Below are 72,089 nucleotides of genomic sequence, written 5' to 3' on the forward strand. Positions count from 1 at the left end.
GGCCGAAGCCCCTGTACTGAACAGTTGGCCAAAGCCTCTGTCTTGCACAGACTATATTGTACAGTTGGCCGAAGCGTCTGTCTTAAACAATCGAACGAAGTCGATGAACAGTTGACCGAAGCCCCCATCTTGAACAGCCGACCGTCAAGCAGTTAAAAATTAAACCAATATCAGTAGTATTTAAAATACTTTAATGACGAATAAAGTTTTTAAACTTACTTTGTAATACCTATTTTAAGTACTTTCATTAATTCATTATTTAAAATCTCTGGCCGTAGTCACATATGACAACGATTTAAATAATTACGCGCTAGATTTAATGCTCGACGACTCATTTTATTATTTTCATAAAAACAAAAATATCGTCCAAAACTAAAAGGGATGTTTATTTGGTACCCTACTCACTACTTGTATTAGGGTGACTGCCTACTAGTAAGTGTGTGTGTCTGTGCAATGTGTCGCCACAATTAAAATGGGTATGAGTTTTAAATCTGTGACACATATTTACATCAATTCCTATGACATTTTTAAAATATTAGACAATGGTTTTAAACTATTAAGTTGTCAAAAACACAAAACAAGCTATTTTCTTTTATTATTGTGTGAGTTTTTCAAAACAAGTGCATGAATTCTTACATATTTAGTAGTTTTCTCAGCCCTTAATTATATTTATTCTCTGTTAATAGTTTGTTTCTTTTGATATTTTAATTCATGTAGTCGTTTAGTTGCAAATCTATTTTAGTGGGTCATAGAGTATCAGTCTAGGGCAGAGTTGGGGTCTCTCCCCTTTTCGTTTCATATTTCTTTTTTAAAGCTTTAATCATATGTTGTGGATTTTTTCAAAAGCAATTATTTTTTCTTTGTTGAAATCAATGTGATTTATTGAAATGCAAATGAACTTGTTTTAAATGTTAGTATAAACAAAATAAACAGAAATAATAGATTGATAGAGTTTTTTGGGAAGAATTTAAATAATAAACTATGTATTGAAAAAATTTAACTATTCAAAGTAGATTAAGGAGTATCATGATTCAATTTTAATACCCGTGATCCTGGTTTTATTAAAATGCATAGTAGACATTGTTACAAATTGATAAGTAATACAATATTACCTATCACTTTGTAACATTGTTAAAAATATTTTAATATTGTTCAACAGGCTGGATGTAATGGCTAGTAAACAACCTACTTATTGTTTCACAAGCATCAATACGATTTTCGATCTAATGGAGTTCGCTACAATAAAGAATAAATAAAACAATTAAACCAAGCAAATTTTTCATTTGACCATCGCCATTAAAGTATTGGCATTTGCAATATCCTGGAAGTTCGCTCCTATAATGAGGACAATGTTATTGAAATACTATTAAATAAATATATGAAATAATATAACAATTGTTAGAATGACTAGTTTACGCAGAAGATACTTTAACAACAGATTCTTACCATTTTCCACAAAGTTTGTCATTTATTCCTATTATAATGTATGACATTTAACAATTTATATACCTAATAATTGGTTAAAATTACCCGATTGGATCAACATTATCCTTATTCACCACAAGTGAAGAAAAAGATTATAAACAAGTAAGAGTACTATATTCGGCCGTGCCGAATCTTAAATACCCTCCACCTAAATATGATGGTATACGCAGTTTACGCAGAAGATATTTTATTTCAAATGTACAAAAAATTGTATCTAATTCAGCAATTTATAACTGAAATTCCTATTAGAACGTTTGACACAGTTAATTATTGTCTTTTAATTGAGAAATTGTCGTCTAAATTTAATTGTTCTAAATCTTCGTGTAAATTATTATTTTCTTACATAGGTAACCGTAAACAGTTTGTTGGAACTGGGTTAAACGATCTACAATATCTGAGTGTCAAAGTGGCGCACAGTGGTATGAGAAAAAAAAGAGGGAAATAAATCTGTAACTTCTAAACCCTTAATCCGATTTTAATGAAATTTCACATGAGCAAAGGGGAAGTGTTGTCGAGTTTAAGTCTGGACCTCAACATTTTTCCCTTTTAATCTCAAGTGAAGAAACAGAGTATAAAAAAGGGTATACAAATATATTTAGACAAATTTCAAAATATTTGGTTGTGGGACTTATGTGTTAGCTATGACCTATTATCGTTCGATTGTTATAAAATATTTTAACGTGATTTTTATGTATTTATATGAGAGCTGGTGCCAATTATGGGCCAATATTCACAAAATTCAGTATTATGATTTTTGAATACAAATTACTGATCTGTATACTATTTTTATTTAATATATGGATGCTATGACCTATTATGGTCCTAAGTATTTAAGGGCTATTTTTGTAGAATTTCATATAAACAACGCTATTAACAAGAATGGATCTTATGTGGAAGCTATGCCGAATTATGCACCAATATTTAAAAAATCTTGTAGTACGATTCATGGATACAAATTACTCATCGGTGTAAAATTTTGGTTGAGTGTAGATTTTTATGGATATTTGTGCAGGGTAATGTGTTTTCCTGAAGTAGTTCTTATATGGAGGTTATGACCAATTATGGGCCTATCATCATAAAATTTTATACATCGATTTTTGTATATATTGAATAAATTTGTTTTGAATTTCAACCTGATAACTATATTTGTAAGAAATTTATGAGGATATTAGTGATTTTCGGGAGTGGACCTTATATGGGAGCTATGGTTAAATATGGACCGATATTCACAAAATCCAGAAGTATGATTACTGGATTCAAATTACTGGATCTGTGCGTAATTTCATTTTGATATCGATATGTTTTTAATACTTTTTAAGGTTAATATCTTTTTTCGGAAATGGGCCTTATAGGGGAGCTATGACCAATTATCGGCCAATCTGCATAAAATTTGGTACAGTGATATCTATATATATGAGTATAAATTTTGTCGAATTTTAGCATGATAAATTTATAAGAGATTTATGAGTACTTAACTGATTTTTGGAAGTGGACCTTATATGGGAGCTATGGTCAAATATGGACCGATATTCACAAAATCCAGTAGTATGATTTCTAAATATAAACTATGGATGTGTGTGAAATTTTGTTTTGATATTGATATTTTTTAGATATTTATGTAGGTTATTGTGTTTTTCGGAAGTGGTCCTTATATGGGAGCTATAACCAATTATCGGCCGATTTTCATAGAATTAGGTACAGCGATTTTGGTATATATGGGGATTATTCGTGTCGAATTTCAACTTGATAGCGATATTTATAAGACATTTATGCTTATTTAAGAGATTTTCGGAAGTGTACTTTATATGGGGGCTATGGTCAAATATGGGCCGATCCACGAAAAATTTTGTAATATAATTTCTTTTACCACGAAACTTATTTTCGCTGAATTTCATGTGGATATTCATATTCTGTAGGCATTTATAGACCATATAACCATATTTCGGGAAGAAATTTGTATGGGGGCTAGGAGAAATCTTGGACCGATTCTTATAATTTTAACCAGAGTTACTCCTTTTATCATAAAAGTAACGAGTGCAAAATTTTATGATATTAGCTGCAATATATTTACAAAAAATGTCCAAAAATATATGAAAATTATCAATTTTTTTTTGAGGTTGTCCCACATTTTCATTCATAACTTTGGTTCCACTGTACCGATTTCGCTGATTTTCAATACCAAACTGCTTAGGAGAATAATAAACATTTTTCTTGCAAGTCTAACCATTTTGTTTGCCTATTTTGGACGTGAGCGTGTTTTACACAGACAGACAGACAGACAGACGGACAGACAGACGGACATGGCTAAATCGACTTAAAATTTCATAAGGATCAATAATATATATACTTTGTTGGGTCGCAGATGAATATTTCTCAATGTTACACACGGAATGACAAACTTATATATACCCTCATTCACCACTTATGGTGGTGGAGGGTATAAAAAGAGTATACAAACAGAAGATATTTAGCCAAAGATAAGAATTTTGCATATGGAAATGAGTTATATCACAAAATTTGAATATATCTAGCCCTTAGCGCCAAATTATCGTAAGCGACATTTTCAAAATTTTTTTTTTATTGCAAAAATTAAAATGTTATGGACCGACTGCTGTATTATCGTTCACAGAATATCAAAATTGTTAATAACTTCAAAATAATGGGGGGAAAGATTTTATCGTAAGTCAATGTTTACATTTTACAGTAAACGAATTTTATCGTAAGCGACACATAGTGGTATAGAAAAAAAAGAGGGAAATAAATCTGTAACTTCTAAATGGTTAGATCGGTTAGAATAAAATTTCACATGAGCAAGGAAGAAGAGTTGTCGACTTTAAGTTCTGAACGTAGACCTCATGGGCCCACGAGAGGCGCGACCAAGGCTCCTGAAAGTAGGACTACTCGGGTATGTTACATTTTTAAAACGATCAAATTTCTTCGTTTGTGTTCCGATTTCAAAAAAATTATACATATAAAATCTTTTTATCGAGCGCTACAAAAGACTTTAATTATCTCTTATAGCTTAGGAGATATTCGTATTTGAAAATTTAATTTTTAACATTTTTACCCAACCTACTCCAGTTTTTTGATAACAGTGTATCCAAATATTTTCCGATTTTCTCCAGTTTACCTTCATTGGACTAACAATATATGTGTGTGTCAAATAGAAAAAGAACTGTTTAAAAATAATGACTAAGTCCTTGACTTTTTTTCTTTTTAAGTTATCGCAAAAAATTTCTAAAAGGATGTATAAGGAATTTATACTTTCTGAATGTAAGTTTTCATAAAATATTTTAATTGAAAAAAAGATTAAAAATTTTTCTTACCGTGGGGACCAGGTCCATTCAAAAATCACCTATTTTTTTTATATAAAATTAAAATTTAGAGAAAAAATTCTCAAATCGCATATTCGATATCAAAATATAGTAACCGATTTTAGATGGCCCAATATGCTTTTGATTATTTTATAAAGGGTTCCGATAACTCCGATCCTGGTATGGATATTATAGCCAAAAAAAACTAAAAATTTCCATTTTTGGGATTTTTCAACAATTTTTTGGGAATTGCGGGATTGCTGATAATAAATTTCAAAATTCGTTTTTATTTTTCCATTTTAAATAAAAAATTTTACATAACTGTGAAATTTCGTTAAAAACTATTCATAAATAACAATCTTATTACAATTTGAAAAATTTTTATCTATGCAAAAATTCAATAAAAAACATTTTTTGTCATAATTTTCAATAAAGTATTCCATGAATTTTTAATTGTCAAAAGTTATAATTATTTTTGAAAAATAGACAAATAGCTTGAGCGAAATTATATTATATCGCATCATAACATTTTTAATTTTATGTATAAATTTCAAAAAAATTGAAAAAACCTTCTCCTGTAAAATTTGTGTTTTGTCGCTTACGATAATTTGGCACTAAGGGCTCGATATAATCGTGATAGAGCTATATATAATTATGAACCCATAGTCAAAAATTTCTGTTGAATTTTTGATCGATATCAATGTTTATATGCGTTAATGTATTTTTGGGTTGCCGAACTTATATGGGAGCTATGACCTATAATGAGTCCATCGTCATAAAATATTTAAACGTGATTTCTATGTATTTTAATTGAATTTCATCTTTTCAAGAAATTTATTGGTATTATAGTTATTATAGCAAGTGGAACTGTAGCCAATTATGGACTGATATTCACAAAATTCAGTAGTATAATTTTTGGATTCAAATTAGTGATCTGTGTATTATTTTGGTTCAATATATGGTGGCTGACATATTATGGGCCTATCGACATATAATATTGTAACGTGATTTCTAAGTATTTAAGGGCTATTTTTATAAAATTTGATTTATACAACGCTTTTAACAAGAGTGGACCTTATATGGGTAGTTCCCACAGTGGTCCAAATGCTCTAGCCGGAAAAAAGTCTTTTGAAAAGCCGTATCGACATAAAACTTTGTACGTTTATATATTTCATGAATGTGTGTTTTTGTATGTACATTTTTTCTTTGTGGGTTTGTTTGAAGCCTATAAACGGCGAAACGGCTGGACCGATTTTCCTGAAATTCTCACACCGTCTTTCTGTATGTGTGGAAGGAATTAAAGGATACCATTCATTAAAAAATTTTAAGTGGGCGAAATACCAAGCCAACCTTAAAAATAAAAATACAGCTCCTTCCTTGTAATAGAAATGTTAAACTCTAAATGAAATAAAAATCGTTGATGCAAAAGTGACAGCTAATTTTTTACACATTAAAAAGCTACATATACAGTGCCGGTCAAAATAATAGCGCCACAGAACCTTAAAGCAATTAACATGGAAAATATTTTTATTTCCTTAGTAATTTTAATTAAATATAATATAAGATCATTAATTAATCTCTATTTCTTTTACGAGTAAAGTTTTCTTTAAGAAATATTAACTTTTCAATCAATTATATGGTATTTTTGAAAAATACCCAGATTTTCCGCAGTCAAAATAATAGCACCATCGTAAAAAATTGTCGAAAAAATATAGAATATTCATGTTTTCGTTTTAAAAAATCGTCATAAAATTAAATTTGAATATATTTATATCGAAATGAATAAAATTAAAAACAAAAAAATTAATTTTACTTTTCAAATTCTTAATTAATTTTTAATTAAAAAAATTAATTAATTTTACTTTTTAAATTATTTAAATCCTAGAAAAGTTTCACCAATAACAATATAACATCCTCTATTAAAGGTAAAATTTCCGAAGTCGCATTACCATTTTTCAACATTCAATTACCAAAACGCTTTTTGGTCAAATAATTAAACAAATTATATTGTTTGATATTAGACTTCTATAGAATGTTCTCCGAATCTAATTTCAACCAAAATTTAAGAAAATATATTCATATTATCTTACAAACACACAGATTTTAAAATTATAGTTTGATTGTGGTTTTTCTATTATAACATTCGAAGAATACATTGAATATGTGGAATAAATAATTCAATCTTATATGATCAAATGCTTGATAAAATCATACTCATATATAAATCAAAGTAATTATGACCATAGGAATGATCTATGGAAAGATAAACTGATATAAATTTGGGTTTCAAGCTAAAAGGTCAATGTCGTGGCACAGAATGTGATATCCCCAAACACAAGTTTATTAAAAACAGATGGTCAAAAGTCACAAAAAGGGTAAAAGGAAACCAAAAATATTTATGAATTTATTTTGGGGAATGAAAAAATAAAATTGGCATACATGTTCGATACAAAATTTTGAAAATTTTAGAATATTTATGGGTAGGAGGTGGTCGGTCTCTTTTTTGCCAAACAATACGAAAAAAAAGACAGCAATATCATACTTTTAATAATAACTCGTTAAGAACGTTACAAACCATAATAATTGTTACTAAATTGAATTTTGTCCTAGTCAATTTTTGTTTATTTTAATCGATTTCTATCTTGGTGCTATTTTTTTGACTGATGGATTTCTTAGGTATTTATATTATGTAGTTTTTCTTTAAAATTTGCATCTAATTTTCAAAATTATTTTTAAGGTTTGAAAGTTCATTGAATTAAGTATAAATTTATACAAAAACAACAAAAAGTAATTTAACAGTTTTTACGTAATATTATTATATAACAATATGAATGTCGTGGTGCTATTATTTTGACTGCAGCTGTATATAGATGACGACAATATAAAAACTAAAGCTTAACTCTGTTGAATTATCATTTGAAATTCTAATAGAATTTGGACATTGAACAAAAATTTCACATTTAAAACACACAATTACATAATTGCATTATTTTTCTAAACAAAACATATTTTATGAAAAATTTAAACAGTGATTTTACTCTTACCTTTGTTATATTAATTACACCAACAATTTTTTTTTTAATTGTTCTTATTATTTTTTGACGACAATTTCACTTGCACTGTTAAATGTCGCTTGAGATATTAATTTTTTAACAAAGTGGCAATTACTTGTTTTTGAAGCAATGTACCAATGCTAGTGTAGCTATTTAAAGAAACAAAAATATGCCGTTATGTACTATGGACACTTGTCAACATACTACCATACAAAAATTGTACTTTTGAAACATTTAAAAAAATGACTTTTTTCCAGCTAGATTGAGCATTTGGACCACTGTGCGGTCAAGCCCGACCATATAATACCCTACACTAAGTAAAAGAGCAAACAAAATTTTTCTTTTAAAATTTCAATAATTTATATTTTTGAGTGATTTTCGGAAGTGGGTTTATATGGGGGCTATGACCAATTATGGACCGATTACCATGAAATTAGGTCGTGTGATTTATGTCTATATTAAAGTTAACTATGTTGAAAATTACCAACATTTTTAAGCGATTTATGCACGTTAAAGTGATTTTCGGAAGCGGGTCTATATGGGAGCTATGACTAATTATGGACCGATCGTAACAAAATTTGGTGACATGAATTTTGTGTATATAAAACTTATTGTGGAGATACATATATAAATTAAACATTTATGACCGATAAAGTTCAATTTCGGGAGGACATTTGTATGGGGGCTAGGTGAAATAATGGACCGATTTCAGTTTCAATAGGCTTGGTCCTTGGGCCGAAAAAATAATATGTACCAAATTTGATCGAAATATCTTCAAAATTGCGACTTGTACTCTGCGCACAAGGTTTACATGGACAGCCAGCCAGCCAGCCAACCGACCAGACGGACGGATGGACGGACATCGCTTAATCGACTCAGAAAGTGATTCTAAGTCGATCGGTATACTTTAAGGTGGGTGTTAGACTAATATTTTTGGGCGTTACAAACATCTGCACAAACGCATAATACCCTCCCCACTATGGTGGTGTAGGGTATAAAAAGTAAAGCAAAACTTCCCGTATATGAAACTTTTTTTTGTACAAAATTCGACATTTTCGAAGCGAAAACAAGCTTTGTTGTTTACACTATAATGTTGAATAACTAAGTGAGAATAAGTTAATTAAAAATAAAATCCGAGCTCAAAAGATACATTATGTATTGTAGATACAAAATTTTTAAGTCATACACTTAATACATCAGTAAGAAAGCAGTATATATGAAAATATTTGTGGGGTCGTTGAGCGATTAACCGGTTTCGTTTTTTTTTGGGATTCTGCTTCTCCATATTTCAATTGGTCTATTTCATCTCGTTGGTATCGATATTAAGTTCCTTTTCCAAATTTTGTGAGGATCAATCATTATCCCGAAAATCAATTTAATACTCATACATATTTTATAATTGTTGATATTGAATAAAATAAAACATAAATACGATTTATTAAAACATAAATTCTGTATGGATCTAGTCCTCCTTATAAGGCCCACTTGAAAAAAATCTTCAAGACGTTTGTAATTATTATATAAATCTTGTTTAAATTCTGCACAAATTCAATATCAACAATTTGTTAAAATATATCAAATTCTGAGGTTTGATCCATTAATAACCCTAGTCCCCATATATCTCCAAAAATCACTCTAATGTTTATAAACAAATTGATTCTATATTTTATAAAAAGAGTCAAGAAATTTCTTAAATTTTGTATTGTATAAACCCGCTGGTGTAACTAAACTTCACAAATATTTTGATATTTTCGCAACTTATAATAACAGTATCCTCCATGTTATTTTCTTAATACCAATGAATATGATTTTCCCATTATCACTGTGACAACTATGAAACGCAAAAAAAATCTAACTTTTAGATTTTTTTATGATTGAAGGTACTGATATTTATAAATTTTGATAGTATAATTCCCATTTAAAGCACACGTTTCTTTATATATCTTCACAGCCATGATCATAAATTTCTATAAAACGTTTTTTTTTATTTTTAATACCCGAAAAGTCAGTAAATAACAAGACCCTGAAAATCACAAAGAGTGCCGCTGGTTTTATGATGCTAACATTCAGATTATTTTGGCTTAAGCACCCCAAATATTTGCTATAATCTTATCAAAACTTTCATAAATAATCAAGTCAATCAAAATGCAAAATAATGGATTATAAAGCAATAATGATTTGGAAAACATTATGATTTTGAAAAGAAGGGAAATAACCACAATAAATGATATGGAAGCAGTTGGGAATAATAAAATGTTTATTTTAGTGCAATCGCAGGAGGTGACAGAGGTAAAAATTAAAGCAGAAAGTAAAAGAAATAACAAAGTAATTTTTAAAGATTAATCAAAGTTAAAAGTCTTAAAGTCATTTAAAAGATTATTATTAACAATTACAAAATTGTTTAGAAACAAATTTAAAAAAATATTGTAAAAGAACCATTTACTTAGATTTTTAAATAGCAACTAGTTGTTTGTTTCACTCTGGTGTTAAGACTAAAGGAATTTAAAATTATAAATGGCATTGGGGAGGAGCTTGTAAAGCAACAGTTATTTGTTGGAATGCAAAGGCATTATTAGCTCTGTATGGTTGGAAAGAGACAACTGTATGTTTACAGTAATGGTGGTGGTGGTTGTAGAGATAATAAGGTTTCATTGCCATTTCGTTTCTTAGTACATATTCCAATTGGAAGTAAATCATGGAATATAAAATAATCTCAGTTTATAGTCTCTGTAAACCACTTCATTGAAGAGCAGAGAGTACAGCAAGGACAAAGGTGGTGGTTTTGGCAAGCAGGCAAACCAGATTCAAATTGGAAAACCACCATATTGACTTTTCCATGAATGTTGTAGTAGTTGTTGTTGTGTTTTATTCTTATAAGAGTAACGGTATCACAGTTAACCATACTCTTTGATTTTTATGTTTCAAAAGCATGTTAAAGCCATCTCTTTCTCTCCTAACGGTTAAATTAACCCGTATACTGAGTTATTGAGTAGTGGGTGCTTTAGAGGAATGAGTTGTTGTTGTTATTATTGTTGTTTGAATGAGTTTATGTGTTTTTGTTGTATAAATCCGGTTTTTGGTGGTTGTTATCGCACCACAATTATCTGCGATTTGAAATGAATTCTATTTGGAATGGAACATGGCTGAGTGTGTGTGAAAGGCACACACTCTCCCATACATATTATTCCAAGTGTATTGTATAGGAATAAGTGCTTGCACAGTCTAATTTAAGACGTGGACGGTTGAACGTTCGTACCGTTAAACGGCAATGAGCAAAAAAAAAACAACAACAAAACCTCAACTAACAAAAAACTGAGATAAAAATTCGACTAGATTTGTTTATAACTTTTTTATATACGTAAATAAATCGGTTACTCGTGCGCTATATTTAAGCCCTCTCTCTTTTTGTGGGAAAAATAAAGAGTTTTGTTTTAACGAAAAGAGTGTAACAGTTTAACCTTTAAACATTTCAAATTTTTAAAGGCGCCTTACACTTGGCAAATTATTATGATTTCTTTTTCCAATCTCTAAATGAGAAATCGCAACAATTGGAATTTACGGATTCGCATTGGGTGGCTTCTACACACACTTACATTCTAGCAAAAATACACCACCCTCCTCCCAAAACTCTCTTGTCAAGCAAAAAGAAAAAAACACAACCACTCTCACTCACCATCATCCTCAGCAAATATACTGGGGGTATCACTGCTTCTGCTGCTTGCTACTCAATAATAAAGATTGTGACCGTTAACACAATCTGGAAAACAAAAACGCAAATCGAGTCTGGTAGTCAAGTGTTTCAGTCTCAGTCGAAAATCAGATTCATTTTGTTTGTGGCAGAGTGTTGCAGATGGTGGCCACTAGAGCAGTGATTAATTTTACAGTTAGTCCGCAACAAGATGCCAAACCAACAATAACCAAAAACCAAAAAAGCTCTTAAAAAACACAAAAGATTTTTAGTAAATCTAAATAGATAAAATAAAAAAAGAAAAATACAATCTCTAAAAGAAATACCGACGTGAGTGTTAAAAAAGTGCAACAAATATTTCCCAAAAAAATAAAAAAAATTAACTAAAAATTTTATTTAAAGCAGTGATGTTTTTAAAAGCTTCATAATAAAATAAAAATTTAAACAAAATTCTTATTGTAATTCAAAATTGTGATAAAAAATTCCTAAAAAAAAATTAAAATTTCTTTGCAAAATTAAACAACATGGATATTAAACCTTGTATAACAACCTCAACATCCTCTACTCCAGCACAACAAACTCTGGTTAATTGTTCTTCCGCTACCACCTCGAATTCATCAACTTGTAATACTTCAACAACTGCTAATAATAGCACACATTTACCTCTAGACTATAGTTTGGGTAATTTTAAACCCGCCATTGCTTCCGATTTTCCGGGACCCTATGTCAGTTCCGCACAACCTGCCATACAATTACGCGATATAAGTGTTTTAACTACCATGGCCGCTACCATACCCTCGCCCACACAATTGTTGCAACATCGGGTGCAACAGCAACATACAACGGCCACGGATAGTCATCATCAGCAGCAACAACAACAACATCACCAGCAGCAGGATTATCAACCTGTATCGGCATTTAAGGCAGTGTTGCCAAAAAAGAAAAATACCGACGGTAAGTTTTGCAAAATAGAATTGAAAATATTTATAAAATCTAATTGGAATTTTATGAAAAAATGTTGGAATTAATTTGAATAAAATTTGCAATTTGTTTTTATTTCAAAAGAAGAATTAATTAAAGCAGTTAAATAGAAAAGTTAGTGAAAAGTGAAAGGTTTGTTTTAATAAAGCCGACGGTAATTTTGAAAGGAATTTTTAATTTATTCCTTTTGCTTTAAAGGTTCGAAAGCCAAGTGTATAAATAGAAAAATGAGCACTCTCCAATTGTTCCAATATGAAATAAAAGTAGACCATTAGATAATCCAAACTGTCAAAGAGTATAAACAAATTGGTAGAAATTAAATTTCAGTTGCATATTGAAGCTTGTTATATTTTCGAAATGGTTGGCGTAATGATTTAAAACTTTTAATTTTCAATAAAATTTTATATTAAATGTAACTGATAGTCTATTGGATAAACTATTTGCCCAATTCACAATCGGTGTCATAGCGTTGTATGTCGTATTTTTTTTTTAATAATATTTTGTTTTTGTTTATGACAAACAACTTACAACGCTATGACTCTGATTGTGAATTGGGCAATTGTATAGTGAAATCGATATATTGTTTTGGAATTTTCCAAATTTTTACGATTTTTAAACAGATTTTCCAATATCACAACTTCAAGAGGCCTTACGAATTGAATTTCAACTGACTTTGCAAAATGCCTTTGTCTTAAAGTCTATTTTTATTTTATGTTGAAGCCATTGAGGGTGACATTTTTTATAAAAAAAAGTTAAAAAGTCTTGATTGAGCTGTAATATTTTTGTCTAACAAATTTGTACAAATCACAGTTAAAATTAAATAATTGAAAATTCAAGCAACTTTAATTTAATTGGAATAATGTTAGAAGCTTGAATAACAAACAATTGAAACAATTATTCAGAATTAAAGACGGCCAATTATTTTTAACATTTTTTATGAACATATTTTCGAATATCACAAATTCAAGAAGCCATACGAATTAAATTACAAACAACTTTGTAAACTTGTCGAAAATTCTAATCTTTGGGTCATACTATGATTGTTTTGGATCATAAAATGATTACTTCAGAACATATTATGATCATGTATGACAATAATATTACGACTATATTTAATAATGATCATAATATGTTTGGATTTATCATTGTAATCTAATAATAATAATATGTTGCTATTATATTATGCTTACCACAACCATGTATTTTTAATTTTATATCGAAAAAATTAAGATGCAAGTAATGACATCTTATTTCATTAACTAAAGACAGTGAGTCTAACAAAGATCTTGCTCCTGCTGTAATATTTAAGAATAAGCCAAAAGGAAATACATATTCGACAATATATTGTTGGAATTTAACATGAATTCAAATAGAATAATGTTTTAAAGAGAAGGTTACTGCTTTTGTCCAAATCGGTTGTGTCCAACATTGTTCGGGATGTAATTAATTTTTTATGTAAGAATCACTCATCATTTATTTTCCAACAGAAGTCTATTCATATAAAGTGTACGTACAATAATTCATTGATTGATACTGACTTCAAGTCCGGAATTAAATTTATTTTCTATTTGAATTCCATCAAATTTGATTATTGGATTATTTTTCATTCTGTAGATTTAAAGCTGTAAAATTAAACTCTATATTTCCAAACGGGGGAACTCTCTATTCCGTCTTTGTGATATTTTCAGCGATTATTTAAATGCTTTTTATTGTTAGTACTAAAAGCTTGTGTAAATTAAAAGCTTTGTTTTAAAATTTTCAAAGACTTTTCTGTAAATCCAAAGCTTTGTGCTAAATTAAAGGTTTTGTGAAAGAAATTTAAAGTTGTATATAACAAAATGTCGGATTATCGTAATAGTTTTGAATTTTCTGGAAAGTCAAGAATATGTTTTTGAAATATTTAAAAATTGGAACATTTTAATTCTAATTCCTTTGACTAGGTTGAAAGCAGTAAAAATATTACACATTATTGATTAATGCAATCAAATTTGATATTTCCGAATGAGGAAACTTTTCTACACTCAATCACTGTGATATTTCAGTTTAAATAACACAGTTTTCTTAAATCAGTTAATTTATATTAGTATTAAAAGCTTGTGTAAATTAAAAGCTTTAAAAGCTGAGCTTTTCAAAGAGATTTACACCCGTATTCATAAATTTTTTTTCTTATTGCCAGATCGCTTACACAATATTAAATATATTTATCTTTTATCGAAGTTTAAAAACATCAGTAGAAAATGCAAACTAAATTTTCTGTTCAACAATTAGTATGCAAATTATCTGCAACCTCTAGTTTTAAGGGAAAATCGGACTGATGCTGAAAATGTGTATATAAATCATTCAGTTTTTAATTAATTAATTTTCTAAACAAAAGAACGTTTTATAAGTTAAAATATCAAGTCTATAACTTCTAGATGGTGAACTTTTGATTAAAAAATTTGTTGCTTTTATTATTCCCTAGATTGGACCAACAGTTGAGAAAGCTCTTTTATTTATTTTGTCAGAGAAAGAGTTAAAAGTTCTTAAAGTTGTTTTCACGTTCTCATCTTTAATGAACATAGAAAAATATACATATACATAGATGGGAAACTAGAAATAAACTCAAACAAATAAATTAATCAAAATTTCACATAGTTTTTTCACTAATACATTTTCATGACTTAGGTTTTTAACAACTGAGTTAGGTCTTTGACAGGAGACTCTGTTCGTTTAACATAACCGAAAAAAATACTTTGAAAGCTTCCTAGCAAAAACTAGACTATTAATGACATGTCATTACTGATAAATATACTTTGTAACATTACTTATACATTACCTAAAAGTAGTTTAGTAATGACTGGCTTATAATTTACAATAACATAAAAGTACTTATTTATTAGACTATACAATATGTTGACAACTTGTAATTAAGGATATTTTTTCCAAGATGTAATAATAATACTAAACAAAGACCATTCGTGATTCGATTCTGAACTTTGGATACCGATATGACTTCAAATTAGTTTTTTAACATTAAAATCTGATAACCAACATACATTTACATTAAAATTAAAACCATATAATTCTCAGCTAGTCAAGAATATTTTATTCATAAGGATATTTTATTCAGATAAAATCATGTTCGGTCAACTTGGATTTTAAGGAAACAATTTTTCCTTAAAATCCAAGTTGTCTACCGAATCGAAACGGTTAAAAGGTAACAGTAACGGTAATTTGAATTATTACGATAACGATATTTTAGCTTTAACCGTTTTTGGCTTATTTCGGTAACGGATTTTTAATGACAGTAGATATTTCTCTTTTAAATTATTTATTAAATTTACATATTATTATACATATTTTCATATTACGGCAATTTAAATGTTTATTTTTAAAATTTTAGAAATTTCAAAGCTTTATCTAAACATTTTACTATTAAGGTATTAAGGCTAAGTTGGCATTGGCACACAATAATCTACCTACAAGGCATTTAACTGGTAAATTTCTCCATTTTGTAATGAACATAATTTCCGAACCTGCATTATTTAAAAAATCTTTATTTATATATCAAAATTAAATTTTTAAATTTCTGTTCATTTTCACATTTTTACTAAAAATAATCACAACTTCTACAGTAAAAGCTGAAACAAACAAACTGAAAAAAAACACAAACATACTTGTCACTTCAAATCAAAATTGTATATTACAAATATTCAGCTTTTATTACATCCATATAACCTACTATCTCACCCTAAACACCCACAAATACTCTGTAATATACAAAAACTGAGAAGAAAAAAAAACAATGAACCAAAAATTATTACAAAAGTAATCACATTTCACATTTCAGGTTTAAGCCAAAAACGCCAAAGAACCCATGAACAAAAAAAAAGAGATTTTTTTTTGTATTGCAACATATTCATACTCATCGTATGTCAGTATCAGATATCAAAATATAAAACTTTTGCTGGATTTCAATTGTAAATGAAAAACAGCATGGAAAATAAAATAACAACAATGAAAACAGGAAAAAAAAACACTCGAAACATATACAGCAACAAATACAAAGTGTCGGAAAATAAATCCATGTTAACATTTTAGTGAAAAGCTTTATGAAAAATACCCCCCTCTCTGCTCTACATGGAAATCCATACAAAAGAATATATATACATATAGTACTGTTGTATGTATGTTTCAGAATGGAAAAAGTAAACGTCACAAATATTTCAACACCATTTGTTGTAAATAAGAACAACCAACAACAAAATCATTTTTACTATTTTTGTAGCCCTACCAACAGCTCCAACAAAACAAATAAAAAGTATGAAAAGAAATGGCCACCAAAAACATATGAAATTGAATATTGTGCGAATTTTTGTAGCTGTTTTTAGTTGTAGTGTAGAACAGTGATATATTTACATTTTCATGTCCGTTAAACATGATTGTCTGGCTACATGTAGATGTAGATAAAAAAATATATACAATACTTAAAGAGATTTGAATAGGGATAGCAATTTTTTTTGTTGGAAATTTTAACTAATCTTGTATAACTAAGAAAAATACAAATTTGTTACTTTTGTTAAAATTTTATAAAAGTAGTAGATCTACTACCTTTTTGTAATGAACAAATTTATCAAATTATAGCTATGAATCCAAAAAAGACGGGTAATTAAACTAAAAATATAATTTTTTTTAATTTCGAGCATCTTTTAAAATAGTAGTATTTTCAGTACTTTTTTAAAATGGTAAGGAATTTTAGAAAAATTTGTCTTAAGTATTAGCAATTATTCTTAGTAACTGAAAAATATAAACAATTGGTACATTTGCCAACATTTGAAAAAAGTAGCATTTCTACTACTTATTTTAAATGAACTAATTTCTAGAATTGTAGCTATAAATAATATAAAAATGTTTAAGTAAACTAGAAATATATATTTTTTCAAATTCGAGCTACTTTTCAAATTTAGAAATTATTAGAATTTTTAGCAATAAATTACAGTAATGGTCCTTAATAATTTGGAAATATAAAAATTTTTCTTTTGCTGACATTTAAAAAAGTAGTAGATTTGTTCCCTTATTTAAATTTACGAATTTATGAAATTGTAGTTATAAATAAAATAAATACTGGTAAACAATCTAAAAATATATATTTTTGAAGTAACTTTTAAAATAGTAGTATTTTCCGTAGTTTTTAAAAAGTTAAGGAATATTTGAAAATTGTATTATAAATATTAGCAATAATCACAAGTAACTGAAAAATATAAACTTCTGGTACTTCTGTCAACCTTTAAAAAAAGTAGTATTTCTACTACTTATTTTAAATGAACTCAGTTCTAGAATTATAGCTTTAAATAATATAAAAAGATTTAAATAAACCTAAAATGTATGTTTTTTTCAAATTCGAGTTACTTTACAAATAGTAGTAGATTTACTACCTTTTTAAAAATTTAGAAAATATTAGAATTTTTAGCAGTAAGTTACATATAAATATAAATTTTGCTCCAAACAATTAATGTTTTATTTCCCCTTACCCTAATCCCTTCACGCGTACAATAACTACAACTTTATATTGAATTTCAACTAACACATATACATTTTTTTTATACATACCCGGACGTGGACCTTTAATAACAGCACCATGTATCTGTATATATCGCAAGCTTTTTTACCATTTCTTCTTTTTTTACATTGATAGTATATGTAAATCTTTTTTGCGCTTTTATTTTTATCATGTATTCGTAAGCTTATTGTATCTGGATCTGTGTATGTATGTTGAAATATTTTCCATATAAAACCATGGATTTATACAATCCCGACAAAATCCATTCGTATGTCCTTTTTTATGTCCACATGGGAGATTTGTGTTCATTTTACACAAACGGAATAATGAATAAAAATTTTGTTATTGGAGGGATTTTATTGTTGTTGTTTCCAACAGCAGCATTATTCATACATGTAGAGTCGCACAGATAATATGTGGAGGTACACTGAGGCCTAAAAATACGCAGTAAAGTTTACTAGAAAACTCTTGACAAATTACGATATATAGGTTATAGTTTTTGGGGTCCAAAGGCTTAGAAATATATTTTTTAAGGAATCACTGAAATAATGACCTTTAAATATAAAGTAGAGGTTTACTTATGCCAAAAATTTACTTAGTCAGAGTGTCAAATATCGTTTCAATTTCATAGATTTGACTTTTTAAGAATAAATTGATTAAAATATATACAGATTGCTTGGGTTTAAAACTTAGGTAATGTAAAGTTAGCATTTATATATTGTTTTGCTTTGCCAGACATGGCTTTAGAGTTCATGATGTATTATTCCTCCTCGCATTTTTTTGCCTTATCAATTTCATATACTACATGTAAAATATACGAAAATTTCAAACACATACACAGTACAAGCAGAATTTTTTTATTATAAAAACAGTGAGTAACAAAATTAAAGTAACTTAAATTGAATGTTCATATAAAAAACTCTTTTTTTAAATATTTTTCTAAAAATTAGCCCCTGTCAATCGAAATTTCAAAGTCTTGTCCACGTCGTCGGTTTTGATATTGATATTGTTTATATACAGAACTTAGTATCCAATATATAGACAAAAATATGTAAAACAAGTAAGAGAGCTATATTCGGCTGTGTCGAATCTTATATACCCTTCACCAAATTATATTTCAAAATTATTTTATTTTTAATTTTTTGGAAAAAAAATTGCTCGAATTGTTTTTTTAATTTTTTTTAATATTTAGCAAAAAAACTTTCGATTTTGATCCATTGTAGGTCCAATTTACTATGGTCTTATATACGTCGTTGCAAAGGTCTTTGAAATAATTATCATTAGATATCCATATTGTCTATATTAATGACTTATCAATCCAGATATAGGTCAAAAATAGAGGTTGTCCTGGTTTTTTGCTTATATCTCAGCCATTTGTGGACCGAATTTCACGATTTAAAATAGCAACCGAGCCGGAAGAATTCCAGAGATATTGATGTATGAATCGTGTATGTAAGTTATTTGGGGGCTTCGGAAAGTTGATTTCAACAGACAGGCGGACATGGCTTAATCTACTCCGCTATCTATAAGGATCCAGAATATATATACTTTATAGGGTCGGAAAATTATAATGTGGAAATTACAAACGGAATGAAGGGTATATTCTCGAAGGTGAAGGGTATAAAAATCGACAATCCATTGTCTTGGTTTTTTCCTATATCTCTGCTATTTACAGATCGTTTGTGCTGATATTCGGTAAAAGAACTTCAGCCAACATACGCTGAGATGACTATAGTCATATCAACTTTCCTATACTTATATTAATATACATAACGTTTCTGCAGGTTAGCTATCTGCTAAACTGTCAAGAACTGAACTGTTGACATATATATTTGATCCAAGGTATAACAGTTTTATAAAGTTTATCAAAACTGTTATATGCTTTTAAAATCAAGATAATTTGTATTAAAGTTAAACCAATTATTAAAGAAAATAGATGTATAATAGGTTTATAATAACTAGTTAACATAAACTTCTATTTAAAAGATTTCCGTTTTTTGTTGAACTGTTATACTTACTAAAAACCCACAAATGATCAATAAATTAATAAATCAATGGTGTCTAGGGATTTTTATACAATACTGATTGTATAACAGTATTAACTGTATTAACTGTTCTACTTACAAATAAATTATAATTTCTTCATGATATTTATAGAATCCGAAAACATTCATTGACATTTATTCATTAATAATATTATTATTATCCAGAAAGAAATCTCGAAATCATAGCATCAAAAATAATATGGTTCATGAACATATAACAAAAACAATGTAGGATTTTTACAATTTAAAAGGAAAAAAACAATGTATAACAGTTGACATAAACTGTTATATTTACTTTTTATACGGAAAAAAAATTGTTAAATAAAATGTTGTAAACAAATAGTACTTCCTTAATTATAAAAATATTCATATGTTTAACAGTTTTATAACTGATTATTTTAACTGTTATAATTAATAAAAATCGAAAAAAAATTTAAAATTAATTAAAAGTTATACAAACATGTTATTATATTAAGTGTTAACTTGATAAAAATCCAAAAAATTAACAAAATTTACAATAAATTTTAATTTTTCAAACATTTTCTTTGTATTTATAATTTTTAAACTGTTATACTATTTTCAATTCATAAAAAATTATCTTTAGTAACAAACATCTTTACAAAGTTTGAATGAAAACTGAATGTATAATTGTTAAAATTTTTTGTTGGTATAACAGTTTAAGTTTACTGTTATACTAACAAAAATAATACATAAATTGTAGTTTCTTAAATATTATACAAAAATATTAATATATTAACTGTTATACTTGATAAAAATCCAGAAAAATTAACAATCAATTTTAATTTTATTCGAATTATTTCCAAATTCGTAACATAACAGTTTTAATTCAAATATTTTCTTTGTAGCTGACAATTTATAAACTGTTATACACTCTTCAATTCATAAAAAATTATCAATGTATAACAGTTTAATTTTTTTTGTTGGTATAATAGTTTTGGTTTACTGTTATACTTAAAATGTCGTTATCACAAAACTGTTTTATCTGTGTAGTATTATAGGCTGTTCAATGTTTTGCGACGAGTAGGGCGAAATAGCTCGGAAGAGCCTTAATGAGCCATGGTTTTATTCGTTCATCTAACTGGAAAATTGGCTTCATAAGTATCCTGAACCTGTATCAGTGCTTGAAGCCTCACTATTTTTTTTTTAAAGATTCTTAAGCATTAAGTATTACTTTTTTCACCCACTGTCTGTATGAAACTTTTTGGCAGAAAAAAAAATCACATCCATTATTTAAATTTATTTTCAGTTATTTTTTTTTGTACTTTTTCGCTCACTACGGATTTTTTCATTATCTCTGCAATACATAAAGTTTATGTGTCAGTTTTTGTTCTTCTCTTTTCATTTAACAAGAGGGAGGGTAAGGTGTCATTATTTAAAAATATTAATTTTAACATTTCGAGTGTGTGTTTTTTAATTAACTGACATTGGTTTTAAACAGAGAAACTTGTATATTTTTTCAGTTGTGGCTGTGAGTAGATGAAATTAATCATCAGGTGTTGATGAGACATGGCTGAGATTTTTTTAGGTTTACTTATAAATTTATATTATGAATATAAGAAATCTGGACAAAAAAACTGATTTTTAAAGGAAAATTTTAATTTATTTAAGAAAATTTCTAAAATATATTGGAATAAATGAAAAACCTATACAAAAACTGATTTTTAAAGCAACATTTAATGAAAAATTATCCAAAAATTTTAAGAAAAATCAGCAATTTCTTTCATATTTATTAAGATTTCTGTATTGTTCAAATCTAAAACCTTTTTAACCCGCACAATTGCAAATTTAAAGCTTCAACATTTAATAAATTTAATATGTTCCCTTCTTCATTTTTTCTTTAAATTTTCGCTCATATTTACTGAATTCTAACCCTTTATATCCAATATATATTATTTCTTAATTCCCTACCATTACTTTTCTCCTCTTTTTTCATTTTAAAACTCTTTTTTTTAGTTTGAAATTTACAACCCATCGAACAATTAATTTCCCTCATAAATAATTAAGTGGTTAAAAGTCATAAAACCTTTTACTTTTTTCTTTATTTTATTTTTATTTTTGGTTTATTTGTAACTTAGATTAGAAAAAAGGTTTAGAAAACAAATTTTTAAATAATACAGCCATAAATCAATCATCTAAAATAAAAAAAACTGGAAAATATTCAACTATTCAATACAACTTAAGGTATTTCGCACCTAAAGACTACTCCAGTTATGACAAATCATAAAATATGTAAAGAAAATTTTGTGGGTTTTTTTCAACGATAAAAAAAGGTGTGAATTGGAGGAAAAACAAAATAAAAATATTGACACAACTGTTAAGTAAAAAAAAATGAATGTATTTCTAACCATAGATAAATACACATAGATGGGAAACTCTCTGGTCAAAGGCCTAACTCAGTTGTCCCAAAACCTAAGTGGTGAGAATGTATTAGTAAAAAAAACTATGTGACAGCAAAACCAACACTAGTATGTGTGATTATTTTGAGTAATTTTTTTGTTTGTGTTTTTTTCTTCTAGTTTCCGCTCTATGTCTCTAATCTACAATAAAACAAATGAAGACATTGTGATTTTGTTTAAGTTTTTTTCTAAAGAAATATTTGTTTAATAAATCATAAAATTTAGTGTAGAGATAAATAAAACTTTATGTTTCCAATTAGTGCAACAAATAGCAATGACATTTTATGTGACCCAATGGACTAATGGTTGCGGGTTCAATTCCCGCCCAAGTCTCTGTGTGTATCTGCAGACAAGCTGAAAAGCTTCACAGTTTCAAATCAAATGTTTATTTAAAATCTTTATTAGTTCTAGCTTTCTTTATTTACTTACAAATTATTTCAGCCATAACCAATTCCAAACCAATTCGTTTTGGTTCTTATAAAATATTGCAAATTTCACACTTTAACACAAATTTATAACAAATCATACATATTGATTTCCATACAAAAACACTTGATTACAAATAATTTATTCCAAACCAATACTAATCTTTTTTGTCCTCAATAGACTCAAATTAAATTATTATGCATAAAATACTATTCAAATCACATTTCACAACAGATAATAAACCCTCTTGTCCTTTTTGTTTGCATCCCGCTCAATTATTGCTATGCTTTTCTAGGACAGACAGACTTATACTGCAAATTAAAATCGAACAGATTGTCCTCAAATTATGCGTATAGTTACGCTAAATATTGTCGCTTATTCAAGTGTGCCAGCAACCAACCTTATTTTCGTTTAATAGATTATAATTTTTACCATATAATTATTAGGGAGGTTTTAGCCACAGCCTTGTCTGAATGAATGAGTTGTGAATGAGCTAGCAGAGTATAGGGCACGTCTTTGTTCCAATTCTCTGGGGTTGTATTTATAATCTGTCTCATTGCATAAACTTTATATCCTCCCCTGGCCATGATGATGTTCTTTCTAATTTGGGTGATAATTTACACAAAATAAATCATTAGATTTCTAGCTGCTACTACTCCAAACATACAATTATTATTTCTGTTTTGCTTCTTGTTTTTTGAATAGGAAGGATGGATGGTAGGAAGTTTTTAATACGTTTAAAGGTTAATAATTGAAAATTATAGCGGGGTATCGCAATTAATTACAATAGGGTGAATTGTTAATAGAAATAATTCAAATGGGATAGTTGTGTATGTAATGAAAGGAGAGCATATGTAAACAGATCTTGAGATGAATGAGCCAAATGTTTAAATAGTTTGGCAATGTTGCTTCTTTAAGAAATCTTTTTTGTATGAGAACTGTCAGTTTATCGTCACTATAAAAAATAACCAAAGATTGAGAAAATGGGGGTAAGAGTTTTAGATACACGAAATTCTTTAGAAACCAAAGATTATATTTAAGAACTTGTATGTAATTTTGAAGGGTACATATCTATCATTTATTCTCACTTAGTTATTTAACATAGTGTAAACATTTAAGTTTTTTTTTGCTTCGAAAATGTCAGATTTTGTACCAACAAAGCGTCATATGCTGGAAGTTTTGCTTTACTTTTTTAAATTGAAAAAGCTCACAGATTGCTCACCAAAGCTTATGGTGAATGTGCTCCATCGATTTCAATGTGCGAGAGATGGCTTGAATGGTTCATAAGTGGTGATTTTGACACGGAAGTCAAAGATAGCCTAGGCCAGCCAACAATGTTTGAAGACCAAGAATTACTCCTTGACGAGTGTTGTTAAACTCAACAAGAGCTTGCAAAATCATTGGCAGCTACTCAATCAGCAATTTCAAAATGTATACGAGCAGCAAGATTCATCCAAAATCAGGGAAATCGTTGTCAGCTACTCAATCAGCAATTTCAAAATGTATACGAGCAGCAGGATTTCTCCAAAATCAAAGAAAATTGGGTACCATAAAAAAATTAATTCATTACGATAATCCGAAGCGTAAGAAATCGTATGTAGAGACCGGCCAACCAGCCGAATCGAAAAGAAAAGCCAAATATCCATGGCACTAAAGTCATGTTCTGTATTTGGTGGAACCAAAAGGATCATATCTATTATGAGCTACTAAAATCTGGCCAGACCATCACAGGGAACCTGTACCGAATGCAACTGATTAGTTTGAAGTGAGCATTGGCCCTAAAATACCAGAATATGGGGCCAGATATGAAACTGTAATATTTCATCATAACAACGCTAGGCTACATGTTGCAATATCTGTTAAAAACTATTTAGAAAGAAATGGTTGGGAAGTTTTGCCTCTCTCGCTTTATAGCCCAGATCGTGCCCGTCCGACTGGTAATTATTTCGATCGCTGCAGAACACTCTCTCAGGGATACGCTTCACTTTGGAACAGAGTATCCAATATTGGCTTGATTTGCTCTTGGCCTCAAAAGATGAGCAGTTCTTTTAGGATTTCCTTAAACCTTCGGAATTTAAGCTAAATACTGTGATATATTCCAAATCATTCATATAATTATTTTACCAGCCGCGGTCCAAATCTGAGAATTGCAATTTTTTGTTTGGTTTTTGAAATTGCAAGATTTGCATTCCTTAAAACGTATTTTTACGTTTTTACCTTTTAAAAATGGTTGATTAGTTCCTTTAAATAAACTGCATTACTTTTATTTGCATATAAAAGCTATCAGTAGTTTAAAATTGTAACAACTATTTATTTATTTCAATTTACACAACAATTTAAATAGTTACTCTCTTTTAATTTAAATAGTCACTCTCTTTTTAGTAATGTACAAATCTACATTTGATGTTAATCTCTGCAACTTGCTGTTAATATTTATATCAGTACACAGTGTCATCTTCTAGTAGTTTCAGGAATTATATATTTCTAGAGCATTTAGCAGCTTTAATGTTAATGTTAGCAGCTTTAACAGTTAATGTTGGTATACTTATCAACAATGTTAATAACAGCATGTCATCAACATTGTTTATAAGTAGAAGTTTGTAGCACTGGAAATGTTTATAAACATGATGAATGTTGCAAGCATCCATTACAGACAGTTAAATTCAAATCGTTAATGCAATGTAATCCTCAACGAATACCAGTTTTATATATCTAGAAAACTCATTCGAAAAGTAGTATATTGTTGTAACATAGTTTTTGCTAATTTTGTTTTGACACTAAAATATTAAGAATAACCGAATTCTCAAAATAAAAACGAGTAATTTTAAGTTGGTTCTAAATGTTAACAATCGATTTGAAACTATATTTATTATGATATTAAAAATAATATTAAATGTTTTTGATTAAATTCCTTTCTTAGCAATCTCTCATATTTAAGAACGTATTACCTGTCAAACTCCTAAATCACTTCACATGCCACACAACATTCCCACCTGCTTACTTGTCTTATAATTTACTAACTCTATTAGCAACTGGCATATTACTTATTAGTCTTATCTTAAGTTGCTAGAATTCTAATAAACAGTATTTGTGGCCTTCATAAAAGCTGGTAAATTAATATAAATCACTGTTTCATTTCAACTAAAATCTAATTTTCTTGAAAATCAGTGGAATCAAGAAAAAAAAATGATTAAGTCGCCAAAAGTATTTACAGATTTAGATTAAATTCCTACAAAACGAAAACGTATTAACTAACAAGCTTATATATTTTGTGAAACTCCTAAATCATTTGCAATGTTATATCCCCTATCCACCTGCTACTTGTCCTATGATTTACTATTTCTATAAGCAATTGGCTTCATTATTTAACTTATCTTAAGTTTAGGGATTTAAAACATTCATGTTGTTAACATTTTAGCTATAAATTAAATTAAATCAATGTTTTTGTTAAAATAAAGAAACTACGTTATATTTTTATTTCAACATTAATTCGTATAAAAATCATTTAGTGCGTGGCTATTCATAAATTTTCTTAAAATCGTTTGCTTTAGTTTTACGATCGAATTGATTTTCGATCGTGCACTCACATATTAAATCACACCAATCGATTTGATTAATATATATCAATACAATATAAATTGCAGTCAAAACAATATAATGGAAGTAAACATGAATTATAATATTTATAAAAATTTATGGAAGTTGTTATACTATAATCTTTAGCTGGAGTATTAGGTAAAAATATTAATTTGTCATTCAAAATTTAAACATTTGATTTTATGTTTGTGTAAATCATATTATAGAAGTCATTAAATAACTTTAATTACTTTTGTTGGTATATAGATGTTTAGCATGGTTCTAAATATATCACTACTGAAGATCAGCCAAATTGCTTTATAAATGGCAAAGAAAATTGTTATTTTGAACCTCCCTACAATCCCTACTTTTAATTAAAAGATGTAGATCTTGTTGTTAAAACAATTAAGGATTCAATAACAATTAACGATAAATAATTATGAGTTATAGGGTATCACATATTCATATTTGCCCGATCATTATTCTTTACATATTTTAACTCGCTTTAATAACCACAATGATTAGCCCAGGGTATCATAAATTTCATTTACAAATATTTTTTTTCATATTTTTCATATTTCAAGCAAACTAAAGCAAAGTTTTTTATATAGAAAGAAATTTATTTTTGAAATTTATTACCACGAAAATAACCCATAATCAGCAATCAAATAAAAACTCCTATAAACAATTTCAAATATTTTATTTACTTTGGATTTTATGAGCCCAATAAGAAGAAGGTGTACTGAAGAATACTCGCACCACACAACATTTATTTATAAATAAACACTTTGAAAAAATCAATAACGAAATTTGTTTGACATTTATTTTCGATAAAATCATAAATGAAATGTTTGAGATTTACAAGTTTTTTTTTAAAGGGAAAAATCAAATTGCCCAGAAGAAATCAGAGCAACAGAACCAAAAATCAAACAATATTTATTTAGCTGGCAAAAAATGAATGAATAAACCTTTTTTTCAGCTAAGCGGATCTGTAGTGGCAATAAAAAATTTCAATAAAAAGATATACAAACTTTTAAATGAAGGAATATTCACTCATAGCTTTGTCATTTATACTACAATTTCATAGATTTTCAATAAAGATTTATTCTAGACTATAAATAACTGAAATAGACCAATAAAACTTATTGAAATTATCAGTTGGTTTGTAAATATTGATTTAAACACACTTAATTCTTTTAAACATTTATTCCTTAAACATTTTACCAACTTTGTTGTCTGTGTTCGTATTTTTACAAAAACAAACAATTTTTTTATACAACTTCAGAAAATTCTCGGACTTTACTTTAATTACCATAAATTCTTAAAAACAAATAATAAATCTGAAATTTAATGACTCAATTTTCTCATTTCTCTATTTAATTATTAGAACTAAGACGCCACTTTGTTCAAGATTTTTGTCTGCAAATCAAATTAAATTAGATGAAATTGTTGCAATAATACAAATTAATTAAAACCAAACAAAAGACAGCAAGAAAGAAAGCTGTATGAAATAAACAATAGAAAATTTTTACTACTTAAATGTTAAACTAAATAAATGAAATGATGAAATCTCGTATTTAATGAATACGATAAAACTAAATATTACGCACATATATAAATGACAAATCACGCTGTTAATTATTTATCATCCATCATAACAAAAAAATTGAAAAAAAAACAAAAAAAATACAACGAAATAATGATAAAAAATTCATTTATTTAATAATGAAGAGAGTGTCATAAATTTTGTAATAATAAGTAACCCAGTAAACATAATTGTTGGACACAGATAAGGAATTTTAGAAAGCATGTGTATAGTAATCAGTACTAGTTCAGTTCTAGTTCAGTTCTAGTTCAGTTCTAGTTCAGTTCTAGTTCAGTTCTAGTTCAGTTCTAGTTCAGTTCTAGTTCAGTTCTAGTTCAGTTCTAGTTCAGTTCTAGTTCAGTTCTAGTTCAGTTCTAGTTCAGTTCTAGTTCAGTTCTAGTTCAGTTCTAGTTCAGTTCTAGTTCAGTTCTAGTTCAGTTCTAGTTCAGTTCTAGTTCAGTTCTAGTTCAGTTCTAGTTCAGTTCTAGTTCAAGTTCAGTTCTAGTTCAGTTCTAGTTCAAGTTCAGTTCTAGTTCAGTTCTAGTTCAAGTTCAGTTCTAGTTCAGTTCTAGTTCAGTTCTAGTTCAGTTCTAGTTCAGTTCTAGTTCAGTTCTAGTTCAGTTCTAGTTCAGTTCTAGTTCAGTTCTAGTTCAGTTCTAGTTCAGTTCTAGTTCAGTTCTAGTTCAGTTCTAGTTCAGTTCTAGTTCAGTTCTAGTTCAGTTCTAGTTCAGTTCTAGTTCAGTTCTAGTTCAGTTCTAGTTCAGTTCTAGTTCAGTTCTAGTTCAGTTCTAGTTCAGTTCTAGTTCAGTTCTAGTTCAGTTCTAGTTCAGTTCTAGTTCAGTTCTAGTTCAGTTCTAGTTCAGTTCTAGTTCAGTTCTAGTTCAGTTCTAGTTCAGTTCTAGTTCAGTTCTAGTTCAGTTCTAGTTCAGTTCTAGTTCAGTTCTAGTTCAGTTCTAGTTCAGTTCTAGTTCAGTTCTAGTTCAGTTCTAGTTCAGTTCTAGTTCAGTTCTAGTTCAGTTCTAGTTCAGTTCTAGTTCAGTTCTAGTTCAGTTCTAGTTCAGTTCTAGTTCAGTTCTAGTTCAGTTCTAGTTCAGTTCTAGTTCAGTTCTAGTTCAGTTCTAGTTCAGTTCTAGTTCAGTTCTAGTTCAGTTCTAGTTCAGTTCTAGTTCAGTTCTAGTTCAGTTCTAGTTCAGTTCTAGTTCAGTTCTAGTTCAGTTCTAGTTCAGTTCTAGTTCAGTTCTAGTTCAGTTCTAGTTCAGTTCTAGTTCAGTTCTAGTTCAGTTCTAGTTCAGTTCTAGTTCAGTTCTAGTTCAGTTCTAGTTCAGTTCTAGTTCAGTTCTAGTTCAGTTCTAGTTCAGTTCTAGTTCAGTTCTAGTTCAGTTCTAGTTCAGTTCTAGTTCAGTTCTAGTTCAGTTCTAGTTCAGTTCTAGTTCAGTTCTAGTTCAGTTCTAGTTCAGTTCTAGTTCAGTTCTAGTTCAGTTCTAGTTCAGTTCTAGTTCAGTTCTAGTTCAGTTCTAGTTCTAGTTCAGTTCTAGTTCAGTTCTAGTTCAGTTCTAGTTCAGTTCTAGTTCAGTTCTAGTTCAGTTCTAGTTCAGTTCTAGTTCAGTTCTAGTTCAGTTCTAGTTCAGTTCTAGTTCAGTTCTAGTTCAGTTCTAGTTCAGTTCTAGTTCAGTTCTAGTTCAGTTCTAGTTCAGTTCTAGTTCAGTTCTAGTTCAGTTCTAGTTCAGTTCTAGTTCAGTTCTAGTTCAGTTCTAGTTCAAGTTCAGTTCTAGTTCAGTTCTAGTTCAGTTCTAGTTCAGTTCTAGTTCAGTTCTAGTTCAGTTCTAGTTCAGTTCTAGTTCAGTTCTAGTTCAGTTCTAGTTCAGTTCTAGTTCAGTTCTAGTTCAGTTCTAGTTCAGTTCTAGTTCAGTTCTAGTTCAGTTCTAGTTCAGTTCTAGTTCAGTTCTAGTTCACTTCTAGTTCAGTTCTAGTTCAGTTCTAGTTCAGTTCTAGTTCAGTTCTAGTTCAGTTCTAGTTCAGTTCTAGTTCAGTTCTAGTTCTAGTTCTAGTTCAGTTCTAGTTCTAGTTTAGTTCTAGTTCTAGTTTAGTTCTAGTTTAGTTCTAGTTCAGTTCTAGTTCAGTTCTAGTTCAGTTCTAGTACAGTTCTAGTTCAGTTCTAGTTCAATTCTAGTTCAGTTCTAGTTCTTGTTCTTATATAAATACAAGTCTTTCAAATATCTCTACGAAAAATTTCTTAGTTTAATTCTTAGTTCTAGTTCAGTTCTAGTTCAGTTCTAGTTCAGTTCTAGTTCAGTTCTAGTTCAGTTCTAGTTCAGTTCTAGTTCAGTTCTAGTTCAGTTCTAGTTCAGTTCTAGTTCAGTTCTAGTTCAGTTCTAGTTCAGTTCTAGTTCAGTTCTAGTTCAGTTCTAGTTCTAGTTCAGTTCTAGTTCAGTTCTAGTTCAGTTCTAGTTCAGTTCTAGTTCAGTTCTAGTTCAGTTCTAGTTCAGTTCTAGTTCAGTTCTAGTTCAGTTCTAGTTCAGTTCTAGTTCATTTCTAGTTCAGTTCTAGTTCAGTTCTAGTTCAGTTCTAGTTCAGTTCTAGTTCAGTTCTAGTTCAGTTCTAGTTCAGTTCTAGTTCAGTTCTAGTTCAGTTCTAGTTCAGTTCTAGTTCAGTTCTAGTTCAGTTCTAGTTCAGTTCTAGTTCAGTTCTAGTTCAGTTCTAGTTCAGTTCTAGTTCAGTTCTAGTTCAGTTCTAGTTCAGTTCTAGTTCAGTTCTAGTTCAGTTCTAGTTCAGTTCTAGTTCAGTTCTAGTTCAGTTCTAGTTCAGTTCTAGTTCAGTTCTAGTTCAGTTCTAGTTCAGTTCTAGTTCAGTTCTAGTTCAGTTCTAGTTCAGTTCTAGTTCAGTTCTAGTTCAATTCTAGTTCAGTTCTAGTTCAGTTCTAGTTCAGTTCTAGTTCAGTTCTAGTTCAGTTCTAGTTCAGTTCTAGTTCAGTTCTAGTTCAGTTCTAGTTCAGTTCTAGTTCAGTTCTAGTTCAGTTCTAGTTCAGTTCTAGTTCAGTTCTAGTTCAGTTCTAGTTCAGTTCTAGTTCAGTTCTAGTTCAGTTCTAGTTCAGTTCTAGTTCAGTTCTAGTTCAGTTCTAGTTCAGTTCTAGTTCAGTTCTAGTTCAGTTTTAGTTCAGTTCTAGTTCAGTTCTAGTTCAGTTCTAGTTCAGTTCTAGTTCAGTTCTAGTTCAGTTCTAGTTCAGTTCTAGTTCAGTTCTAGTTCAGTTCTAGTTCAGTTCTAGTTCAGTTCTAGTTCAGTTCTAGTTCAGTTCTAGTTCAGTTCTAGTTCAGTTCTAGTTCAGTTCTAGTTCAGTTCTAGTTCAGTTCTAGTTCAGTTCTAGTTCAGTTCTAGTTCAGTTCTAGTTCAGTTCTAGTTCAGTTCTAGTTCAGTTCTAGTTCAGTTCTAGTTCAGTTCTAGTTCAGTTCTAGTTCAGTTCTAGTTCAGTTCTAGTTCAGTTCTAGTTCAGTTCTAGTTCAGTTCTAGTTCAGTTCTAGTTCAGTTCTAGTTCAGTTCTAGTTCAGTTCTAGTTCAGTTCTAGTTCAGTTCTAGTTCAGTTCTAGTTCAGTTCTAGTTCAGTTCTAGTTCAGTTCTAGTTCAGTTCTAGTTCAGTTCTAGTTCAGTTCTAGTTCAGTTCTAGTTCAGTTCTAGTTCAGTTCTAGTTCAGTTCTAGTTCAGTTCTAGTTCAGTTCTAGTTCAGTTCTAGTTCAGTTCTAGTTCAGTTCTAGTTCAGTTCTAGTTCAGTTCTAGTTCAGTTCTAGTTCAGTTCTAGTTCAGTTCTAGTTCAGTTCTAGTTCAGTTCTAGTTCAGTTCTAGTTCAGTTCTAGTTCAGTTCTAGTTCAGTTCTAGTTCAGTTCTAGTTCAGTTCTAGTTCAGTTCTAGTTCAGTTCTAGTTCAGTTCTAGTTCAGTTCTAGTTCAGTTCTAGTTCAGTTCTAGTTCAGTTCTAGTTCAGTTCTAGTTCAGTTCTAGTTCAGTTCTAGTTCAGTTCTAGTTCAGTTCTAGTTCAGTTCTAGTTCAGTTCTAGTTCAGTTCTAGTTCAGTTCTAGTTCAGTTCTAGTTCAGTTCTAGTTCAGTTCTAGTTCAGTTCTAGTTCAGTTCTAGTTCAGTTCTAGTTCAGTTCTAGTTCAGTTCTAGTTCAGTTCTAGTTCAGTTCTAGTTCAGTTCTAGTTCAGTTCTAGTTCAGTTCTAGTTCAGTTCTAGTTCAGTTCTAGTTCAGTTCTAGTTCAGTTCTAGTTCAGTTCTAGTTCAGTTCTAGTTCAGTTCTAGTTCAGTTCTATTTCAGTTCTAGTTCAGTTCAAACATGTGTTAGTTTCACTTTAAACTATTTCATTAATCTTAGCACTTGTCATTAATTTCACTTTTCCAATTTTAATACAATAATTGTTATTACATCATTTGTTAATTTAACCCTTTTCTTGCAATTTTATTTAAAAATCAACTAAAAGTAAAGTGAAATCAATTGTAAACCACCACCACCAACATTATTACATTTGGTTTGTTACCAAATCAACGAGAATCGTATAATCTCCAGTAATATACCCTCAATAACACCCTCTTCCTACAACATCCAAAGCTAAACGCAAAACAAATAGCAACCGGTTGTACGTAAAAAAGGACAATACACTCGACTATCAAACAAGTGTAAAAATGCACTTGTATGTTGTGAACTAAACGTATGTTACTTTTGACAGCAGCCACGTAAGAGAGATGGAAAAAAGGCAGTTGCTGTAATTTTTGTACGCCTTAATTTAACTGATGATAATGATAATAATGAACCAAAGGATTTGTCATGAATCTAAAACTAATAAAACAGGAAAAAGGGAGAAAAACATGGCTAGACAACCTTGTCGAATATGCCTATAGAATTTTACAAGAGCTGAGCTGTTAAAATAAACAAAACACACGCAATACACATCTGCAAAAAAATAACACAACAAAACAAAGCAAAAAACAACAATAATAATAACAACATCAACAAAACGCCCTAAATATACAGCTAACTTGGTGGCATCGAACTCCCTTGTATATCCTTACACTCACAGACAGAGTCATAAATTTCGATTTGCTGTGTAACAAAAAAGGGGGAGAGTGTATTCCGTGAGGCTGTAAAACCAAAATCCTTAAACTCCTGCCATGTTTATTATTTCTTTTAAAGAGCCTGTGTTGTAGTTTGGAAAGCGACAACAATCATCTGCTTAAATTCGCCCGGGAGCAATATTTATTTATGTTTTTTTTGTTGGTCCAACGTTTAACTTGCCACTTGTTTTCTACATGATTGTTGTATGAAAACGTATCGTGTCTTTTCCACCCTCTAAATACGGATTATTTTCAATTTAGGAAAAATAAAAATAATATATGCCGCATTTAAAAGGTAAAATAATTACAAGCATATTTCCTGCTCTCTTACACTCTCTTTTTGTTTGTTCTTGTGTCTCTCTTATAAGTAGAAGTGTTTAACAATTGTTATCCTTACAAAAATCCCATAAATGTTGGCAAAACATTTAGCAGGATTATAGGAAAGTAAATATTGAAACTGATGTGGTTGTTTTCTTTATGAAAAGTTGATTGTCCTTTTATTCTATATCATGGTTTTTGTTTTTTGATATTTTATATCAAATATTATGTGTTCAAATAATCGAAACAAATTTTTTAATTAAACTAAGAAATTTTTCATAGAGATATTTGAAAGACTTGTATTTATATAAGAACCAGAACTAGAACTGAACTAGAACTGAACTAGAACTGAACTAGAACTGAACTAGAACTGAACTGAACTGGAACTGAACTAGAACTGAACTAGAACTGAACTAGAACTGAACTAGAACTGAACTAGAACTGAACTAGAACTGAACTAGAACTGAACTAGAACTGAACTAGAACTGAACTAGAACTGAACTAGAACTGAACTAGAACTGAACTAGAACTGAACTAGAACTGAACTAGAACTGAACTAGAACTGAACTAGAACTGAACTAGAACTGAACTAGAACTGAACTAGAACTGAACTAGAACTGAACTAGAACTGAACTAGAACTGAACTAGAACTGAACTAGAACTGAACTAGAACTGAACTAGAACTGAACTAGAACTGAACTAGAACTGAACTAGAACTGAACTAGAACTGAACTAGAACTGAACTAGAACTGAACTAGAACTGAACTAGAACTGAACTAGAACTGAACTAGAACTGAACTAGAACTGAACTAGAACTGAACTAGAACTGAACTAGAACTGAACTAGAACTGAACTAGAACTGAACTAGAACTGAACTAGAACTAGAACTGAACTAGAACTGAACTAGAACTGAACTAGAACTGAACTAGAACTGAACTAGAACTGAACTAGAACTGAAATAGAACTGAACTAGAACTGAACTAGAACTGAACTATAACTGAACTAGAACTGAACTAAAACTGAACTAGAACTGAACTAGAACTGAACTAGAACTGAACTAGAACTGAACTAGAACTGAACTAGAACTGAAATAGAACTGAACTAGAACTGAACTAGAACTGAACTAGAACTGAACTAAAACTGATCTAGAACTTAACTAGAACTGAACTTTTAGAATTGACTAATCTTCAATCGAAGATTTTAGATTCCTTTTGTTACTTTTTTCTGTTGTTATTCGGAAATTTGTTTAAAAAATACCGAAACTAACTGCTTTGTACTAGTTGATCACAAGCAAAGTACACTGACAAAATTAAATAAAGAAATACATGAATCGCTTTAACAATTCAACAGCAGCAACTGGATTCAAAAAGATTGCATTTATTGTAAAATATTAATTTTACATTTTTTCTCTGTTTTAAAATAACTTTAAGACTTTTTAATAAAAAACTCAGTTTCAAGATTTAGCATATTTTTGAGCAAGTGTCCAAAAAAGTATATAATTTCAAAATGGCTTTGAAATAACAATTGCAGGAAGTCTATACTAAAGATCAGACACAAGTATTACCTTGACATTGTTTTTTGAACTTTGAACTGTTATTTGATTTGACGATAACAGCTATTTTGAAAATTTGTTTTTTCTTTTTAAAATTGTTTGAGTGTACTATTTGTTTGAGTGTACTATTGCTAAATCCATAAACCAAAATTTTAGCTATTTGCAATAGATTAAGGCCACGATTTATGTGTTTTTCCCTCTATAACACTTTAGATGTCTGTGATTATAGAAACATTTTTATAAAAACTCCATATATTATAAAATGATAAAGATTTAGATTTAATAAACTTGAAAAAACAGATTTCAGATTAAATAATTTTAAATTATAAGATTAGTAACAAATAAAATGTAATTTATGATTAATAAACCATAAAGAGTTTAATTAATGATAGGACAAACCTTAAATGCAAAGGCAACATAGATTAAAGTTTGCATTAAAAAAAGTTTCTGGTCTCAAGGAGGTGTGTGTTATTAAGATCGAAAAGATAAAAAATTATTATTTGTTATTTATACTAGTATGTATTTAATGAATTTCTTGGCAAATATTTATAGCGGGATTTTAGAAAGTCTTTAGGTTTAGAGAAGGCGGCTTTACTTTCTTATAATTTCCATTAATCAAATATTTGTAGTACATTTGTTTGTTTTAAATATAATGTTGCATTCAAAAGTTAAAAGTATGATGGCTAGAAAAATCAATAAATTAAATAGAATATAAACAAATATGGCAAAAATGTATTTGTTGTGGCCATACAATCATTATTGGAAATCTATGAGTGGAATTCATACAACCAAACCTTATCGCTAAATCATAAATCAGAAGGCTATCGAAACTTTAGACTCAGTTTTTTTTTAGTTTTACTTTTTTTCTGATAAATAAAATCTAATTGTAGTATATGAGTGTTACTAATGTACAAGCTTTTGAGTTTTCTTTTTCTATTTTGAGCAGCAAATATAGACGCACGTTTTTTGTATAAACTACATTTATATGCCAGGGTGGTCACAGGCAGAGATGTGGTAAATTGTGGGAAGAAAATGGCAGTTTAAGTTCTAATTCTGTTCTAGTTCTGTTCTAGTTCTGTTCTGTTCTAGTTCTGTTCTAGTTCTAGTTCTGTTCTAGTTCTATTCTAGTTCTGTTCTAGTTCTAGTTCTGTTCTAGTTCTGTTCTAGTTCTGTTCTAGTTCTGTTCTAGTTCTGTTCTAGTTCTGTTCTAGTTCTGTTCTAGTTCTAGTTCTGTTCTAGTTCTGTTCTAGTTCTGTTCTAGTTCTGTTCTAGTTCTGTTCTAGTTCTGTTCTAGTTCTGTTCTAGTTCTGTTCTAGTTCTGTTCTAGTTCTGTTCTGTTCTAGTTCTGTTCTAGTTCTGTTCTAGTTCTGTTCTAGTTCTGTTCTAGTTCTGTTCTAGTTCTGTTCTAGTTCTGTTCTAGTTCTGTTCTAGTTCTGTTCTAGTTCTGTTCTAGTTATGTTCTAGTTCTGTTCTAGTTCTGTTCTAGTTCTGTTCTAGTTCTGTTCTAGTTCTGTTCTAGTTCTGTTCTAGTTCTGTTCTAGTTCTGTTCTAGTTCTGTTCTAGTTCTGTTCTAGTTCTGTTCTAGTTCTGTTCTAGTTCTGTTCTAGTTCTGTTCTAGTTCTGTTCTAGTTCTGTTCTAGTTCTGTTCTAGTTCTGTTCTAGTTCTGTTCTAGTTCTGTTCTAGTTCTGTTCTAGTTCTGTTCTAGTTCTGTTCTAGTTCTGTTCTAGTTCTGTTCTAGTTCTGTTCTAGTTCTGTTCTAGTTCTGTTCTAGTTCTGTTCTAGTTCTGTTCTAGTTCTGTTCTAGTTCTAGTTCTGTTCTAGTTCTGTTCTAGTTCTGTTCTAGTTCTGTTCTAGTTCTGTTCTAGTTCTGTTCTAGTTCTGTTCTAGTTCTGTTCTAGTTCTGTTCTAGTTCTGTTCTAGTTCTGTTCTAGTTCTGTTCGAGTTCTAGAACTAATTTTGTTCTATTTCAATTATTTTTCTAAAGATCCCCTTTATTCATCCTCCGCTTCTGTTTCCTTTACTTTGGCAAAACATAAATAAGTTTTATATCTCTCTCTTAATCATAAATCGAATAAAATTGTATTGATTTTTATTTATACCTTTAATTTTCTTTCTTTTTTAAGTTATTTTTATCTTAAAGTTATAAATGCCGCCTGCTTGTGGCAACTTTTTATGAGCTTTGGTGGACTGCAAATTTATTTAGCTTTTTTTTTTTATCTGGTACTTGGATTATTGATAGAAATTGCTTCCTTTATTTGTTTAAAACAAATTTATGGCACCATATGAAGTGATTTTCGTTTTCGTAGAATTTAAACAATATGAATGATAATGCGTTTACTGAGTGGTAAAGAAATGCTATAAGGTCAAAGTTTTATTTGGTTAAATTTTAGGAAATGAAGAAAACTGTTCATATATATAAAGAAATATATTCTAAATAAGTAGAAATTCAAGATTACTGGACTTGATTTTAAATAAATAGCAATACGAGACATGTTGCAGCATGTTTCTAATACAGTTTCTACTTTGTAGCTTTGTAGTTTAAATCCTATTTCATTGCTTAAGAATTCGTTTAAATATTAGTTTCTGTTTTATTTCCTTGTAAAAACTGCATAACAAATTAAAATTTTGTCATTTTATTTTATACAACTTGCCACACCAAAACAGCAGCCACAATATTTACTATAGCCGAACATTGTCTAGAATTTAGTCATGGATTGTGATGACTAGGATTTATTGAAAAAACCCTTTATTTTGCCTCCTTGCCATAACACTTAACACTTTTAACTTTTTGCGTGCTACAACACATTTTTTTTTTTTTTTTGGTTGAGAGTCGAAATGAAAAGTGTGAATTGAATAAATGAGTTTTATATAGACACATGAATGTTGATTGTGGAAGATATTTTGTCATGCTCCATTTAGCCGGGTGTGGACAAGAACAGATGTTGTGTTTTTCCGTTTTTTTCTTTTCATTTACAGTGAAACGCATATTAACACGATTACTAGGGTTTCTAATTTGACTGCAAAATATCATCATCATCATCGTCATCTTTGCCATGTTCTGCTTTGGCTTTAATATTCATTTGTTGAATGATGTGTGTGGAAGAAAGTGTATGGTGTTTGCTGCTGATTTGTAGCAAGGATTTTGGTTGTTTTTGCTATTGTTCAGTTATTATTTGTTTGATTAGGGTGGTAGTGGTGGCATTAATGGTCATATGTTTAAGTTGGGATTATAGTATTCGATATCAATGTAAAAATAATTATGTTGCAAATGAAATTTGATACACACGACTTTTTTTTCGTATCGTTTGCTAAAATACACACATATAAACTTGTATTGGCAAACAGTGGAGGGCAGAAATTGCTTTTAGAAACAAAATTCCATGCTATTTTATGGCCTCCACAGTGCTTTGTAACCATATGAATTCGTGATAGCAGTAAACGAATGAAATGATGCTAGATTTTTTAGAAAAAAAACAGGTGTTTAACTGAAAGATAAAGGGTTGTAAAAACAGATAACATGATTAATGATTTTATGGTCAATATAAATTTTGCAAAACATATTTTTTTAATTTCCTTAGATCTAAAATATAAAAAGACAAATTTTGAATTTTGCAATTAAAATCCTATTCCTTTTTATCCACTTACAGATGAACTGGCTTTCAGCATCAATCGTCTAGTCAAGACTGAACATTTGCAGGCTCACACGGCAGCCGTAGCTGCAGCAGCAGCGGCGGCCGCTGCCGTGGCTGCCTCCAACAATCATGCCCCCACAGCAGCCACCAAACTGCTAATGGAGGAAACCAATAACAATAGTATATCAATGTTGAGTAAAAATCATATTTTACAATGGAAATTGGAAAATAATGCGGGTCTGCAGCAGCCGCTCAACGCCTTAGAAGCCGAACGTCTGTACGAAAGAGCATCACGTTCGCGATCACGCAGTCTGTCACGTTCTTCCTCCTCACAAATTGATCTAGACGATGATAGTAATTGTCGGCGTTCATTGCAATCGCGCTCTAGATCACGCTCCAGTTCGGTGGAATTAGAGGTAGACTCTCCGCCAGCCTCTCCCATACCCCGTAGACATATATCGCGGCCCTCTAGTGTTACGAATGGCAGTAGTAATAATATCAACAGTGATTTGTTAATGCACAGTCGAACAAGTCCCAAAAAGTCTGAAATGTTTTCGGTGTCTGCTTTGCTGAGGAAAGATGATCCCCAAAAATCGTCTGGATTAATACATCATCCCAATACAGATCCCTTTGAGGCTTTAAGGCAGGCCTATCCCACCAACTATGAGCCCGCCATGTTTCAAAGACCTTTTCTATCGCCTGCCTTTCCCTTCTTTGCTGCATTTGCCTTTCATCAGGGCCAACAGCAGCAATCTGGTTTAGCCTCTAGGTAATTATAAATTCATTTTATATAAGTCTTTACAATTAATTACTTACCCTTTTGTATGCAACTTTATTTAGTTATCATCCTGCCTCCCAAGAAGATCTCTTTAGATTGCGTAATTTAATGGTGCCTCTACAATCAGCCCAAAATGGTGCTGCACCCAATGCTGTGTCATCAGCTGGTGGTCATGCTACTAATGGTTTACCGCCAAATTCTCATTTGGGCCTGCCACATCCCTCCCATTTACATTTTCACCATATGGCCGCTAAATGGTCGGGTTTGCCACAATTCAGTGACCTCTACTCATGCATGAAATGCGAGAAAATGTTCTCTACCCCTCATGGCCTGGAGGTACATTCCAGACGGACACATCATGGCAAAAAACCCTATGCCTGTGAATTGTGCAACAAGACCTTTGGTCATGAAGTTAGTTTAAGTCAACACAGGTTGGTACACAACACTTACATTTTCCTCATACATAATTAAATATTTTAGTTAAATAAAGAGCTTTTATGCATATTTAATTAACATACTAAAATATTAAGGGTATTCACTTATAATGCAAAAAAAAAAATAAAACTATAAAAAATCTTTAAAATGTTTAAAAAAATTCAATAAAATTAACTGCTTTCAAAATCATTAATTTTTTAATTTTCTGTTTTTTTATTATTTTTTTGATAAGTGAATACCTCTTTTTTATTTTATTTTTTCTTGTAACCAAAATTTTCTTGTTGTAATTGTTTTTTTTCTATTTCCTTTCTCTTTTTCGGTGTAATTACAGGGCTGTTCATAATGTTGAAAAAGTTTTCGAATGCAAACAATGTGGCAAACGTTTTAAACGTTCCAGCACATTGTCAACGCATCTTTTAATACACAGTGATACTAGACCCTTCCCCTGCAGCTATTGTGGCAAACGTTTCCACCAAAAGAGTGATATGAAAAAACATACTTATATACATACAGGTAAGGACTAAAAAAACAAAACAAAATATCTTAATTAAATATAAAGTGTAAATTAAATGAAACTAAAGAACAAAGTTAGCAGTTATATGTGGTCAAAAATTGGGTTAAATATTTAGAATGTTATACAAAAGTTGATGTCTCTTAATGTCTTTTATATGATTTAAAAGCTTAAATTTGATTTGAAAAGGTTTTAGAATTCAGCAACATGTTGCTAAGAGTATTTATTCTATTACTAGAACTAAATGAAACAAGGAAAATATGGCCCGTAAATTTAATAAAAAATTCAGTTAAATATTTAGAATATTAACGAAATTTTTTTCCTCATAATGTTTTAAAGACCTTTTGATAAATAATTTTAGTTTTAAGAGTTCAGCAACATGTTGCTATGAAAATTTCAGTAAATTTAAAACTATATTGGAAGCAAAATTTGATCACAAATACAAAATAAATGCTAGAAATATACAATTTTTGATTTTATTCTTAATATATTTTATTAGATTTAACACCTTAAATTTACATTTGAAAATAAATTAAAGGCTACAGGATTTCATTGGCATGTTGCTAACAGAATTTAAGTGCAGTAATAAATATATTTTTATATAAGAAGTTGATTAGAATCTGTTGCAGAACTAAGCAAAATGAAAATATGATTTAGTTAGTGACAGAAACATGTTGATGGTCAATGTGAAATAAATTTAAAAGACATTTTTTGTTAAATTACAAAACTTATGTTTCAGTAACCTTTTTCTGGCTGCATTTGTATTTATCTGTTAATAAAGTTAATAAATAATAACAAATAAACATTTAACGATTACCAGCAATATGATGCCTCCACAAATTTAATTGTTAGTGCAAAATAAATTTAAAAAATTTTTCAAAAATTAAATAATTTTGAGTAAAACTACGATAATGTGTGCCCAGCAACATGTTTCCAGAACTAATTAAACTTTTTAGTGTAAAATAAATATTAAAAAATGTTAAAAATTAAATAATTTTGAGTAAAACTACTACAATATGTGCCCAGCAACATGTTGCCAGAACTAATTAAACTTTTTTAAACAAAAAATGTTTTTGAATCTGATAATGAATATCAGCAACATGTTAATCTTTAAGTAGGCAACATCTTACAAAGATTACATAAGCAATACAACATCAATTGAAATTCTCAGTAGTATTATATGTGTGTTGACAAATTTATTAAGCTTTCGCAACATGTTGCGAAGTATTTTTCTACTTATTTTGTCTTCTACTATAGTTTTATTGTGAAAATATAAGCAAAATTTCCACTTCTGGTAGGAAATGTAGAAAGTTACCTAGATTTTTAAAGCTCTGACATTCCTCTACTAACATGTTGACAATATTAATTGAATTCAACTAATATATGGTTTAAAAAATATTAACAGATCAGACTAATTTATCAACATTTGTTTATAAATTATGAATAGAGTTTTAAGATATCGAGAATTATTAAGTGCCAGCAACATGTTGCCACAATTAAGAAACCATTTATTTTTATCAGTTTGCTGAATTTTATGCTAAATGCTTAAATATACAGCCCAATTATGAATAAAAATTCCCCGGGAGTTTTTTCCCTTTTCCCATTTTTCCTATTCAAATTCAATGGGAAAAAATTCCCGGGGAACAAACTCCCGGGGAATTTTTTATTCATAATTGGGTTGATAATGTTTATATTTGTTATAGCAACATGTTGCCAATACAAATTTGAAAACCTATTAATACATATTTTTAGTGTATTATAAAAATGTTGGAGAACAAATGTTGCTAACTAAGTGTTACAGAAACATGTTGGCAATATAAAATTAAACAATTATTAACTCAAATTGTTTTAGTATAGAACTTATGTTCTTAACTAAATTCTGCAATACTTGATGTTTCTAGCAACATGTTGACATGACAATTTCAACATATTTTGAGTTTATAGCTTTAAAAAAATATAAAGTTTTATTTACAAAGGGATTTGTATAAAAAATGTAAATATTTATGATTCAAACAAGTTCTGTATAAGTTCAGACTTATATAGCAACATGTTGCCAAGAAGATTTCAACATATTTTTAGTTCATATTAAAACCTATAAATTAATAGCTAGAATAAGCACTTTTTTAAAACTTTGCCAAGTTCTAATAAAATAAAGTAAAACAACTCAACATTTTTACTGGCAGACCTCATTGCTTCAGCAACATGTTGCCAAGATAATTTCAAAATATTTTTTAAAAAATTTACATCAATAACTAAGATGATTTTCTCATAAACAAATTTATATTTAGGTCATGTTGTATGGTATCCCATCTATATGTAGCAACATGTTGACAAGATCTTCGATACATATTTTGAGCTCTTAGCTAAAAAATGAAAACAAATGTTTATAATGACAATTTTATTACAAAATATGAAATCATTAACAATAGGTTTCATAAAGTTTATGTTTATGTAGCAACATGTTGCAAAAACCATGCAATATTTTGTTAAAAACTATAGATTACAATATTTAATAATTACTTTGCTATAAATGTTTGTGGTTTAAAAAGTTCAGTAACATGTTGCCAAAAAATCATTTAAAAAATATGATGAAATTTATTTTTTTAGCTTTTGTTTTGAGATTCAAAAGTTTAGAAACATGTTGCCCAACTAAGTTGATTTAATTTGTACACAGTCTTTGGAAAATATATTAAAAATATAAATTTTTAATGGTTTTAAATGATTTTTGTAGAACACATATAACAAGTCCAGCAACATGTTGCTAAAACTTATTTTTTTTAAAAAATATTTAATTAAAAAAAGACACATTTTTTATATTGAAAAATAATTTTTGTTCATCACTTTAGAAATCATATAAAAAATACAGCAACATGTTTTTGAAATTTTTGAAGACATGAGAATATAATTCGTTTTATAGACTTTCAATAGTTCAGTAATATGTTGCTAACTTATTTTAAAAACCAAAAAATTATAATTGTATTTTTTTAAATATTACAATAAATGAACATTTTATAGACATCAGCAACATGTTTCTAACATATAGATTTCTGTTTTTCTAAACAAATGATCTTCTATAAAATTTTCTTTATTTTAAATTAAATTTTAACCCCCATTATCACAATGTATACCTAGTTATGTTTTAACATAAATTTATTTCGACAGTTTTCATACAAAAATTATTTTAACAAACACTAAAACTACACGTTAACATATAACCAGACATCGTGATAATGGGGTAAGAATTCCAATTTCTTTAATAATAAAAACCATAAAAAATCTAGTTGAAAAACCTATTAAATACCTGAAATTTTAAAATTCTTTTAAAAAAATTTTATAATTTTAGTATCATTTTATGAAATTCATAAAACAAACGATTATTTTACAATTTTCATTTAAAATTAATATTGCAAATGTAGCTAGACTTTTTAGAGCAACATTTGCAGCAAGTTTTAAACAGTTCTTAAAAAAATTCATTTTGAAAGTGTAATTCAACAAAAAAATCGATTCCTTTAACACTTTAAAAACAAAGAATTTCATTTATTCTTCACCACCCACATATAAACACTTAAACCTCTCTGCAGCTTTAATACTAAAACAAACACAAAAAAAAATCTTAACAAATCCAATTTAAAAATACATTAAATCCCTGATATGTTAAATCAGTATCTGCTACTGCTGCTCCAGCTCCAACTACGGCCACAAGAACAGCCAAAAGCAGGCAGGAGAAGAGTAAAAAAAGGAAGGAAGAAACCGCATACACAGACACACAAATTTAATAAATGGAAAATCAGCACAACTGTAAATGCTAAACCGTCATAAACTTCAACATCCACACACAATGACACACATAAACGACTTAACATAAATTCCATAAAAATCCTATTTAGTGTTGATGACATACGAAGAATAGAAGGGGAGCAGGGGGATTGATAAATATGGAAGCTACCTCCCTTTCTATGGTATCCAAAAAAAGAGCATAATTATCAAACAACAACAAACAGCTGGGAAATAAATCCAAATGCACGTGCACCACCATGTTTTGGGGTTTATAATCATGATAAAAAGCTTTTGCAGTTTGCGCATTGGAATACATAATGGAAACTTGTAACACAAACCTACACTCACACTTGGAGCTTCCATTGGGCTCTGCTTGCTGAGCCATAAAGAGAAGCAATATAAATTCAATAAAAAACTAAATTTGAGATAAGATTGGAATGATACACAATAGTTGTTATCAGTTGCACACACATACACTGCCGAATAACTGGAATGTTATCAAAACAAAAACAAAATATTAAGAGCATGAAAATAAAGAAACAAATGCAAAAACAAAAATCAAAGTAAAAAGAAATCACAGACAACCAATGAAAAATTTAGTCAAAGCAACTTGATTTTATAAGCTTTTTTGTATGAGATTTGATTACAAACAAATAAAACTCACTCAATAGTTGGCTCTCTTTTAGCTGTATCTCTCTCTGTTGGTGATGTTATTTACGTTGGGCTTTCTAACGGGATTTGAGTGCAAATATTTGATTTCCTTATTTTTCAAAATGGCAACACACACACTACTTAAAAGCACTCACTCACACTTACTCTCATATACAAATATCAAAATGTAATTTAATTCATGCACTCACTCACTTTAACACAAAAAAAAAATCGTAAAAAATCAGAGTTTTTCGTTGACTGCCATATTGTTACAGTAGATGTGAGCCTGTGTGAGCCATTTTACAAATGAGTATGGGGTCATATGTTTGTGTTAGTGGAATGTTAACTGATTTTTTTCCATTTATTTTTATCAGCCATATGGTTTTCTCTTTTGTTCGAAAAATTTACTTTTGCCATTTTGTTTGTGTGTGCGAGAGTGTGTGTTTGTGTTTGTTTAAGATGGCGTGCTTTTATGTGTGTGTGTGTTTGGGTTAGTGTTTTCTGTTACCAAATCAGCGCCTTTATGTCTTCTAGACATTTTTATCGTTTTTGTCTTCGATTTTTCAGGAATTTTTACTACTTTGCTTTTTCTACTTTGTGTGCTTAGTTTATGTGTTTAAGTTTTTCAATTTTTATTTTCTGATTTTTTTTTTCATAGTAAGAATTTAAATAGAAGATCTATGCAATAGCTTTAATATTTTATAGTTTAAGGTTTTGTTTTTTTTTAGAATTTCAACAAACTTAAATATAAATTTTTAGAGATTTAATCACAAATTCAGGGAATTATTTATAAAATTGTTTTCTTTTAATAGACAAACGTTTACAAAATTTTGGAATTTTGATTACTATAACATGTTGCTGGCAGTTATATTTGCTACAGCATTATATACAATTATAAACAAATGTTTAGAAATTTAATTACAAATTTATGAAATTATTTATAAAATTGTTGTTTTAATAACCATAACATGTTGCTGGCGGAAATTTTTTAACCCAATTTACTATTGTTTCAGTAAATTCTTGTAATTCCATTAAAAAGTAATACAATTCTATATAGTAACATTTTAAACATCAATTTTTGCATTTACTTACTACTGCAACATGTTGCTGATAAGAAATTTTTGAGAAATATGTTGCTTAACACATTAATTGCAAACAGTTTTGTATAAAATAAAGTTGTCCGTTAAAAAAGTCATCAAATTTTGTAAACAAACATCTTACACATAAAAGTTTACCAGCAACATGTTGCTGGTAATATAATTTATTACCAGCAACATGTTGCTGGTAATAAATTATATATAGAAATATGTTTTTAATACAATTTGCTAATAGTTCAATAAAGTCTAAAGTTATTTCATTAAAAAAGTAAATAAATATTAAAGTCTTTTCAACAAACATAAAATTTTTACCCCAGCAACATGTTGTTAAGCATAAATCTAACAAAATTTGCCAAGAATTTAGTTTAACATTAAGTTACTGTTACTGACTTTTTCTCACAATTTGTTAATATTAAATTAAAATTATGTTTGTTACCACTTAATAAATAAGAAAGTAAATATTTTCAAAATTTCATAATTTATTACTTCACCACCATGTTGCTGGGATTAAAATTAAAAACAATATTAATCACATTACCAGCTTCAAAATACAACTGAATCAACTTATTTTAGGTAGATAATAAAATAGAAATTTTAGCACATACTTTTTTGGTACTTTTTCGAAAAAAGTACTTTTTAGAAATGAATTTTAACAAATATGACTTTTCTTAAGAAAAGTATTTTTTAGAACAAAATTAACTGATTTTTAGCATAAAAAAAAATTTAATTTTAGAACTTTTTTTTGGTACTTTTCCAAAAAAGTTCTTTTTATTAAAAAATTACTATTCAAAGCAAAATAAATTAATTATAACAAATTTACAAATTTTTATAAAAAATTATATTTTAAGCATATAATAAATGAAAAATTTTAGTACTTTTTTGTACCTTTCTAAAAAAAGTACTTTTTAAAACAAAACAAAAAAAATATATCAATTTGTTAGGACTTTTCTTAAGAAAAGTAGTTTTATAGCACAAACTTAACTTATTTTAAGCAGATACTTATTTTGGTACTTTTTCAAAAAAGTACTTTTTATTGAAAAATGACTATTCAAAACAAAATAAACAAATTTTAACACAAGTACAAATTTTATAGGACTTTTATAAAAAAGTACTTTTACTTTAATAAAAAAATTTTATTTCTAAGCTAAAAAAAAAAATAAATATTTTTTTTGATGAATTTAAAAAAGGTAATAAACTAATTAAAATGATATTTTAAAAGTACTTTTATAGAAAATTTTGTTTAATAAAAAAGTACTTTCTAAGTACTTGGTTATAAACCAGCCTTAAATTACTAGGGACATTTTAGTAGTTTTATTCAAAAAGTACTTTTTAAGGAAATTTTTTATTTAAACAAACATTCTTTTTAGAACCATGTATTTATCTAAAAAAATACTTTTTTTAAAAATTGAATTTTCTTAAAAAGTACTTTTTAACAAAATATTTTTTTTTATAAAAAAGTACTTTTTTATGAAAAAAATTCCATTTTAAATAATTAAACACATAACAAAAAAATTAAAGTATGTTTCTGGTACTCTCTGGGAAAAAAAATACTTTTTTTAATAAAGTACTTTTAAAAAAAGTACTTTTTAAGAAAAAATATACTCTTTAAAATAAATAAATGTTTGTATAAATTTCCTTGAACAAATCTCTTTCAACTACATACTCGTATTATAAAATCTTTAAAGAACTTCCTCTAAAAAAAATCAATAATTTTGCAAAAACCTCAAACATGAAATTTTCCTGCTGAAAATCTAACAAAACACATTGAAAATATATATATAAATTGGAAAAATCACCACTGTAAATACAGACACATTAAAATTCTCATACCTTTCTAGCATTTTATTTTTTATTTTTTTTTTTGTGTGTGTAGAATTTCCTTTTTGCAACATTAACAGCAACACAATACATTACATACGTACAGCATCCTACAAACAATTTGAATCCATGCTTTAAACTAAACAGATTTCAATGATTTTTAGCCATGATACAGATTTGTATCTCGTACTCCATGTTATATCCTTTATTTAAAATGAAAGGATATAAATGTGTGAATGTTGAAAACAAAACAAACACTAAAGGGAAAATGTATAGCAAACAAAAAAAGAGGAAAAGAGTAAATGGAAAAATATGTGAGAAAAAGCATAAGAATTTTAACTACAAACACATGCATTCATAGCCTGCTATATACATACTTATGTATGTTATACAACAGTCTTATGTAGTATGTCACAGTACATTATATACCTTACTATACCCAGTAATAGTAAGAACCAAAAAAAAAACGACAAAAATCAAGGCAAACACAAGAAAGAAAGCAGCAAAATCATTTAACTAGTATAGAATAGTATAGTATCTAAACTCCCAGTTTCTGTTTTTCAAAACGTACTCGTACTACTAAACGTATAATCATTATTATCTCTAGCTCTATTTGTACATATACATGTTTCCATACAAATTTATATATACACTTTAGTGTGTATGTATGTTGCATAGTCATTTACCAAAAAAAAAAAAAGAAATGATAGAACAAAAGTTTGAGTTGAATTGAGTACATAATGATATTGCAGGGACGTGATTGTTAAAACATTCGACCATTGGGATGTACTTTGATTCACTAACAGATTTTTTGTTTCCCAAGTATGAATTCAATAGTAGTAGCAGAAGTAGTATAATAGATGTAGCAGTCAGTATTGCGATGCAGATACATACGAAATTTTTGCTTTCTTCTTTCTATTTTTAATTGGGAGGGCCTTGTATTGGGTGGTGGTAGCTTTATGTTTGCCATTTATATACATCCACTATAAACGTATAATTACAACAAAGAAATTTGTTGTCTACTAGAGCGAATGAGGCAATGTTGGCCCTACTAGGCAAGATGCTAACAGTTAAGGGGATAAAGGGACCAAATTTTAGCAAATTTAAAAAATCCTTTTTAATATTTTGCTGCCTTAAAAATACCTTAAAAATAATTTATGTTTATAATAAATTAAATATACATTTTAGTACTTTTTAGGTACATTTCGAAGAATAAGTACTTTTTAAAAATGGTACTTTTAACAAAATATATGTTTTTTTATTAATGTTTATAATAAATTAAATAGACACTTTAGTACTTTTTGAAGAAAAAGTACTTTTTAAAAATGGTACTTTTATCAAACGAATGTCTGAAAATTACTTTTTATGTAAAGTCGAATTTTTGTTTCAAAAAATTAGGTAGTTTTCATGAAGACTTATTTGTAAACATAAAGTACTTTTAAAGAATGAAGGTACTTTTACTCAAAAGTACTTTTATAAAGCATTTTTGACATAAATTTTAAACAATTTTTATAAAGTTCTTTTAAAGAAAAGTGTACTTTTTCTCAAAAGAAGTTTAAAAGGTACTTTTTCTCTACATTTTCTTGAAAACATGTTCTTAAAAGTACGTTTTAATTTAAACTAATTCAGAAAAACATATATTATGGAGAAATTTTTAGCAAACCTCTGAAGAAGTTGTTTTTAAAAAGGACTATTTTTGGCAAGGTACTTTTTTTTGTAGAAAAGTACTTTTTTCAGGAAACTACATTTTTAGAAAATACTAAAAAACGAATAAATCTTTTAAGAAACAGTACATTTGAACAAACAAATATTTTTACCTTTAAAAGTACTTTTTCACAAAACAGTACTTTTTTACAAAAACGTATTTTTTAACATCAAAAATACTTAAAAATTGTTAAGAAAAAATATATTTTAATAAACAAATATTTTTCCTTCCAAAGGCATTTTTTTAAATAAAAAGTACTTTTTCAAAAAAACTGTACTTCTCTATTGAAACTTATTTTATGATGGTAAAAATACCTGGCAACTATAAAAACTTTAAACAAAAAGTATTTTTAAACCAAAAATGGGGTTCCTTCCAAAAGTACTTACTTCATTTATTCACAAAACTGTACTTTTTAATAAAACTTATTTTCTAATGTTTAAATTACGTGGCAACTGATAAAAAAGTACTTTTTACCACAAATACGTTTTTATCAAAAGTACTTTTTTCATAAAAACATTTTTTTTTGAATAATTGCTTAACAAAAACCTATTGAGAAGGTTTCTTTTAACAAAAAAGTACTATTTTTCTATTTAGTAATTAAACTTAAAGTACTTTTTTACAAAAACGTATTTTTTAACATTAAAAATACTTAAACATTTTTAAGAAAAAGTACATTTTAACAAACAAATACTTTTCCTTTCAAAAGTACTTTTTTCTCAAAACTGTACTCTTTTAACTAAAACTTATTTTCTAATGTTAAAAATACGTGACAACTATACAAACTTTAAACGAAAAGTACTTTTTAACAAAAGTACTTTTTTCATAAAAACATATTTTTTTTGAAGAATTGTTTCATAAAAATCTTTTGAAAAAGTTTCTTTCAACAAATCAGTACTATTTTACTTAAACGTATTATTAAATACATAAAATACTTAACAAATTAGAACAAAAAGTACTTTTTAACCAAAAAAATATGTCTCCTATCGAAAGTAATTTTTAACCTAGAATTACGTTTTACCAAAAAATATTTTATTAAGAATTGTTCAACAAAGTTCTTTTAGCAAAAACGTACTATTTTTCTAAAATTATTTTTAACATGAAAGTACTTTTCACAAAAACATATATTTAACATTAAAATTAATTAGCTACTAATAGAATATTAAACAAAAGTAAAATTAAATTTAATTTCAAATTAAAAAAGTACTTTTTAACCAAAAAAAAATATTTTTCCTTTCAAAAGTACTTTTTAACCAAAAAGGATTTTTTTTACAAAAACGTATTTTTTGAGAATATTTAAAAAAAAACTCTTGAAAATGTCTTTAAAATAATTTTAAACATAAAAGGACTTTCGTACAAAAATATTTTTTTCTTCAAAAGTACTTTTTAATCTAATTTTTTTCAAAAAACTGCTTTTTATAAATTTTTAGTATAGATAATGTGAAAAATTGCACTTTATTAAAAAAAAATTAAAAAAGTACTTTTTACCAATAAAAATTAAAAAAAGTACTTTTTAACAAAAAAAATCCTTTTCTTACGTAATAACCATTTAAAAATTAATTTTCTTCTAAAAAGTAATTTTTAGCAAAAATTTAATAAACTTTTGATAAAAGTTTTCAAAAAAAAGTACCATTTTTTAAGAAACAAAAGCAATGTATTACAAAAAACCATTTTACAAAAAAGAACTATTGTTGGAAAATGTACTATTTACCAGTAAAATTAAAAAAAAGTACTTTTTCAAAGAAACCTTTTTAAAGTCCAAAAAAAAAAATTATTCACACATTATTCTTATAAAGATACAAAATATTTAATTAAATATTTATTTTCCTTTAAAAAAGTACTTTCTTAAGTATAATTTTTTATAAGATTTTATTAGATTTTTTTACTCATCTTTATAAAACATAAAATTATTTATCTATATATGTAACAAAGGTTCTCTACTTGTTCAAACTTCTGCTATAAATTGTAGTTTTCCAAGCACGTTCGCCTTGTAACGGCCCAGATAACGTCACGTACTAAAGCACAGATTATATGAAGGGAGTCAGTTGTTCAGCTTTGTTCATTTTTATTTTCTTTTTTCCATATTTTTCTTCAATGTGAAGCTAAAGCAAAGTTTTTTTTTTATTATTTATCACAGAATCTGTTGGTTATAAAATAAACCGCCTCTCTCAAGGCGTTGTCTAGTAGTTTCTTCATTTTACTTCTGTTCTGAAAATATAAAAAATTCTTTTAAAATCTTTGCTTTATTCCCTTAGAATTTTCTTCACTCCCTGTTTGTTTTTCTAAAGCATTTTTTTTCTTTGTGTTTCATCTAAAGTTTATTTATTGTATGATTTTGTACATTTTGCTGTTTGTTTTTAATATTTTTTTTATTTTTTAGAGGAAAATGTTAAGGTACATTTATTATTGAGTGTTTGGAGTCGAGTGTTTGCAGCATGTTTGTTTTATAGATTGTTTTAAAAGTTGTTATTGTGATTTTTGTATTTTTTTCATGGGTTTAAGATTTGTAAGATTTTTTTTTGAACAGAAAGTATAAAAATAAAAATCAATGGTCTGCATAGAAAGGTTTAAAAGGAAAGTAAATTTTCTTAAAGGAAGTGCATTTAGGTTTATTTGAATATTTTTTAAATATAAATCTTGAGTTTGAGGAAAAAACTGACTAAATGTAATAATTTCTTGAATATTAAGTTGAAAAAGTTTAGCAACATGAATCTAAACATTTTATTATCAAAATATTTAATACAAAAAAACTTTTTTTGAATTTGTTCGCAGTTAAATATAATCATTTGTTAAGTATTTACTCAAGCATTAATATTTTAAGTAAACATGTCTAGCAACATGTTGCTGAGTTTGATTTTTGTAATAATTCATGTTATTTTAGCTAAAGTTATAAGTTTTTTTTTAAATATCTTAAATTAATACTAAATTTACTAAAAATCATATGTGTCAAAATGTATTTACAGTGTCCTTGTGTTTAGCAACATGTTGCTGAGATAATCTTTTCTTAAATATAATAAAAAATTTTGTATTTCACTTGAATTTTTATTATTGTAATTATGTACCCCAACATGATTGATTAACATTTGTTCTTCATAGTTTCCTTGTCAATCTAACAGGTTTTATAATTTGTAACTAGCAATATGTTGCTAAAGAAAACTTTTTATTGTTTAATATTTCTAAACATGAAATTTAGAATATTATTAATGGACAACTATAACAGTTAATGTTCCCTAATTTAATTTAAAAAGTACCAACAACATTTTATTTACAATATAGACATGTTTAGCAACATGTTGCTAAACAAATAGAGCAAATAAAGCTAACAAAATTTGCTTGTTTCTTAAATGTTGCTTAATATTTAATATTTTCCCATAAATATGAATTTAAAAAATTCCCCTTTTTTGTGTTTGCAAAAACCTAAACTCTTTTTTAAACGATTAAATCAAATCAAGATTGTAAACATCTACTGCCATTATATTAATAAAGATTAACAAACATTAAACAATAAAAAGATTAAATTCCTTAAAAAGATAATAATGTTCTATTTAAAGATTATGGCAAAACATGTTTAGGGTTTTAAAATTTGACTTTAATCCAAATATTTTTAAAACAATTGAAATCTAGAAAAACTGCAAAGACATTGCCAAATAATAATAACCAAAAAAAGCCTAAAATGAAATTTAAATATATTTAAGAAAAAAACTACCATTAAAGTATGAATATCAAATGAAATTTCATAGAAATAAAACCACAAGAACAAAAAACCACAAAATATTTGAAAATTTTAAATGAAAAGTATTTCCAAAATATCTTTAGTATATTAAAGCTTTAAGTAAAAATTTAAGGGTGTTTGAGAAGCAGTCATATCATTTCAATTATTTAAGCAGGATAGGGTGGGGGTTTTAACATTTGTTATTGGGGTTTATGGGTTTCTCTAAAGTGAAGTGTATATGGGGCATATGGTATTTTATGGGCAAAATGGTGGCAGACATTGATTCAAAGAAGCATCATACAAATTGTATGAGAAATACACAGAGTTTAAATGCAAAAGCAAAATGTTTGTGGTAAATTGAAGTGAAGAAAATCAAAGAGGCAGGCAGTAACGTGGCGAGAAAGGGAACAGTTTTATAGCTAATTTTAGTAGAACTTTAGAAAAGTTTTGTTTTGAAAAACATCTTCTACATTAAAAATTTTTATAAAAGTGGATTTTAACAAAAAAGTACTTTTTAATAAAAACTTAATTTTTTTTACAAAAAAGTATATTTAATAAAAAAGTATATTTTTAAAAAAGTACATCTTCATAAAATACCTGGTAATATTTATAACATTGTACCAAAAAAGTACTTTAAAAAAAAATTTAACGAAAAAAAAAATTTTTAACAAAAAAGTACTTTTTAACAAAAAGTTCCATTTAACCATAATGTACTTCTTAATAAACGTTCCTTTTTATAAATACTAAATTTTAACCAAAAAGTACTTTTTAATAAAAAGTACATTTGAACGATAAAACATTTTTTACAAAGAAAAACATTTTAACAAAAAAGTACTTTTCCAATAAAAAGTACAATTCATACTAAAAGATAACAACAAATGTACTTTTGCACTTTCGAATAAAAAGTACAATTTAAAGTACCTTTAAACAAAAAAGTACATATCAACAGAAGATATAATTTTAACAAAAAGTTAGATTTTATTAAGTACTTTCGAATAAAAAGTACATTTGAACAATAAAGTACTTTTAAATAAAAAAGTAAAATTTAACAAAACAACCTATTTTGAAAAAGTACATTTTAACAAAAAAGTTCAGAAAGTACTTTTGAAAAAATTTTAACAAAAAAAGTACTTTTTATCAAAACAAAACTTTTTAGTAAAAAGTACCTTTTAAAAAGTAAGTACTTTTTAATAAAATTATATTTTAATCAAAAAGGTATTTGAATTAAAATGTAAATTTTATTAAAAAAGACTTTTTATGGCAAAATTACTATTAAATGAAAAGTACATTTTAACACAAAAAGTACTTTTTCTGAAAAAGGATTAAAAACACTTTAAAATTCATTTAATATCGAAAAAGTATTTTTTTTGAAAAACTTCCAAAAAACGTCCCAAAATTTCCTTAAACTTTGAACAAAATTTATTTCTTGAACCCCTTTCTTTAACCCCTCTCTGGTTAAACAGTTAAATTTGCACTACGCTAATGATTTCCTTTAACGCTTGAAAACACACTCTCTTACGATTTTTATCTTGAGAAATTTATTGTAAAATGAAAGAAGAAAAAAAAATTATTTAACTAAAGTTTTGCGCAGATTTTTATGAGTTTATTGATTTTTGCTGGCTTTGTTCATTCATTCAAAACGTTTTTATTTTCATCTGTTAAACACAACGACCCTGAGATTTTCTTTTTTATATTCTTATACATATTTTTTTATCTGGCAATTTAAATAATAAATGAAATTATTTGTTTCTGTTCATTGCAGGTGAAAAACCACACAAGTGCCAAGTTTGCGGTAAAGCTTTCAGTCAAAGTTCCAACCTCATCACCCACTCACGCAAACACACCGGCTACAAACCGTTCTCCTGTAAACTGTGCCACAAAGCATTTCAACGTAAAGTCGATTTGAGGCGACACAAAGAGACGCAGCATACAAATCTGGGTCCCTTAATTGAACGCAATATGGGTAAGGTGGAATTTTTGGCGGCAGCAGCTGCCTCAGCGGCCGCAGTCGCCGCTGATGGTGGCAGTCATATGCAAAATGGTGGCGGTATGGCGACAGCTTCAACGGGACCGCCTAATGGCAATGCTGCCTTAAATGCTCAGCTGACTGCCATGAATTGTCAGAAAGTTTCGCTGTTGGTATAACATCAGCAACATCAGCAGGAACAAGAATTTACTCAGCATCATCAGCCTCATCTACCACTATCTTCCGCGTCCTCTTCCTCACAACATCAAACCCATTTGCTGTTGCATTCCCAATTGCAACAGCAGCCTTTGGTGGGAAATCTTCATCACCATCATCATCCGCCACATCATCAACAGCAGCTGCAGCACCAGCAACATCACCAGCAGCAGCTGCAACATTCTACTCAAGTACTCAACAGCAGGCCAGAACAACGAACATGTGCAATATTAAATACTACGGTTATAGAGAAAACACAAAATTTTAATTTATTTATTTCTTAAGAAAAAGATCAAACAAAATTGTTAAAAATTAATGAAGTTCTTTAAGAAAACCAAATTGACTTTAGAAATTTGTTGGAATAATGAAACAATTTTAAGCAATTATTATTAAATTCCAGCTAATTTAGTTACTTTTAATTACACGAATTCATGGCAACATGTATCTAAACATGTTGCTTTCAATTTGTGCATAAAAGTTGAATGCGATTTAAATTAAAAAAAGTTATAACTGCTTTAAAAGAACATTCCCAGCAATATGAATATAAACATGTTTATAAATATGTTGCTGAAACATTTTAATTATTCCAACAAATTCCTTAAGTCCAACAACAAAATCCCTCATCCTATTATTTTCATTTTAAAACAAAAAATGTTTCATTTGTGAAAAATTTATATAAAAGAAAACCTCCCTTGTTGCCAAACTAACAGTTTTAAGAAATTACACCCTAAATATTTATTAACACAATAAAATGTTAAATAATTAACCATATTTTAGTGTAAATTATTCCCCCAAAAAAAACAAAAACATTGTAAATTTAACCAAAGAATTTAAATAATTTATAAATGTAAATGAATTCCATTAGCAACTAAATAACTTTAAATGTATATTTAAACTTTAAATTTAAAAAATTAATAAAAAATAAATATTATTAATAAAACTATGTAAATTTGTATTCCATATTATTGCTTTTAAATCAATAAACTAATATGAAAACTATAAAATAAAAAAATAATTAACATTAATTGTAGTTAGTTGAGCATATTGAAATTTTTGCTAAATATTTATGTTTCTTTTTTAAATATTATAAATATTTTCGTTTTCTTAGTTTAAGTTCTATTTTGATATTATAAATATAAATAATTATTAATTAAATATAATATTTAATATGTATAAAAAAAAAACAAAAATACTGTATTATTATTAAATATTAAACAATCATTCCAAAGAGATTTTTTTTAGGTGTAATAAATTAATTTTTTTCTTAATTAATTAAAACCGAATGTGTAATATTTAATGTTATTATGAAATCTTAGTAATGTAAGTGAGAATTTTTATGTTGAAAAATAAACCAAAATGATAAAGAAAAATTAAATGAATGCATTGAAATTATTGATTAAAATTGTGGATTTGAAAAATTTTTAGAAAGGCAAATGAAGACAATTATCGGGGTGTTAGATCGACTCTACAAAGCCTTGTATGTAAATGAGTTTACGTAAACTGTCTAGCAAGCGAATGACTTAAAACTCAAAATGATTTCTTATAACTCTGTGATATAAAAATAGTGTTTACTTGTCTCCGAGAAATTAGAGTATCATGGTGACCTTTATAAAGAAAAAATAACAACCGGGTATCATTTCTCGAGAAAGGATACGCAGAATCCTAAAAACTTTTTTAAAAAAAATTGTCATATACATTCAACAATATTTTTAAATAAAAATATGTTCAGAATCCAAGTAACATTTCTAAAGAAATTATGATCAAATTTTTAAAAAAAAAAACACATAATTCTAGTTACTAATTTTTCTATAGAAAAGAATAGTCAATCTAACAACTTTTCTAACTTTCCTTAATAAAAACTGTGCAAATAAATACGTGCAATACGAGTAACTTTTCTAAACAATGAATCAAAAGTATTCCAGCTGAGCAAGTTTTCTAAAGAAAAGCAGGTCAGAATCTGAGGAAATTTTCAACAAAAAAAATGTGGTCAGAATCTGAGCAACTTTCTTTAAAAAAGAAGGCAACTTTTACATAAAAAGAGGTTCAGAATCTGAGAAACTTTTATATAAAAACGAAGGTCCAAATCTGGCAAACTTTTCTTAGGAAAAAAATTAATACATATATGGTCCGAATTTTAACAACAAGGTTTTATAAAAAAAGAAGGCAACTTTCTATAGAAAAGAAGGTCAGTATCTGAGCAAATTTTCTGAAAGAAAAGAAGGTCAGAATCTGAACAACTTTTCTAAAGAAAGGAAGGTCAGAGTCTGATCAACTTTTCTGAAGAAAAAGAAAGTCAGAATCTGAAAAATTTTTTTAAAGAAAAGAAGATCAGAATCTGAGCATCTTTTCTATAGAAAAGAAGGTCAGAATCTGAACAACTTTTCTATAGAAAAGAAGGTTAGAATCTGAGCAACATTTTCAAAGAAAACAAGTAAGAAAGTATGGTCGGTCAAGCCCGACCATATAATACCCTACACCAAGTAAATGAGTAAAAATATTTTTCTTTTAAAATATCAATAATTTATATTCGTGAGTGATTTTCGGAAGTGGGCCTTATATGGGAGCTATGACCAATTATGGACCGATCACCATAAAATTAGGTCGTGTGATTTATGTCTATATTAAAGTTAACTATGTTGAATTTTGTGTGTATACCAACATTTTTAAGCGATTTATGCACGTTAAAGTGATTTTCGGAAGCGGGTCTATATGGGAGCTATGACTAATTATGGACCGATCGCAACAAAATTTGGTGACATGAATTTTGTATATATAAAACTTATTTGGAGCGAAATTTGTGTAGATACATAGATAAATTAAACATTTATGACCGATAAAGTCCAATTTCGGGAGGACATTTGTATGGGGGCTAGGTGAAATAATGGACCGATTTCAGCCAGTTTCAAAAGGCTTGGTCCTTGGGGCGAAAAAGTAATATGTACCAAATTTGTTCGAAATATCTTCAAAATTGCGATCTGTACTCTGCGCACAAGGTTTACATGGACAGCCAGCCAGCCAGACAGCCAGCCACCCAGCCAGCCAACCAGACGGACGGACGGACATAGTTTAATCGACTCAGAAAGTGATTCTTATATACGGTATACTTTAAGGTGGGTGTTAGACTAATATTTTTGGGTGTTACAAACATCTGCACAAACGCATAATACCCTCCTCACTATGGTGGTGCAGGGTATAAAAAGCACAGAATATGAGAAACTTTTCTATAAGAAAAAGGTCAGAATCTGAGAGCCAGAGCAACTTTTCTATAGAAAAGAAAGTCTGAGCAACTTTTCTAAATTTTTCGAAAGAAAAGATGGTCAGAATCTGAGAAATTTTTCAAAACAAAACATTGACAGACTCTGGTCTGTGCAAGATCGTCAGAATCTTATTAGCCAGTTCTGACCTTCTTTTCTATAGAAAAATTGCTCAAAGCCGCACTTTGGAAAATTTTTCTATAGAAAAGAAGGTCAGAATCTGAGCAACTCTTCTATAGAAAAGAGGTTCAGAATCTGAGCAACTATTGTATAGAAAACAAAGTCAGAATATGGGCAAATTTTCTAAAGAAAAAAAGGTCAGAATGTGAGCAACTTTTTTATAAAAAAGAAGGTTTTATAAAAAAAGAAGGCAACTTTCTATAGAAAAGAAGGTCAGTATCTGAGCAAATTTTCTGAGAGAAAAGACGGTCAGAATCTGAGCAACTTTTCTATAGAAAAGAAGGTCAAAATCTTAGCAACATTTTTAAAGAAAATTTCGTTAGAAACTGAGCAAATTTTTTAAAGATATGATCATCATATCAATCTGATAAAAATATTCTAATGGAAATACGGTAAGACTCTGTGCAACTTTTCTAAAAAACAATAATTAGAATCTTAAAAAATTTTATAAAGAAAAGATGGTCAAAAAAGAAAAAAAATTCTAATAAATATAATGTCAGTATTTGAAACATTTTCTAAAGAATCTAAGAAACTTTCAAAAGAAAATATAATTCGAATGTGGAAAAATTTTCAGAATTCGAGCAAGTTTTTTGAAGAAGATAATATGTTTAAAATCGGACCAACAAGTTTGTAATGAATATGACATTGTCACAATATTTCTTCTAACTATTAGTTGTCTTAATGATCTGAGTTATTTTCTAGTTAGTTCGAATAAATTATATTAAACAATATAGACAATACGATTATAGCAATAGTAATTAGGTGTTAAACCACGAATAAGGATATTTCAGTATAGTTAGCTATCAAAGATGGCTAAATGTTGTTGTTCAAATATACATACTTCCTAAAATCACTTTAGAGTGCATAAATCGCTTAAAACTGTTGGTAGCTATATAAAATTCAACAGAAAAAAAATACAATAATAAAATTACCTGAATTAATTGTCACTTTAGACTCATTTGAACCCACTATGCGTTGTGAGGACTAATTACGATGTCTATATATCTTGTACACTTGGTACATATTTGCTGGACATATTTCCGGGATCCTCTACCTGTTGCGATCCATTTTGTTGCCAGTTTATTCTCTTTCGAAACTTTTTTTTATCAAAAGGAGCTGAATATATTTGGTAAATGAATTTGACATTGGAAAATATAAGCTTTAAGTTTAGTTTTGACTATTAGAAAATGAGTTTCAAATTTGAAAACTTTTAATCAATTTTTTCATAATTTATGCAAAGTTTTTCAAATAATAGAAATTTTCTAATTCCAAAAATCTTTTGTTATCTTAAACACATTAAAAAAAGTTTTTCTTAAATACTAAACAAATTATTTTATGTGCTTATGACGAAAAACTAACCCAAAAAATTAAAACAAAAGATACTTAATTGAATTAAATATGAAAATAATCAAAATTGATGCTCACACGAGCAAAAGTTACAAAACTTACACAATAGCTACAATTAGGGAATCTTAATATTTATTTAAGAAGCTACATTAATAAAATATTTATCCCTTCTTATTAGTGTCTTCAAGAAGGGGTAACGTGACTAATTTTTTCAAATAAAATTTTTCAATTCATTGTCTTTTGTGAGGAGTCATCTTTAGGGAACCGAACAAGAATTAAGTCATCATAATGATGGGGGTAACAAATTCGCATTTAAAAACATTTTATATGGCATTTTAAACATTTTATATTCTTTAAAAATTAAATAATATGAATTAAATGATATTAAAACACGCAAATAATGTGTGATAATACAAAGTCATCATCACTTCATCAGCACTTACATATGAGTGTGAATGATGTAAAAGATATTTATTAAACCCTGTGTTTTCTTAGAATAATGAAAATATAATAATTTTTGTGTATGACTGTCTATTTGTGTGTAGTTATTTGGTGTGTACCTTGGCTAATTAGTTTAAATGTTTTCTTGTGGAAAAGGGGAAACCCGCATGTTTAACACAAGGTTACTAGCGGAGTTATAATAATGTTGATGCTAAACATGGGAAATGTTTAAAGAAAGGGGTTTGTGTAAGAAAGGAACATAACTAAATTGTGTACTTAAAAATATAAAGTAAAAGGATAAATGCAGCAAAAGGATGTTGAAATGCAGTAAAAGGATGTTCGTGTAGTAACAGGTCTACCGATAACTCCAGTTCAGAATCCGAACGAATTTTCTAATGAAATCCCATCGAATTTTCCAAATCCTAGCAAATCCGAAGAAAATAAGATCAGAATCTGAGCAGATGTTCTAAACAAACTATGACCAGAATCTGAGCAGATTATCTAAAGAAAATACTACCAGAATCTGAGCAAATTGTCTAAACAAAATATGATCAATTTTTCAATAGAAAAGAAGGTCAGAATCTAAGCAATTTTTTAATAGAAAAGAAGGTCAGAATCTGAGCAATTTTTTAATAGAAAAGAAGGTCAGAATCTGAGCAATTTTTTAATAGAAAAGAAGGTCAGAATCTGAGCAAATTTTCTATAGAAAATATGATCAGAATCTGAGCAAATTTTCTATAGAAAATATGATCGGAATCTGAGCAAATTTCCTATAGAAAATATGATCAGAATCTGAGCAAATTTCCTATAGAAAATATGATCAGAATCTGAGCAAATTTTCTATAGAAAATATGATCAGAATCTGAGCAAATTTTCTATAGAAAATATGATCAGAATCTGAGCAAATTTTCTATAGAAAATATGATCAGAAAAGAAGGTCAGAATCTAACAAACTTTTCTACAGAAAATAAGCCCAGAATCTTAGCTGCACTTCTATAGAAATGAAGGTCAGAATTTGAGTAACATTTCTATAGAATCTGAGCAAATTTTCTATAGAAAAGAAGGTCAGAATCTAACAAACTTTTCTACAGAAAATAAGCCCAGAATCTTAGCTGCACTTCTATAGAAATGAAGGTCAGAATTTGAGTAACATTTCTATAGAAAAGAAGGTCAGAATCTGGGCAAGTTTTCTATAGAAAAAATGGTCAAAATCAGAGTAACTTTTCTATAGAAAAAATGGTCAGAATCAGAGCAACTTTTCCATAGAAATGAAGGTCAGAACCAAGTAAATTTTCAGAAGTAAATTCTGAATCTGAGCAACTTTTCGTATTCTGAGTAAATTTTCTAGAAAATATAATAGGAATCTGAGCAAATTTTCTGATCATAATCGGAGAAAATATTCTCTGCTCAGAATCTGAACACATTTGTTAAATAATATCAGAATCTACAGATTCTGACCTTCTTTTCTATAGAAATGTTTCACAATTCAAGCACAATTCGGTCTTGATTCATTTGAGTTTATACCCTGAAATCTATGAATAAAAACCTTAAAAATATTAATTAAGCTAAAGTATTAATTTATTATTTAATAATTTTATTATATTAATTCAACTCTTTCACTGCTAATTTCTTGTTGATCTTTCAACTAGCATTCTTTCCCCCATAATCAATCAATTTACATGCATCACTCTTCATATTTTTCGATCACTTAACGTTCATTGCCCTTTTCTCGCAAAATATTATACTACACTTCTAAAGACTGTAGACTAAATACATCATAAATTGATTTTGTACGTTGAAGAGAAAAAAGTTCGTCCGTCATAAAAGTATTTGTAGACGTAATTTGTTGTCGTCATTTATTGACTCCCCCATACCGGATGTTGCTGATTTCTCATAAAACATATTTTTTTTTGTTATTGATCAATTTATCATAAGATTGATTTGTATTTTCCCTGCGAAAATATATTGGTGATTTTTGTTTAAACAACTAAATATAAATAAAGTGCTTTCTTGTGGGCGGCAAAGTCTTTGTCAATTTATTATTACAGGATATTATCGATCATTTGATAATTTAGGCTTCTTTACAAATTTAATGAAGTTAAATGAAGTTGTTGAGTAAAATACATGTTTTACGTTTTGTGGCAAAGAAAGTAGTAGAAATGATATGGAGGCATCAATTGTTTAATTATACTTGAAAGTTATTTTTTCAATCCGCAATTAAGCCCTTTTTTGGTTGTAACTCTCTATACAATAATATGAAAAGTCTATAAACAACATTCAGGTAATACATTTTATATTCCATTAATAAAACTCTTATAGATTGCCAAATATTTTTACATAAGTATTCTGGAGTATTCCCCAAACGCTTACCCAAAGTGTCCATTGAAAATGAGAAGAAAAAAAAACAATTTAAGCCAAAATGAATGAAAATATTGCGGTATCGTATTACTTTCAATAAAGACATTTTTTATTTACAATAGGAAAAGGGTTGGTATTTGATATTTATGGTCTTCTTATATCTTAAATGTCTCGTTACATATTCATATGAATATGTCTCATGTCACGCCAATAAACTAGAAATGGATAGATAGATGATAATCTTTTACAAGACAACCACGAAATAAAAGAAAACAAGTAAGAGTACTATATTCGGCCGTGCCGAATCTTAAATACCCTCCACCTAAATATGATGGTATAAAAGCTGAAATAATATAACAATTGTTAGAAAGTCTAGTTTACGCAGAACATATTTTATTTCAAATGTACAAAAAATTGTATATAATTCAGCAATTTATAACTGAAATTCCTATTAGAACGTTTGACACAGTTAATTATTGTCTTTTAATTGAGAAATTGTCGTCTAAATTTAATTTTTCTAAATCTTCGTGTAAATTATTATTTTCTTACATAGGTAACCGTAAACACTTTGTTGGAACTGGGTTAAACGATCTACAATATCTGAGTGTCAAAGTGGCGCACAGTGGTATGAGAAAAAAAAGAGGGAAACAAATCTGTAACTTCTAAACCCTTAGTCCGATTTTAATGAAATTTCACATGCGCAAAGGGGAAGTGTTGTCGAGTTTAAGTCTGGACCTCAACATTTTTCCCTTTTAACCTCAAGTGAAGAAACAGAGTATAAAAAAGGGTATACAAATATATTTAGACAAATTTCAAAATATTTGGTTGTGGGACTTATGTGTTAGCTATGACCTATTATCGTTCGATTGTTATAAAATATTTTAACGTGATTTTTATGTATTTATATGAGAGCTGGTGCCAATTATGGGCCAATATTCACAAAATTCAGTATTATGATTTTTGAATACAAATTACTGATCTGTGTACTATTTTTATTTAATATATGGATGCTATGACCTATTATGGTCCTAAGTATTTAAGGGCTATTTTTGTAGAATTTCATATAAACAACGCTATTAACAAGAATGGATCTTATGTGGGAGCTATGCCGAATTATGCACCAATATTTAAAAAATCTTGTAGTACGATTCTTGGATACAAATTACTCATCGGTGTAAAATTTTGGTTGAGTGTAGATTTTTATGGATATTTGTGCAGGGTAATGTGTTTTCCTGAAGTAGTTCTTATATGGAGGTTATGACCATTTATGGGCCTATCATCATAAAATTTGATACATCGATTTTTGTATATATTGAATAAATTTGTTTTGAATTTCAACGTGATAACTATATTTGTAAGAAATTTATGAGGATATTAGTGATTTTCGGGAGTGGACCTTATATGGGAGCTATGGTTAAATATGGACCGATATTCAAAAATCCAGAAGTATGATTACTGGATTCAAATTACTGGATCTGTGCGTAATTTCATTTTGATATCGATATGTTTTTAATACTTTTTAAGGTTAATATCTTTTTTCGGAAATGGGCCTTATAGGGGAGCTATGACCAATTATCGGCCAATCTGCATAAAATTTGGTACAGTGATATCTATATATATGAGTATAATTTTTGTCGAATTTTAGCATGATAAATGTATTTATAAGAGATTTATGAGTACTTAACTGATTTTTGGAAGTGGACCTTATATGGGAGCTATGGTCAAATATGGACCGATATTCACAAAATCCAGTAGTATGATTTCTAAATATAAACTATGGATGTGTGTGAAATTTTGTTTTGATATTGATATTTTTTAGATATTTATGTAGGTTATTGTGTTTTTTGTAAGTGGTCCTTATATGGGAGCTATAACCAATTATCGGCCGATTTTCATAGAATTAGGTACAGCAATTTTGGTATATATGGGGATTATTCATGTCGAATTTCAACTTGATAGCGATATTTATAAGACATTTTTGCTTATTTAAGAGATTTTCGGAAGTGTACTTTATATGGGGGCTATGGTCAAATATGGGCCGATCCACGAAAAATTTTGTAATATAATTTCTTTTACCACGAAACTTATTTTCGCTGAATTTCATGTGGATATTCCTATTCTGTAGGCATTTATAGACCATATAACCATATTTCGGGAAGAAATTTGTATGGGGGCTAGGAGAAATCTTGGACCGATTCTTATAATTTTAACCAGAGTTACTCCTTTTATCATAAAAGTAACGAGTGCAAAATTTTATGATATTAGCTGCAATATATTTACAAAAAATGTCCAAAAATATATGAAAATTATCAATTTTTTTTTTAGGTTGTCCCACATTTTCATTCATAACTTTGGTTCCACTGTACCGATTTCGCTGATTTTCAATACCAAACTGCTTAGGAGAACAATAAACATTCTTTTTGCAAGTTTAACCATTTTGTTTGTCTATTTTGGACGTGAGCGTGTTTTACACAGACAGACAGACAGACAGACGGACAGACAGACGGACATGGCTCAATCGACTTAAAATTTCATAAGGATCAATAATATATATACTTTGTTGGGTCTCAGATGAATATTTCTCAATGTTACACACGGAATGACAAACTTATATATACCCTCATTCACCACTTATGGTGGTGGAGGGTATAAAAAACGAAACAAAAAGGTAATTCCCACAATAGCAATTTTTACTATTTATGTACGAGTATAAACGACAAACAAATATTTAAGAAATTGAATATAAATATTGGCAAATGGTATATGCAGATGGAAAAGCAGTTGAGATAAACGTGTTTGTTGGTTAGGGGATAAATATTGGTATGCAAAGAAGTTAAATTTTTAAAAACTGTCAATACAAATATTGATCACACCCTATGGAAATACTTGAGAGGAAATATCAACCCTTTATGTTAAACATAATTGCCGATTTCAAAGAAACATTTTCTAAGTTTAATAAAACAATATTATTACATGTTTACCTTTTAACAGCGTTGGTTTATTTCCTTTAAATAAACCGGATACTTTTGATTGTAAATAAAAGCAGTTTAGTAGTTTGTAATTGTAACAACTTTTTATTTATTTAAATTTACTTAACAACATTTTAGTCACTATGTGTTTTATAAAAATACATGTTTATAATTCACAATTTATACAGTACACTGTCAGCCAGTTAATTTATCTTTACTTATGCTTCAAATTGATGTTCTCATGGCCAATTTATATACACAGCATTACCATCCAGATGTTTCCAGCACAATCCATCGATGCTTCTTGAAAGTTCTATTTCTACTATGACCAAATCAAAGCTTTTATTCAATTTAATGTTTCACAGTTATGTTGTCCACTGTAGACCGTACCTCAATCAAAAAATTCCCCAAGAAATTATGGGTGGTACATTGGGATGGTAGGAACAAAGATCTGGTGGATTAATACTAGAATACTTTATACTAGAGGGTGTACGTATATGTTAACTACTGTTAATCGGCCACTGAACAACATTGTCCACAATTAGAAGTCTCCAGAAATAGAAATGTTGAGAAACTTGATACAACTTGAAACCGTTATATTTGAATTCAAATACAATTTCGTAACAATATTTTACAAATTTTCAATTAACATCTTCTTTAGGCAAAAATAAGTTTATTGTCTTAGATTATGCAGTTCTCCCAAAATAAGTTAGGACTATTAATATGAACCAATGTTCTTAAAATTTTGTTATTTTTGCAATATCTGAATTCAACTTAAAACATGTTTCTACCAAACTAAACATTTTTAAATCGTAACCAAACTACATTCTTATTCGATTGACATACTGAAATTGTCTTTTACAATTTTAGTACGTCTTAGGTTAAGCTGATAGCCAGCTTAATTGGGTACATAAAATGATAACATAAATGGATCATGTTCCGTTTCCCAAATCTTCAAACCCAATACATGAATGACCGAATCCACCCACCCTCTATAGATCTGACAGGTCATGCAGAAATGGACTGCCCAATGTGGCGGTCTTCCCAATGAGGAGGTATTTCACCATATTTTGCTCGTCCTCGTCATGACAACTAAGCAATAAATCAGTATAAAGAAGATTCAACCTCCTCACATGCGCACTTATTAAACACTGTCCATTCAACACATCTATCAAAACTCGTAGCCGATCCTGAGCCGCCAACATATATAGGGGTCATGTATGAATGGACGGATTCATCCACCCTCTATAGATATGTAAGGTCGTGCAAAAATGGACCGTCCAATCTCACGGTCCTAGTTTCGGATATAGCAGAGCAAATACAGATGATGTATTCCACCGCCATTTCTACGTACTAGTCATGACAACCAAACAATAAGTCTTTATGAAGAAGATTCAATCTCCTCACATACGCTGTCCAGTCAATAAATCTACCAGAACCCGTAGCTGATCCCGAGCCGCCGACTTATACAGTTATACATGTATACAGGTCGATATCTAGCAACTAGTCCAAGTTTACCATCTGGTCTGAGCAGATCCATAAAGTGACAGCATGGATGCGGAACGCCAACCAAATAGTCGATTTCCTCGTCTTCCAGACAAGAACCAGTTTTAACCAGTTCGTCCACAGCATTATTTTCAGGTACATCAAAATGAACCGACAACCAGAATAGCTCCAGGTTTGAATGTCTTGTCATCATGATGACCAAAATCTTAGCCTGTATAATATAGTATAAATCCTGCAACCGAAAACGGGGAATATAAAAGACCCAACCCAGACGCTGACTTGGATCCATCTGAAAATCATCTGTTAAAAAGTTACCATGGTAGATTCCTATAGGAATCTTTCAGGAACATTTTCAACAAGGTGAAAAGGAAGAATTAATCTTTAAACTCATCAGTATCATTTTAGTTTATATACCTTTAAAAAGGGAACCAGAAAGTCGAAAAATCTAAAAAATTTACTTTCTAAATATTCAAATACACGAGGATTCTATAAAAGCAGATAATTTCTTTACTGAAAATAATTAGTAGACCTAAAAACAGCTTATGGAAACTCACTTGCAACTCTATAAGAAATGATTAGGAAGAACTTCCAGGATCGGCAATACAGGTAGAACAAGGACAAAATAACATGAGTAGTGAAATTTTTTAGAAATTGTTTTTGGAAATAATTCGGAATCTCGGAAAATATTGGAGTTATTATTACGAAATTGCACATGGTTGGAGCTGATGTATTTTCCAGTAGATTTACATTTGTTGAGCTTACTAGGGATAATGGGGGCCGGTGAATGGCCCCTCAATGAATGGTAACCTCGGGTCCAACATTATTGTTATTTGAATAAGCAGAACTTTAAAATATAAATAGTCCTTGAGCAGATCTACTAAAAATGCATGTATGTTACTCTTTTAGTTGAAGAGATATTTAGGTTTATTTTTTTAATTTTTCTCGAGGGAGCAATCCAAAGTAAAAATTTCATCCTTCTAGCTTCAGTTGTTTGAGTCAGTAACGTAACTCTTTTATTTGTATAAATAGATGATATTAACTTAAATTTCGGCAAATTAAACCATAACTGATTCAAGTCCCCATAGAAGGCCAAAACTACATATTGATGGTGGGTATACAGTAGAGTGACCACAAAAAATCGATGGTGGAATTTTGTCTGGACCCCACAAAACGATTCCCCTTTCCAGATATTGAGATGTTTTTTTTTGAATTATTGAATGTTTTTCAGAATTAAATAAACTGAATCATTTAAGTTATTTTTTAAATGTAATAAATCAAAAGTATGCTAAAGGGTTAAAATCAATTTTATTCTTCAAAATCCTCAATAAAATATTAATGACGTTATTATGGGAAAAATCAGGTATAAAGACAATATTTTGCCATTTAAAAAATGTGTGTTCAAAATTGATAAAATTTGTGAACTTTTTTCAAAATTGCTTAGTAATACTATTTCCTAATACAAAATACAATATTTTGAAGTTTGTTTCCTTTAAAAAACTAATTTTGATCAGCACTATTGAAAATGGCAAGGTTTTTTATGGTTTTAAAAGTTCTATAAAGGGTTAATTTTTATTTTTGTGCTGTTATTGTAAATACTAGACTTTGTGTTATATTTTTCTTAAGTTTCATCAAAACCGGCCCAAAAATATATAACATTTCGCTATATTTCCATGGAAAATTCCCAATATTGAAAAAATTTACCTTTGACCTTCACGATTTAAGGGTTAACGTTTTATATTGTCAATAAATCCAAATTAAATCCAAAAAATCCAAATAAGATCAAACAATTCTGATATTTGTTTAACAAAATTTTGAAAAATTTGAAAATGGATATTTGAAATTGCGGTTAAAAAAATTAAATTTTTTTGGTCATACCTGCGAATAGGTTAACGATATTCTACGAAGACAAGAAGTCATATACAAGTAAATATGGATATATGTTTAGCAAAGATGAGCTTCTATTTTAATATTTCTTGAAATATGTTAATTTCGTTCCTACATTACTTGTTCTACTGGCCTGAGACTCGTTAATGGCCTGGGGAATTTTTAATAACTTTAACATTTTTTAACCAATTTTAGTCTTTTATATATCATTAGAACGACAATTGCTTGTACATGTCTATTTTTTAAAATTAAATTGCAAAAGTAGTTTTTTAATATCAAAATTTTTACAAAAACTGAAAAAATTGCATTTTTCACCCTTTAAATGCACCTCAAAACTTTGAGCGGCAGGGTTAACGTCGTTTAATCCAGCTCAAATTTCGGCTATCTCAATATCTGGAAAGGGAAATCGTTTTGTGTGGTCCAGACGAACAAAATTCGGACATTTTGTTCCCCCCATATGAGATCTGGTCATCCTAGTATACAGATTCGTCACAGTCGAATATAACACTCTTACTTGTTATTACGGATTTTTATTTCTAGAACAAATTTTTTTGTTCTCGAGAAATATACCTTAATTTAAAAAAAAACATAACATTTCCTATTTTTTTATTAAATTCTAATGTGAATGCACTTACGAAATAGGTATGAATCTTTATTTTATAAAACGAATTATTCGTGTAGTGGCCACCGGATAGACATGTGACATTTTGACTTTACACTTAAGTATAAACATAAGAAGAGTCCTTACACATCCTTCCTTTGCACATCTTAATAAAAATATGAAGAAGGGTGGCTTAGCATAAAAGCGTTTGTAAGAAAAAACCATATAATCGTGTCTTCATTCTAAAAAAAATACAGTTTCAGTCACGTTCCGCAAAATTACATGTTCTTTACTTTACTTTTTTGCGATTGGTTTAAGCAAAAAAAAAAAAAAACAATAAATATGGTAGAAATTTTATTTACTTATGTAAATACTCGTATGTTGCAGGTAAATTGTTATGATTGTTATGACAATTATTATGTTGTGGCACAAACCATACGTTTTGTCGCCCATTCTGTTAGTAAGGAAAAATGTGACAATAAAAAAACGTATGTAAAATGAAAGAAAATTGTGTGGCTATGGTTACTCCCCTTGGGGGATATCAGCCATATTGTATGGCTACAAAAGGGTTGTACATTTTATATGTAATCAATGTTAAAAGCAAAGAAAAATGTGACATTAAAATAGATTACCTTTAGCAAATAGAAAATCAATTCGATATTCATTACATTAAAATACCAAAAAAAAGAAGAAAATCGTTTAAAAGCCATAGCTTACAACATATGTGTAATTTCCTCCTATTATACATCCCTCCTTTCCACTTCATTTTTAATTCAGTGCATAAATATTAAATTGTCATGTTGTTTATAGAGAAAATAACAAAAATGCTTTCAAATAATCCTTACAATTATAGATAATTTTTATACACATTTAATAGTTTGATTTTATGCCTTTAATCTTTAACTTTAGCAGGACTCGTTTCACTTGTACTCTCGCCCTTTTCTCTCGCTTTCTCTCTTAGACTTTTCACAGTTATGTATCTCTTTCAAACATAGTTGCATTTTCTTCTCATTGGAAATTAATGTATTCCCGTAATGCATGACAAATAAAATCACATTAAGTGTAGTTGTTGTTGCCATTATTATTATTATTGTTGTTTGTATTGTTTTTGTGTTGGCAACTTATTTTAATGTTGGACTCCGTAGCATGTTAATGTTTTTGTTAAGCACCTGCTGACAATTTCAAGTGCACAACATTTGGTCCTTCACTGATACACTCACCACTCATTTTATCACTTGCTTTTAATGGTTTCTCACAGCAGCTCTGAGCAGAGGGGTGACATCAGCAGGACTGTGCTAGAGAGAGCCAGTCACAATTGTTATTGAAAACCATAAAAAGAAGTACGAATGTCCAGTGTTTTCATGCTCAATTGCAACATATGAAATACAATAACAATAAAAGAAATAATTATAATTGCTTAAATGCATGACAACATCATCATCATCAATTTTATGCACCAATATAGAGAAAAAACATCCCTTTGTTCTTGAATTTTGTCTAAATAAAAGATTTAAAGTGGTCATAATGCCTGCGTGCTGTACGTTCGTATTTCGTTGTACAAAACAAAAATTAAGAAATCAAAAGTGCAGTGACCACAAAATTTAGAATGAGGTTATGTTTGCTTTGTGTGAGACTTTATAATATTTTCAAGTAAAACAAGTTTCATCGACATTAGTTTCAAAACGAAAAAAACTGCAGATATGATTGAAATATGGCAGCATATCAAAATAATATTCGCCTAGGTGCCACTCGTGTCATAAAATCGAAAACTCGGAAGTTTTTAAAAAACTAATAAAGAAAAGTACCAAAATTTAACATTTCTCAACAATTCTCATTTGGGAACTTTTTATTACCAAAATGAACGAAACTATTTAAATTCATACGTGGTAGGTTAGATTCATGTAGCTCACTTGGAATTATCCAAAACTGATACCATTATGATACCTAATTTCCAAACATCCGGTCCATTATTTAACATTCGTTGTTTTCATCATGTTCTCAACAGTTTTTCAAAGCTAGGGACACCAAATAAATGTTTCCTCATAGTGGACGAGGCTGGAGGGAATATAAAATGCAACCATCTCATTGCACGCGTTCGTATAATGCAGTACCTTGCAATAGTTATTATCTGCCAGCATCAAATAATACCCAAATCGACCTCGCAATAGCGCATATGTAT

The 72,089-nt window shown here is 28.6% G+C and overlaps 1 protein-coding gene across 1 annotated transcript; it reads left to right on the forward strand.

Annotated features, from left to right (window-relative positions):
• The first annotated feature begins 11,135 nt into the window (after positions 1-11,135).
• On the forward strand, positions 11,136-55,887 carry sens-2 (senseless-2). The gene is made up of 5 exons (XM_065501409.1): positions 11,136-12,494; positions 38,723-39,476; positions 39,548-39,916; positions 40,252-40,433; positions 54,951-55,887. Exons 1-5 carry the CDS (start codon positions 12,065-12,067, stop codon positions 55,331-55,333), a joined length of 2,118 nt encoding a protein of 705 aa, XP_065357481.1. The 5' UTR covers positions 11,136-12,064; the 3' UTR covers positions 55,334-55,887.
• The last annotated feature ends 16,202 nt before the right edge of the window (positions 55,888-72,089 follow it).

The sequence above is a fragment of the Calliphora vicina genome, chromosome 2 (assembly GCF_958450345.1).
Source record: "Calliphora vicina chromosome 2, idCalVici1.1, whole genome shotgun sequence".
Lineage (NCBI taxonomy): Eukaryota > Metazoa > Arthropoda > Insecta > Diptera > Calliphoridae > Calliphora > Calliphora vicina.

What these genes read in the sequence shown, in the direction of transcription:
- sens-2 (XM_065501409.1), top strand. Translation starts at nt 12,065, where the DNA reads ATGGATATTAAACCTTGTATAACAACCTCAACATCCTCTACTCCAGCA. An exon ending in CAATCTGGTTTAGCCTCTAG is followed by an intron (nt 39,477 to 39,547) that starts GTAATTATAAAT and finishes AACTTTATTTAG; the next exon opens with TTATCATCCTGCCTCCCAAG. An exon ending in ACATACTTATATACATACAG is followed by an intron (nt 40,434 to 54,950) that starts GTAAGGACTAAA and finishes TGTTCATTGCAG; the next exon opens with GTGAAAAACCACACAAGTGC.